Source organism: Phragmites australis, chromosome 6 (assembly GCF_958298935.1).
Source record: "Phragmites australis chromosome 6, lpPhrAust1.1, whole genome shotgun sequence".
In the NCBI taxonomy this organism is placed as follows: Eukaryota; Viridiplantae; Streptophyta; class Magnoliopsida; order Poales; family Poaceae; genus Phragmites; species Phragmites australis.
Window position 1 is genome coordinate 20,565,545 of NC_084926.1, and position 72,089 is coordinate 20,637,633.

The 72,089-nt window shown below is 45.3% G+C and overlaps 2 protein-coding genes and 1 pseudogene across 3 annotated transcripts; 1 reads left to right on the forward strand and 2 right to left on the reverse strand.

Annotated features, from left to right (window-relative positions):
* Window positions 1–24,891: 24,891 nt before the first annotated feature.
* On the reverse strand, window positions 24,892–29,481 carry LOC133922089 (dihydrolipoyllysine-residue succinyltransferase component of 2-oxoglutarate dehydrogenase complex 1, mitochondrial-like). 2 transcript variants are annotated; one of them, XM_062367255.1, is made up of 13 exons: window positions 29,299–29,481; window positions 27,667–27,727; window positions 27,560–27,587; window positions 27,368–27,435; window positions 27,202–27,276; window positions 27,082–27,137; window positions 26,931–26,975; window positions 26,545–26,814; window positions 26,349–26,443; window positions 25,925–26,015; window positions 25,739–25,849; window positions 25,454–25,648; window positions 24,892–25,367 (listed from the first exon to the last, which is right to left on the reverse strand). In XM_062367255.1, exons 1-13 carry the CDS (start codon window positions 29,341–29,343, stop codon window positions 25,176–25,178), a joined length of 1,332 nt encoding a protein of 443 aa, XP_062223239.1. In that variant the 5' UTR covers window positions 29,344–29,481; the 3' UTR covers window positions 24,892–25,175. The 2 variants fall into 2 exon arrangements, with proteins under 2 accessions (XP_062223239.1, XP_062223238.1); XM_062367254.1 differs by having other exon boundaries at window positions 27,667–28,197; window positions 29,299–29,426.
* A 2,677-nt stretch (window positions 29,482–32,158) lies between these two features.
* LOC133923060 (protein phosphatase 2C 35-like) lies at window positions 32,159–38,791 on the forward strand (annotated as a pseudogene).
* Window positions 38,792–39,767: 976 nt separating this feature from the next.
* On the reverse strand, window positions 39,768–43,693 carry LOC133922090 (glycerophosphodiester phosphodiesterase GDPD1, chloroplastic-like). The gene is made up of 7 exons (XM_062367256.1): window positions 43,299–43,693; window positions 41,533–41,592; window positions 41,258–41,338; window positions 40,967–41,167; window positions 40,771–40,866; window positions 40,470–40,666; window positions 39,768–40,365 (listed from the first exon to the last, which is right to left on the reverse strand). The coding sequence occupies exons 1-7, from the start codon at window positions 43,551–43,553 to the stop codon at window positions 40,137–40,139; spliced, it is 1,119 nt and encodes a 372-aa protein (XP_062223240.1). The 5' UTR covers window positions 43,554–43,693; the 3' UTR covers window positions 39,768–40,136.
* Window positions 43,694–72,089: the final 28,396 nt, after the last annotated feature.

The following is a 72,089-nucleotide window of genomic DNA, read 5'->3' on the forward strand; positions in this document are numbered from 1 at the left end:
TGATCTTCCCGTCGTACTTCTGAATCAGGCCCGCTTTGAACTTCTCGGGCCACCGAATTGACTGAAGTTCGCATACGAAAGCCTCGTATCCCCCGTCGAACTCTTCAGGAGGAGGCGGTAGGTGACTGTCACGCCTGTCTTTTCGAGCAAGGAAGTCATGTCGACCATCTCGTCCTATAGATCTGCGGTCGTAGTGGCGGCGATCGTCTTCACGATGTTCCTCACGACGGTTTTTGATCACCATACTTAGATCATGCCAGTTGTGAGCAATATGGTTCCTCAGGTCTTCCTGATTTCTACACTTATGGATAGGGCAGCTACAGTTTGGCCCACAGTGTCGTGTTCAGGCTCGACCAACTGAGCTTCCCGTTTGAGATTCCTCTACTCGAGAGCGTTCTCACCCGTGGCTCCTCAAGCCAGGACAGTATCGACTGGGGGGCCTGGAGTTGTGGGGATTGTTTGCTTGAGCAACTTGGATTTGAGCCGCATCAAGTAGGATCTTGACTTGATTGACCATAGGAGTTAGTGGATTCGTTGGATCCAATTCTAGAAGGGATTTGAGAATCAAATGGGCTCTTTGCACGTTAGCGTCCGGAGTACTGAATATGTCGTTGCCAAGGCTCGATTGCGGTTGAGTCGATGAAGCCTCATGGTGACTGTTCGGAGGGAGCTTGTCCCTTGAGCTGTGGGCTGTCACGGGTGGAGGCACACCCACCGAAGGTCATCAGGAAAGGCCAGGAGGCATCTGCCTTCCTGTGGTCCACCGGTGGAGGGTCGTGTTGAATGCACGTAAGGCTCCAGTTGCGGATATTTCTGTGGTAACTCGACGCTGGTACCGTTGGCAGCGACGGCTGTTGCCAGATCTTTAAGAATTTCGGCACCGTTGTCGACAAAAGCGTTTAGATCCACCGCCATTGGGTCAGCCGGTGGGTGGTCGTCGCCTCTAAACATAAACACGAATCGATCTGTTCGGCTGCTCTGGTTAGTGTTGGAGTCACCGCCGCCACCCTCGTCGCTGTTGGTGTTCATGCAGTGGAGAACATTAGGCTCCGCAGGATCCCACTCGAGATGTCCCACCTCGTGGTACGCATCCAATGGTCTGGACTCGAGGGTACCGGTGTGGATCAATCCATCCTGATCGTCCCAATGAAAAATCATAGTTCCGAAGATGATCTCAGAGTCGACGGGAGGGGACTCGAAGATGTCCGCCGTCGACTTGAAGTGGTCATAGAAACTGGTGTTGGAGAATCCGACGCAAAAGTGAGCCCGAGGCATGATTAATCCTACAAAGCAGAAGAAGGCCCCTACCTAGCGCGCCAACTGTCGAAGTTAGTTTCCAACAATATGTCCGTAAATTGATTGGTTACCTTCAAGTGCAGGAATTAATCACGAGACGAGACACACGATGTATACAGGTTCAAACCTCCAATTGGAGTAATACCCTACGTCATGTGGGGGTGTTGCTGCTGTATATTGATAATCTCAAGTACAAACAATGTGGCTAAGACTATTACAAGGAGTAGATCAGATCTAATCTAATCTAACCTAGAGCTAAAGTTGCTGAGTAGCTCCTCTGTTGCGGTCTTGATGCTTGACTCTCTCTCCCGTTCTCCTCCTCCCCCAGCCTTTCCGCCTTATATAGAGGTGAGGTATCGACTCCTATCCAGTTGTAGTCGATAGGGAGTTGTCTTCCTTGACGTCTAAGTAGATAGATTTGTTTTGAATACTGATCGTTTCGAGTTAGGTAACCAATCTAAACTTTTCTAGTATGTACTTTCTTGATTCCGAGTGTATCATGTACTGTCGATTCGGTTCCGTACTATCTGGAGTTGTCTAATATATGTTGTACATATCCTATCTATATATAATATATTTCTTATACGTATATATCCTATAATTAAATATTCAACACCACATACATTCCAGAAACCCTAAACTAAACAAGGACCACAGCGAAAATCTCGCTAAAACGTGCCGGCTAGGCGTCACACAAAGGTCAAGAACTCCTCAGGGACCCTAGTTTCAACGGATAGAGCACACAAGAGCCAGGAATGAGGAAACCAAAGGGGAAGGTAAAAAAAAAAAAGATTCAACCTGCAGGCAGAGCGAGGCGTCAGGAGGTCCGAGATTGCTACGACTCCCAGCCTCTTCTTTCCCCGGCACGGACTTGCTCCCGGACCAAGCTAGCAACTGCACTTGACGATTCCTATGACGCTCATCCTCTCTCCGAGCCTCTTCTTTTCTCCGCACCGCACCGTTTGTTCCCTTCTTTGGCTGGCGCTAGAGCCATGTGCAAGCATGAGCCAACTCCACGTGAGACGGGTTCACCAGACCACCCCTGGACCCATTTTCTCCGTGGAGTACATGCAGCGACTGGCGAGGGGGGAGAAGAGGGGCCGGTGTAGAGGGTGAGGTGGTGAGACGTGCCCACGCGGGTACAGACCGTTATCGCCGGGGCAGGTACTGTCCTGTGTTGACTGCAATAGCCTATCCGAATTGGATCGGGTGCTTGGTTTTAGCAGGCTTAACCCTCCACAGTGTGTGCTTGGAGCGATGAACGATGCCCAAAGAGCAGAGAGCGCACGCAGCATCGCTCCACATACTGTGGCACACGGTGTCAGAGCCAAAAAAAAAAAAAAACTGGGAGCGAGACAAGTAGCAGTGTGATTCCAAACTCAATAAAGAAGTATTTTTTCTATTGTCCTTCTAACGACCCCTTACCTCGACAGTCAAGATCTCATGTGAATAGAGATGTTGTATTATTTGCAAGCGTAGCATTGAAGCCATGCACAACAGGTTTGGACAGTCCATACCCATTTATCGGATGTATGGCCCAATTTTTTTTCTTGCATTACTCCATACTATGGAGGGCCTAATTATCTTTGGGCCGACATTCATATCACAAGAATTTTTTATATTTTTTAATATTTGCAAGATTACATGTTCATTTCAAAATATTATATGAATAAGCTACCGTCGTCTGTTCAACAGGCAAGAGCAAGGTGTCGCCCGGGCCCCACAATCAAACCAGTCTAAATTAAATAAGGTTGTGACTTGGTGGCCATGTTAAGGTGTTTGCTCTCGCCCGTTGAACCTCAACGGGCGAGACTTTCATCGCAGCACACCTCCATGGGCCTACCAAAAAGGTGTCACCAGTTGAACGTTCGAGACCTTTTCGATATATATGGTGTCGCATGTGCCCGACCGACGTCAGCGTGCTATTTGCTCCTGCGCTCGGCCGAGAGAGCCCGAAAGAGGGAGTTGAGGAGAAGAGGGGGAGGAAGAATAGGAGGTGAAGCCCTGTAGGAGAAAGAAGGTAAATTTTTTCTTCTTTGTTTTATAAACGTGGTAGGATAGCCACTATTACTAGATTTTAATATATGTTATAGGTTAGATCTAGGGTTTAGATGTAGGTTAGACCGTAGATCTAGGTTTAGAAGTAGGGTTAGACATAGTTTAGCAATTAGGTCTAGTCTGTAGGCATATGTTAGTAATTAGATATAGTATTTAGACATATGTTATATATTAGATGTAGAATTTAGACATAGTTTAGATAGAACTTAGCTAATAGATGTAGGATTTAAAGGTTTTAGATGTAGCGACTGTAGAGATCGGTGACGTTCTAAGAGTGGGTGAATTATGACATTTAAAAAACTAACTGGCTCTCAGAACTTCACACGATAAACCTATATCAATTTCTATATAAATATGCTCTAGGTTTATCTAGTGTGACTACTCTACCGCTCAAAAGATTTGTAACCAATAGTCAATCCTAACAAACTACTATAGGAAGATAAATGCGCAAAGGTATATTGCCAAGTATTTAAATGTGAAAACATAAATAAAGTAGAGAAAGCAAACTCAGTACAGGGAATTTTTATCGATGACATAAATATCACCCCTAGTTCACGTTGAAACTCCACTAAGAATATGCTCCCGAACAACACCCGATCACGGTTCTTGAGCCACCAAGGCCTCAAGCCGGATGAGCCACCAAGGCAAGCATCACCACAAACCTCTCTTTCGATCATTTATCATCGTGATCACTTTAGAGCTTGAGCCACCAAATCAAGGGTCTCCGCGTCCCTGTATACATGTTTTGCCACCGCTCCACACCAAGTCGGAGGGTCAACAAGCTTGAACAACTTCGGCTCAAGTTACCGGTGAGTCATTAAGACTCTAAGGCGCCGACGTATTACTTGGTACAAGCTAGGATAACTCATTGATCCACTCTCTAGGCAGCAATCACCTAGCAACACGATCTCTATAAGCATTGATCACTCACTAATCTTGTGCTTAATTGCATTGGATGATCACTTTAAGTACTTTGGTGGCTTGGATGTCTTCTCAAGTGTCTCTGCGTTTCTCTGGACTCCAGCACATCCAAATGATTGAGTGGAGAGATATTTATAGCCTTAAACCCGCTAACTAGTTGTTTTCCCAACACTCAGAAAAGTTGTTAACACCGAATAATCCGATGAGAACAGTTGTACTAACACCGGATCATCCAATGAGTATATCTTCAGAAACTAGCTGTTTGAACCTCCACTCAAAACCTTTGTGAACACCGGACACTCCAGTGTATACTTTATCTCCATCATCGGACTATCCGGTGAGTAATTTGAGCCATCCGTACCTCTGCGGCCTCTCTATGTAAATTACTCTGGTGTACACAACACATATCACCAGACCATCCGGTGAGATATTTTTCGATCTTCAACTCTTAGAAACGCTTCTGCAGGAAATACTCCGGTGCGAAGCATCTGAGGTGTATAACACAGACGCCAAACCTTTCGGTGCATTGATCTTCGTTCTTCTATGCTTGAATTCTTCTCTACAAGAAATGGTCTGTCATGCATCCTCACTGATCGCCAAACCTTCTGGTGCCTTGAATTTTTTCCTCTGCCTAGAAGCAAAATGCTTTGGTGTAAACTGCCCATTGAACACCGGATCATCCGGTGAAGGCATTCCTCATCTCTTGTTAGAATTGCTCTGGCGTGTACATTTCTAAGCACCAAACCATTCAGTGAGGCTAACAGTCTCTAGACACAATGCTCTGGTGAGTGTAAACTCCTCTGCACCGGACCATCCGATGAGAACAAATCTCCTGAGACTTCTCCAATTCAATCAAACTTTGTCCCGGCTGCGATGGCTTCTTCATATATTGCATCCATGAGATCTACTAATGCATACACTTAGCAAACATGTTAGTTTCAATGACTATATTGTCATTAATCACCAAAATCACAATCATAGCCTAATAGGGTCATTTTCGCTACAGCGACCTGGGGACTTTTTTTGCAATATAGAGTAAATATTGGACCATGTTTTTAATCAATGGAATAATATTGTAGATGTCACTTTACATATGTTTTCTTATTCTATCAGAATAATGGTAGGGTTTTATGTCGATGATTGGTTGGTATGTTAGATAAGTGATAATTTTAAAAAAAATTATGAGGATAGTGAAATATTTTATGGTCCTGAAGGGGTTGTATTGCGGTATTTGAGTCAATGAACAAGGGTATTTCAAGACCTATACAAAAGAGCATCTGGCATTTATACAATTGGTTGATGCAGGGTTTCAAAATAGATCCCGAGATTTAAGAGATGACCATTAGCATTGTGGGCAATCGTAAGAGATATGGTATGTACTGGGAAGTGTACCCGCTCAAGGATAACCAAGTTTTGAGGAGGTACCTAAACTTTAGTGGGTTGCTTTAGTGGAGTTGTTACCTTGCTACCCCACGTCTTAAGTATTTTTAGGCTACTTCATTAAACCCAACTCTGATACCATACTATGAGGAACTGTCCAAATAGTATTCTAATTAATCATTAAGTCGATCACTTAAATAATCATGACTATAATGATTAACTAGAATACCATTCCGACAATCCCAGCACGTGTTTTGTGCTCAAGATCAGAACACATGCCTTTCCAACATATGACATCACAACAAAGCTTAAGGAAGAGCGAGTAATTAAATTATATTACAAGCATAAGAGTTATTACAATTTACAACAGTTTACAAAGATACTACACAGCACAAAAGTAACATGTATGAACAAAAACAACTAGGTGAAGTCATACAATATAGCCATTAGAAAGGAGTAGGCCACAAGGTTAAGTAAATTCATATGCGTAAGCAACCTTAACACCTATGTGTGAGCATCTAGACTTAACCACATATATCTTCCTACCTTGTAACCAACAACATGAACATAAAGATAACTGGAACCATAACAGTCATAGCTGTGAACATAACCATCTCAACCACAACCCAACATACCCTACATTCCCAAAGTCAGAACTCTACGTCTGCTGCAAATGGATAGAAAGCATGCTCATGACCGAGAACGTGGCAATTCGAATTATTTTTACACACTACAGGGGGTACTTTTAGACCCACATGACATGAGACCACCGCCCACACACCCCGTCAGTTGCGAGTGATGATTCATGTACCAATCATTCACGTACCCACCCCGAATCTTTGTTCGCATGTCGAGTAATGTGGAGGCCACCTAGATCCCGAGCGTACGACGACTTACCGGGCACAATCTCAGGCACTTCTAACAACATTCTTGTAACACCCTGTGTTTAGCATAATGTATAATTACAGAATTAGCTCCAAATTAAAACTTTTTGAGAATAGTTAAGTAAGCTAGTATATGTACGTGGATGTGTATGTATTTTGGTACATACACACTCATGCATAATGGAGATACTAAATTAGGTAGTTGTTCCAAAGGTTGCTAGTGCTAGTTTGAACATGATCATTACGTTTAGGTTGGGTGGCATGCATTGTTTGGCCTTTATGGTTCTTTGTGTGGAGGTTTGAAGTGAATGTCTCTCAATTCAAACCTACTCTTAGATTCTAGTCAGCTCAAAATCAAATTCAGATTCAAATCCCCTTTAAACCAGATATCCAAAATGAATCAACTTCAATCTATTTGAAGTTGATCTTAACCCAAAGTTAGTCTTCAAATTCAAATTGCCAATTTAAATTATTCCAAACTCCATGTTTGTTTCTCTCTTTCTTTTTTTTGTCTCCTCTACTATTCTCCTCTATCCTCCTTTCCTTGGGCCGGTTTTCTTTTCTTTCTTTCCACAGCCCAAACCGGCCTCTTTCTCTCTTTTCTTTTGGGTGCGGCCCACGCCGGCGCCCGCGGCCCACCCGGCCGCCCTCCTCCCCTCCCGCGCACCTGGGCCGTCTCACGGCCCAGCTTCACGCGCACCCAGCCGAAGGTGCCTCTGGCCATGCCGCCTTCTCTGATGCCGACCCATCTGCCGCGCGTCGACCATCGCCGCACGCCCCTCTTCCCTCTCCTCTCTCCCTTCTCTTCCCGCCAGCGTTGCAGGCCACGTCGCCGGCCGCCGCTCTTCGCGGGACAGCTCCGCCCCGAGCCCATGCCTCGCCCTTCTCTCTGCCCCTACCCCAGCCACTGCGCTGGCGCCGCAGTACGCGTGCTAGCGGTAGCCTGCCTCACGTCGACCGGCCACAGGCCACCGCCGCCGCGTCGCGTGCCTCACTGCGCTCCACCTTGCCTCCGTCGACCCGCGGTGGACACCTACGCCCGCTCGCGTGTCCCTCGCCCTCGCCTTAGTGCCGCCTCCCCTCCCAGCTATAAATAGCAGGCCAGCACTCCCTCCTTACCCCTTTCACCACTTCTGCCACCGCCGCCCCGTTTCTCGCCTCGGTACTGCTCACCGTCGACCATACGCCACCACCGACGAGCTGCCGAGGAGGACCTTAAGCCGACGCTGCCCGCGTGCCACCATCTGTTGGCCCGAAAAGCTCGACGGGAGTTGCCTTCGTGCGAAGCCCGAGCCGCCGTCATTCGTAGTCCCCACCGCCGACCACAGTCGCCGCTTGCCACCGTCCGACCTCACTGGTGAGCCCCCTAGCCTCCCTAGAGTCCCTAGGCTAGCTAAGTAGGCCACCCCATGCGCCAAATTCGCTGATAGCCGCGCGCCGACGCGTTTGTGGTTCCGCCACCGCGTCTGGTCGCCGTTGGCGCATGCCTGTGTCGTATATGTGTTCACCGGCCATCGTGCCGAGTTCTTCGGGACTGTGAGCCCCGTTTTCTTGCAGGAAGAACGCCTCCCCGTGCAGGGGAGGTGCTGCCAAATTTTGCCGCGCCACCGCTCCCCCCCCCCTCCGGCGCTGATCTGACACCGCCGCCGCCTCTCACCGTCGTCGCCGTGCTGTCAGTCGAGTTCGTCGTGCCGCGTAGTGCCCCGGCGTCTAGCTCTCGCGGCGAAACCCTAGCGGAGACTCGTCGTCGGCGAGCTTCTCCGCGCCACGCCGCCGTAGCCCTTGCCACCGACGCCAAATCCCCCTCCCCTCCGCCGCACGCTGCGCGCGTGCGCCGTGGGCTGCCCTGCCGCGCACCCCCGCTTGGCCCACCGACCGACCAGTCGACCAGGCCGGCCTGTACCGCAAATGGGCCATGTCTAGAGGCCATAGGCCGCCGGCCCGATGACCCTGTAGGCCGCACTGTGCGAGCCCATTACTGTAGATCCGAGCCAGGCCCAGGCCCGGCCCATCCAGGCCCGGATGGAGCCCAAGTGGGCCCCACCTGGTCACTGTTCATATGGGCCCCTTTCACTGTTCAGTGGGCCCCACCCATGAATAGTGTCTTTCCATGTTTTCTAGATTTAAATCTTCTGAGAGCCGTAACTTCTCCGTTCTGGCTCCGATTTCGGCGATTCTTTCGCCGAAATTCATCAAAAATCAAGATCTACTCATTGATCACCTCGTGGTGTTAGTTAGGACTTGTTTGGCTTTCCATTTGGTGTTAATTGGTTCTTCGCTAGTATAGCTCGTATTGATCGTAGTATAAATTACAGAGGAACAAGAGCAAGAGCAAGGACATCTATTCTGCGAACTCTGTGCTGGGAGTGGTAGAGCTGTAGAAGATCCCGACTTTGATCAAGACCAAGAAGGAAACTCCGGGGGAGGCAAGTCCTATTCCCTTGATCATACTGAACTTATGATTTACAATAATCTACATGATCAACTAAAACTGAAAATACTACTGCATATGCTATGTATTACGCTTTTGCAATTATTCGTAGTAGTTAATCCTATCAACACTTGCCATGCCTTAACTGCTTCACCCAGAACACATATCACCCTAGGATTACCTGTTGTTAGCTATATTAACAATGGAAGACGCCTTGATATCTAGCATGCTTAGGATGGAATACGTCTTCTCGGAGGCGTCGCTTTTAAACTGCATCTCCTCGGAGGTGACAAATTACCATTATCCAATATTAAAGTCATATGCCATGAATCTTGATGGATATGAATTCTGTGATAGATGTGAGATCCTTGATGGTGTGTGAGATATGGTGGGAGATGTGTGAAAACTGGTGAAAACTGTTTTGGTAGGGGCAGGTAGAGTAGTCCTCTGTGGGAGGGGATGCTCTTGGGGGTTTGAGGTATCTTGGGTGAACTCAGTGCCAAAGAAGACACCTGCCTCGATCGCTTAAGGACCGAGTCATATCACCGCCATGCCTTAGCAACCACGTACATCCACACATCTTGTATGGGCAGGACTTGACTTTCCTTTCACTGGACTGGGTCGGACATCATACCAGGAGGCTGGGAGCAGCGAGCAGTCAAGTTACTATGTGTTCCCTCTGACTTAAGGGGTCTAGATCGCCGGCTTAGGCTTAAAAAGGGAATGCTGACCTTCAGTGCATGGATGCGGCAGTACTTGGGCGTAAAACTCGTGGAAAAGCCCGGCAGGAAAGGTGATTGGAGAGTCTCGGTATAATTCGCTCCTCTGCTCGCTACAGTGGGAGGCTGAGTATATCGTGTGGGTAAAGCTGTACAACCTCTACAGAGTGTAAAACTATTCGAATAGCCGTGTCCGCGGTTATGGACATGCGAAAGCATGGTCACGCTTGACTAGACTCAGGGCGCGTGTGTCTTGATGAGTGAGTGGGTGGACTAGATGTCCGTATGGTGATGTTTCGTGGCTCGATACCACCAGAAGCTGTGTGGTACTAGGTGTACACCAGATGTGATAAAAAGGGACTGAGGAGTGAGGTATAGCCCCTCCCAGGACCGAAAACCCTCAGATAAAGCTTGTTACTGGTTTTGAACTATTAAAAGAGTTTTAAAGTTAATCATTGATGATACAACTGAATACCTGCAAAGATTGCTTTACGCTAAAACTATTCCGTAAAGCCTTATCCTTGAAATACTTCATTATGCATCTATGAAACCCTTGAAAGTAGTATAGGGCTTGCTGAGTACCTTTTGTACTCACTCTTGCTGTCATTCAGATGAAGAAGATAACGCCGACTTTGCCGGGGGTGAAACCGGAGACGAAGAGTAGTCTAAACGTCATGTTCGCACCCTCGCTGCTTGTGGCTTGGGTCCTTTTTTCCGCTGTGCTTTTCATGAAGGCCGCTAGGCCATATTTGTAAGGGACAATATGGTTTGTAACTTAAAGTACACTATACGTTAATGTATTGTACGAAGTTTGACTGTGATACTACAACTGTTGTACTGTGCGTATCAGCTACGTAATCCAGGGACTGATACAGGAGGCACAGGAGATCCCGGCAGCGCGGATCCCACAGGAGTGGTATCAGAGCCACGCTTGGTTGTAGGACGTGACCTTAGGATAGCCTTGTCGTGTCGGTGTGTTTGTCAAAAACTATGTTATAAAACTTCCTTCTCCGATACTTTCTGGCTGTTTAGTTGGAGTTGTTGTTCTGGTTCTGATCTGCCTTTTTCCCTGGCAGATGGAGGGCGAGGACTGGACGACAGTTCGTTGTGAGCAGACGCGATGCTTCCCCAAGATGCTGTGGGAATCCTGCATACGCTTAGGGTACACCAGACGCCCCGAGTACACTGGACGGGAGTACGAGGAGTACGGCTCCCAGATGTGCGAGGTGTACCTGCAGATGTTCGACTGTTCGAGGGACTCCAGTTTGCAGCCGTGGCGCTACCACACCCTAGGCGTCCGGTACGCTGACACCTACCAGCTGGCAGCCAGTCAGGCCCTTCAGCACCTTTGTGGGATCCACGTGCAGGAGGTGTCTCGTGGGCCGATGAGGCACTTGCCTGCGAGTGCGGGCCAGTACGCTACCTGGTGTACGCGTATGTCAGCAATGGAGGACTCAGGGCGCGGAGACGTTGAGGACGATACCACTGCAGCAGTTACAGCTCAGTACGTCCACGCCCAGGAGCACTTGTATGACGACTACTACCGGCTATTCGAGGGTGCCCGTCAGAGGGCAGTGGAGTCAGAGATACGGGAGCGAGCTCTCCGTGTCTTGCTGGATGAGGCCAGAGTCCAGGCAGCAGATGCGGAGGACCGTGTGAGGAGGTACAGTGAGGGTTGGCAGAGAGCAGTGAGGGCCCACACCCGGGACCTCAACAGAGGGCACGCCATGAGTGGCTCCCGGACCAGGACTACAGCAAGGAAGAGTACCTACCGTCTACCTGCGAGTCGGACTCAGGACGTCTTCATCGCAAGTGTTCCCCTCTTACCAGTTTGCATAGCAGAGGCCATAACAGATGGCCGGGTCGGACCTTTTCCAGTCCCAGCTGCCACTGGAGGTTTAACACCCGCAGAGCCGATCCAGGATGGAGATATAGAGCTACCAGACGACGGCTCTGAGGAGGAGGAGGACCCCAGCGAGCGTGAGTTCGTTAGAGACAATGACTTCGACGTGGGCAGGGCCACCGACCTCGCCACTACCTCGAGGCCGGCAGGGACTTACACTCCTACTAAGTCAGCCACTGGCAGTACCGCTGACAGGTTTCCAGGCGACGCTTGAGGACGTCACGTCGTGACTAGCTAGCAGTAGGAGTAGGTCCTGACATAGCTTTTGTTGTAGATAACCATGTGGTCAGATGCTTGCGAAGCACGCTTTTGTCGTTGTAGATCGAGAGCTTTTGTGCTAGTAACCTAATGGAGATAGTCCTAGGTTTGTTTAATACATGTTGCTTGTATAAGATATGATGTGTTGCTTCTTGTTTGTATCTTTGATTGTGTGGTTAGCCAGGATATCCTTGCTTCTATCTTGCTTGCCCCTGCCTTATAGCTGTATCTCAGCTTTTGCTCCCCCTCTTATGACTTAAACAGATGGACTCGTCTGAGGGATCTGCCCGTCGTCAGGAAGAACGCCAGATAGTGCCTGTTGGTGGAGTCCACAGGGGAGGATCTCGCTCGGGAAGCACCGATGGATCCCGAGGAAGGTATTCTGGAGGACAGTACCGAAGGAGAGACAAGGGTGCTAGTCCGTAGCACAGTCATGAAGTCCACCAGAGCCACAGTAGCAGTCAGGGGACTCAACTACCCCCACCACCAGAGAATGATCTTGTAGCAGTAATGGCAAATCAGACCCGACTGATGGAGGCTATTGCCCAAGCTAGCCTGAACAATAGAGGCTATGTGCCTCAAAGCAAAATGGCGGAGTTCATGAGGATTCGACCTCCAAGTTTTGATAGTACTAATGATCCCCTAGAGGCTGATGACTGGCTCAGGGCGATCACTAGGAAGCTACAGGTTATCAACTATGAAGGCCAGGAAAGGGTGAAGCTTGCTGCCCACCAACTCACTGGGTCAGCTGCAGAATGGTGGGAGAATTACTGCGAGGCATCAGTTGATGCCGAGGCCATCACCTGGGATGAGTTTTGTGAAGAGTTCAGGAGGTATCATGTGCCAACTGGGATTATGGAGATGAAGGCTGACGAATTCCGTGAGCTGAAGCAAGGACCGATGACCGTCAATCAGTATATCCGGAAGTTCATCCGCCTTTCCCGATATGCACCAGTGGAAATATCAACTGACAAGAAGAAACAAGATCGTTTCAAGAAGGGACTAAGGCGTAGCCTGTATATTCAGCTGGTGCCTGTCATCTACCCTGACTTTAATACTTTAATGAACAAGGCCCTTCTGCTAGAAGAGGCTTGTGCACCTCTTGAGGCAGATAAAAAGAGGAAATTTGCTGAACGGAAGCAGCAGGGTGGTAGGTCTCAGGGAACGAGTTTTAACTCCAGGCAGAAGACACAATATCGTCAGCAGCAGACCATGCAGTATCCAACTACGGGGTCCACATCCCGTACAACAGCATCAACCCATCATAGTTCCAACCCAGGACAATCTCAGCAGAGCAGTTCTCAAACACCAGTATCTGCGCAGAGGACATGTTATATCTGCCACCAGCCAGGACATTACATGAAGGATTGCCCCCAGGCTAACCTGAACAATGCACCAGCCCGTTCAGCCCCAACTGGCGGAGCAGGACGAGGAGGAAATCGGTCAGCAGGACAATCCAGGAATGTTGCGCAAGGCCACGTCAACCATGTTGAAGCTCAGGAAGCTCAGGACGCACCGGAAGTTGTACTCGGTGAGTTTCCCATTAACTCAACCCTTGCAACGGTTTTGTTTGATTCTGGGGCTTCGCATTCGTTTGTCTCTTCAAAGTTTGCTACACTGCATAAGTTGCCTACTGTGGTTCTTAAGAACCCTAAGATGGTTCAATCCCATGCGGGAAATATCCTGTGTCGTTTAGGATGCCCCCGGGTTAAACTCCATTTAAGTGGGGTAGAGTTTCTAGCAAACCTGGTAATTCTAGATTCAAATGGAATAGATGTCATTATGGGAATGAATTGGTTGACCAAGCACCAGGGCAATATAGCCTGTGCAAGCAGAAAGGTTACACTGGTCAATCACAAAGGGGTCAAAGTAGAGTTTGAGCCCAAGAATCCCCGGACTGACCCAATGGCATACAGTATGGCCGAGCAGTTAATTGAAGATGTGCCAGTAATATGCGAGTATCTAGATGTGTTTCCTGATGAATTACCTGGTATGCCACCGGATCGAGAGGTGGAGTTTGTGATTGATCTCTTACCAGGGACAGCCCCAATTGCCAAGAGACCTTATAGGATGCCAGTTAATGAACTGGAGTTGCTGAAGGAACAGATTAGAGAGTTGCTAGCAATTGGCTTCATCAGACCAAGTTCTTCACCTTGGGGTTCGCCAGTTCTTTTCGTAGAAAAGAAGGATGGGAGTCAACGGATGTGTGTGGATTATCGCTCCCTGAATGAAGTAACCATCAAGAATAAATATCCACTGCCAAGAATTGATGATCTATTTGATCAGCTCCGAGGGGCTATATATTTCTCGAACATAGATTTGAGATCTGGGTACTATCAAATGAAGATCAGGAAAAGTGATATCCAGAAAACCGCCTTTGTGATGAGGTATGGATTATATGAGTTTACAGTTATGTCGTTTGGACTAACCAATGCCCCGGCATATTTCATGAATCTGATGAATAAAGTATTCATGGATGAATTGGATAACTTCGTAATAGTATTCATTGATGATATTCTGGTCGATTCAAGGAGTGCAGAGGAGCACAAACAGCATCTGAGAGTGGTTATGGAAAGGCTAAGAGCACACCAGCTTTATGCCAAATTCAGTAAATGTAAGTTCTGGCTTCAAGAAGTGACATTTCTCGGACATGTTTTGATGGCTCAAGGAGTCTCAGTAGATCCTTCCAAGGTTGAGACAGTAGTTGACTGGATTCAACCAATCAATGTCTCGGAAATTAGAAGCTTTCTAGGAATGGCAGGTTATTACCGCAAGTTCATTGAGGGATTCTCGAAGATAGCCAAACCAATGACGAAGCTTCTCCAGAAAGACGCCACATTTGAGTGGGATGAAGCCTGTGAAGAAAGTTTTCAAGAGCTAAAGAAGAGGCTGACTACAGCCCCAGTATTGAAATTACCGGATATCCAGAGGGATTTTGTGGTCTATTGTGATGCCTCACGCCAAGGTCTGGGTTGTGTGCTGATGCAAGACGGCAAGGTTGTAGCTTATGCCTCTAGGCAGCTGAAGACACATGAAGAAAATTACCCAACTCATGACCTGGAGTTAGCGGCAGTAGTGCATGCACTTAAGGTATGGAGACATTACCTTTTCGGAAATAAGTGCGAGATCTATACAGATCACAAAAGCCTGAAGTACATTTTCACTCAGTCAGAGTTGAATCTGAGGCAACGAAGGTGGTTGGAGTTGATAAAGGATTACGATCTAAGTATCCAATATCATCCAGGCAAGGCTAATGTTGTGGCTGACGCCTTGAGTAGGAAAGTCTATAGTCATGGCCTACAAATGCAGGAGATGAGGCCAGAGCTTTTTGCAGAAATTCAGCATTTGGATCTACATATAGTACAAGGGCAAGCCCACACTCTAGTGGTGCGTCCAACATTAGAGGAAAAGATTCGTGAAGCTCAAATAGGAGATAGTGAAATTCTGAAGGTCAAGAAGAATCTTGGGTTGAATAAAGCACCTGGTTCCAGAATAGATCGACAAGGCACTGTTTGGTACAAAGATAGACTATGTGTGCCAGATAAAGATGATCTTAGGGAGTTGATTATGGATGAAGCCCACAACTCCCCCTACTCTATTCATCCTGGAAGTACCAAAATGTTCACAGATTTGAGACTCAAGTATTGGTGGACAGGAATGAAATTTGATATAGCAGGATTCGTTGCTCGGTGTGACACCTGCCAAAGGGTCAAAGCAGAGCACCAGAGGCCAGATGGGTTATTGCAACCACTGCAGGTTCCGACCTGGAAATGGGATGAAATCGGCATGGATTTTGTTGTTGGGTTACCCCGAACTAAAAAGGGTAACGATTCTATATGGGTTATTGTGGATCGTCTGACTAAGGTGGGCCACTTTATACCAGTCAAGACAACTTACAGAGGAGACAAGTTGGCAGAATTATATATTGATAATATTCTGAGGCTACACGGAGTACCAAGCAGGATTGTTTCCGATAGAGGTCCCCAGTTTACATCAAGATTTTGGAAAAGCCTACACACTGCCTTGGGAACGAAGCTAGATTTCAGCTCTGCTTACCACCCACAGACTGATGGCCAGACTGAAAGAGTAAATCAGATCTTGGAAGATCTTCTAAGAGCTTGTGTGATCACCTATGGTAAGGACTGGGAGAAAAGCCTATCTTATGCGGAATTCTCCTACAATAATAGCTATCAAGCTAGTTTGAAAATGTCGCCCTTTGAGGCCTTATATGGAAGGAGATGCAGAACACCTCTTCTATGGTCTGAAGTAGGAGAGCGCTTGCTTTTCGGACCTGTGTTGATTAAAGATGCAGAAGATCAAGTAGCCAAGGTTAGGGTGAACCTTAAAGCAGCTCAAAGCAGACAGAAAGGTTATGCAGACAACCGAAGGAGGGATCTGACCTTTGAAGTAGGGGACTATGTCTACCTCAAGGTATCCCCGATTAGAAGGACTCGGAGATTTCAAGTCCATGGTAAATTGGCGCCTAGATATGTGGGGCCTTATGAAATACTTGAGAAGGTTGGAGTAGTGGTCTATAGGTTGGCACTTCCTGCAGAGATGTCAAATGTTCATGATGTGTTTCATGTCTCACAGTTGAGGAAATGCCTGAGGGTTCCAGAGGAACATATTCCTTTAAAAGTAGAGAGTTTGCACCAAGATCTCCAGTATAAGGAAAGGCCCGTTCGAATTTTGGACGTGGCAACACGTCAAACCAGAAGAACAGCTGTCAGGTTCTGTAGAGTACAGTGGAGTAATCATACAGAAGCTGAAGCAACATGGGAACGTGAAGATGAACTAAAGAAGGAGTTCCCAGATCTATTTAAGGGACTTTCTGAATCTCGGGGTCGAGATTCCATTTAAGTGGGGTAGATCTGTAACACCCTATGTTTAGCATAATGTATAATTACAGAATTAGCTCCAAATTAAAACTTTTTGAGAATAGTTAAGTAAGCTAGTATATGTATGTGGATGTGTATGTATTTTGGTACATACACACTCATGCATAATGGAGATACTAAATTAGGTAGTTGTTCCAAAGGTTGCTAGTGCTAGTTTGAACATGATCATTACGTTTAGGTTGGGTGGCATGCATTGTTTGGCCTTTATGATTCTTTGTGTGGAGGTTTGAAGTGAATGTCTCTCAATTCAAACCTACTCTTAGATTCTAGTCAGCTCAAAATCAAATTCAGATTCAAATCCCCTTTAAACCAGATATCCAAAATGAATCAACTTCAATCTATTTGAAGTTGATCTTAATCCAAAGTTAGTCTTCAAATTCAAATTGCCAATTTAAATTATTCCAAACTCCATGTTTGTTTCTCTCTTTCTTTCTTTTTTTGTCTCCTCTACTATTCTCCTCTATCCTCCTTTCCTTGGGCGGGTTTTCTTTTCTTTCTTTCCACAGCCCAAACCGGCCTCTTTCTCTCTTTTCTTTTGGGTGCGGCCCACGCCGGCGCCCACGGCCCACCCGGCCGCCCTCCTCCCCTCCCGCGCACCTGGGCCGTCTCACGGCCCAGCTTCGTGCGCGCCCAGCCAAAGGCGCCTCTGGCCATACCGCCTTCTCTGATGCCGACCCCGCTGCCACGCGTCGACCATCGCCGCACGCCCCTCTTCCCTCTCCTCTCTCCCTTCTCTTCCCGCCAGCGTTGCAGGCCACGTCGCCAGCCGCCGCTCTTCGCGGGACAGCTCCGCCCCAAGCCCATGCCTCTCCCTTCTCTCTGCCCCTGCCCCGGACACTGCGCTGGCGCCGCAGTACGCGTGCTAGCGGTAGCCTGCCGCGCGTCGGCCGGCTACAGGCCACCGCCGCCGCATCGCGCGCCTCGCTGTGCTCCACCTTGCCTCCGTCGACCCGCGGTGGACACCCGCGCCCGCTCGCGTGTCCCTCGCCCTCGCCTTAGTGCCGCCTCCCCTCCCAGCTATAAATAGCAGGCCGGCACTCCCTCCTTACCCATTTCACCACTTCCGCCACCGTCGCCCCGTTTCTCGCCTCGCCACTGCTCACCGTCGACCATACGCCACCACCGACGAACTGCCGAGGAGGACCTTAAGCCGACGCTGCCCGCGTGCCACCATCCTTTGGCCCGAAAAGCTCGACGGGAGCTGCCTTCGTACGAAGCCCGAGCCGCCGTCATTCGTCGTCCCCACCGCCGACCACAGCCGCCGCTTGCCACCGTCCGACCTCACTGGTGAGCCCCCTAGCCTCCCTAGAGTCCCTAGGCTAGCTAAGTAGGCCACCCCATGCGCCAAATTGGCTGATAGCCGCGCGCCGACGCGTTTGTGGTTCCGCCACCGCATCTGGTCGCCGTCGGCGCATGCCTGTGTCGTATCTGTGTTCACCGGCCATCGTGCCGAGTTCTTCGGGACCGTGAGCCCCGTTTTCTTGCAGGAAGAACGCCTCCCCTCCGGCGTTGATCTGACACCGCCGCCGCCTCTCACCCCCCCTCCGGCGCTGCCAAATTTTGCCGCGCCACCGCTCCCCCCCCCCCCCTCCGCGCTGATCTGACACCGCCACCGCCTCTCACCGTCGTCGCCATGCTGTCAGTCGAGTTCGTCGTGCCGCGTAGTGCCCCGGCGTCTAGCTCTCGCGGCGAAACCCTAGCGGAGACTCGTCGCCGGCGAGCTTCTCCGCGCCACGCCGCTGTAGCCCTCGCCGCCGACGCCAAATCCCCCTCCCCTCCGCCGCACGCTGCGCGCGTGCGCCGTGGGCTGACCTGCCGCGCACCCCCGCTTGGCCCACCGGCCGACCAGTCGGCCAGGCCGACCTGTACCGCAAATGGGCCATGTCTAGAGGCCATAGGCCGCTGGCCCGATGACTCTGTAGGCCGCACTGTGCTAGCCCATTACTGTAGATCCGAGCCAGGCCCAGGCCTGGCCCATCCAGGCCCGGATGGAGCCCAAGTGGGCCCCACCTGGTCACTGTTCATATGGGCCCCTTTCACTGTTCAGTGGGCCCCACCCATGAATAGTATCTTTCCATGTTTTCTAGATTTAAATCTTCTGAGAGCCGTAACTTCTCCGTTCTGGCTCCGATTTCGGCGATTCTTTCGTCGAAATTCATCGAAAATCAAGATCTACTCATTGATCACCTCGTGGTGTTAGTTAGGACTTGTTTGGCTTTCCATTTGGTGTTAATTGGTTCTTCGCTAGTATAGCTCGTATTGATCGTAGTATAAATTACAGAGGAACAAGAGCAAGAGCAAGGACATCTATTCTGCGAACTCTGTGCTGGGAGTGGTAGAGCTGTAGAAGATCCCGACTTTGATCAAGACCAAGAAGGAAACTCCGGGGGAGGCAAGTCTTATTCCCTTGATCATACTGAACTTATGATTTACAATAATCTACATGATCAACTAAAACTGAAAATACTACTGCATATGCTATGTATTACGCTTTTGCAATTATTCGTAGTAGTTAATCCTATCAACACTTGCCATGCCTTAACTGCTTCACCCAGAACACATATCACCCTAGGATTACCTGTTGTTAGCTATATTAACAATGGAAGACGCCTTGATATCTAGCATGCTTAGGATGGAATACGTCTTCTCGGAGGCGTCGCTTTTAAACTGCATCTCCTCGGAGGTGACAAATTACCATTATCCAATATTAAAGTCATATGCCATGAATCTTGATGGATATGAATTCTGTGATAGATGTGAGATCCTTGATGGTGTGTGGGATATGGTGGGAGATGTGTGAAAACTGGTGAAAACTGTTTTGGCAGGGGCAGGTAGAGTAGTCCTCTGTGGGAGGGGATGCTCTTGGGGGTTTGAGGTATCTTGGGTGAACTCAGTGCCAAAGAAGACACCTGCCTCGGTCGCTTAAGGACCGAGTCATATCGCCGCCATGCCTTATCAACCACGTACATCCACGCGTCTTGTATGGGCAGGACTTGAATTTCCTTTCACTAGACTGGGTCGGACATCATACCAGGAGGCTGGGAGCAGCGAGCAGTCAAGTTACTATGTGTTCCCTCTGACTTAAGGGGTCTAGATCGCCGGCTTAGGCTTAAAAAGGGAATGCTGACCTTCAGTGCATGGATGCGGCAGTACTTGGGGGTAAAACTCGTGGAAAAGCCCGGTAGGAAAGGTGATTGGAGAGTCTCGGTATAATTCGCTCCTCTGCTCGCTACAGTGGGAGGCTGAGTATATCGTGTGGGTAAAGATGTACAACCTCTACAGAGTGTAAAACTATTCGAATAGCCGTGTCCGCGGTTATGGACATGCGAAAGCATGGTCACGCTTGACTAGACTCAGGGCGCGTGTGTCTTGATGAGTGAGTGGGTGGACTAGATGTCCGTATGGTGATGTTTCGTGGCTCGATACCACCAGAAGCTGTGTGGTACTAGGTGTACACCAGATGTGATAAAAAGGGACTGAGGAGTGAGGTATAGCCCCTCCCAGGACCGAAAACCCTCAGATAAAGCTTGTTACTGGTTTTGAACTATTAAAACAGTTTTAAAGTTAATCATTGATGATACAACTGAATACCTGCATAGATTGCTTTACGCTAAAACTATTCCGTAAAGCCTTATCCTTGAAATACTTCATTATGCATCTATGAAACCCTTGAAAGTAGTATAGGGCTTGCTGAGTACCTTTTGTACTCACTCTTGCTGTCATTCAGATGAAGAAGATAACGCCGACTTTGCCGGGGGTGAAGCCGAAGACGAAGAGTAGTCTAAACGTCGTGTTCGCACCCTCGCTGCTTGTGGCTTGGGTCCTTTTTTCCGCTGTGCTTTTCATGAAGGCCGCTAGGCCATATTTGTAAGGGACAATATGGTTTGTAACTTAAAGTACACTATACGTTAATGTATTGTACGAAGTTTGACTGTGATACTACAACTGTTGTACTGTGCGTATCAGCTACGTAATCCAGGGACTGATACAGGAGGCACAGGAGATCCCGGCAGCGCGGATCCCACAATTCTCACTCACACCTCGACTCATGGGTCAAATGAACGTGGCGACTTACGATACTTGGCTTACCCATCTCATATCCGGGTATGTGGTAAGTACAGAAAGTGCTTACACAATAATCGATGCTTAACCGATGTAAGCAGATTATGGAATCCGGGCTCCTCTCGAGACACTACTACAGAAATAGGCTTATATGTCGGCCCATCACTGTCGATTTCTTATGAGCCGGCAGTCATGGAATATCACTGCCAGTTCGTATCAAGGACTGGCACTAAAAGACCATTCGAAAAGAACCGGTAGTGAAAATCCACTATCACTGTCAGCCGGCTCTAGCCACCAACCGGCAGTGATAGTGGATGATAACTTATTTTAAAAAATTCATAACTTTTTCATACGAAGTTGGATGGGGACAAACTTTATATAAAAATTGTAGGCCTCGTCGAGAGCTACAACTTTGTAGTTGAAAACCTTTTCATTTGATGTCATTTAGATATCTAAATAATCGTTTGAAGTTTTAGATAGAAGATGTCAAAAGGATTGCATATGCTAATGTTATCACTAGTACTTCTATGGTGGGATGGTAAGGACGTATTGCGCGAGCTGAGAGGTTCTGGGTTCAAGTACCACGAACCGCATGCGCGCGTATTTCATGCGAAAAATCGCGTGACTTGTGACTTGCGCGGGCGTGGAGATTCCTCGAGTGCAAAAAATAAATTCAATCTTTCCGCCCCCAAAAAGATCGATTCGGTGCCCGACTATCACTGCCGGCTGAAACCTTCAACAAGCAGTGATAGTCGACTATCACTGCCCGCTGCCCGCTGCCGACTCCAAAACTGACAGTGAAATCCCTTTATAGGCCGACAGTGAAGGGGCTTTTTTATAGTGAGACCTACTCCTAGCACTGCCCACATCTCGTCTCATTCTCACATCTCATACCTCCTAACATCATAATCAATATTATTGTGAACAATAAGTAAGCCCTAAGCTCACGAACAATGGTTGAACCATCGCTCGACTTCTACCGATGACCTAAATATTGCTTAGCATTTTGAATAAAACTTGTAAGTTGGACAACAACATTGCTTACTAGGTTAAAAGGATAAGGATCATCAACAATTCAAGGTGAAGGTTCTACCATATAGGTTCTACCCATATAGCCCGACATTGGATCACCGACATGCAAAAACTTACCTAAGCAAAGACTCATCAATTTAGACTCCAAATGATTCAAATTGTAAGGTGCAATATGCTTAGATGCTTGCCTTGCTGCTTCAGGTGCTTCACTCACGATCAGAATCGATCCGGCATCAATCTCGACCATGAAGAACGGCGACACATTACTCTCTAAACAAAATACAAATGCATCGAATAAAATAATCAAATGATGGAAAAGTGTGCATATGATGCATGCTTGAACAATAATAAAGCTTTGTGTTTCAAAAATATTTGCAAAAGACCACCAAAAGATTAGGGTTTCAAAGTTTGAAACTCCAGACAAGGTAACCTAAGTACATATAGTCTTGAATGGCTGGCGGTCATGAAGTGATGGTCTGACCAGCAGCCAGCAGAGAGTTTTAGCAAATGGTGGTCTGACCAAAGTCATGGTGGCGGTTAGATCACCGACCAACGGTCAGACCAGCCCTAACAGCAGTCTAACTCCTATATATGGGTTTGAACTCGGATGTTCCGGTCCTAACTGGTAGTCAGACCGGCCCTAGCGGCGGTCAGACTGCTAGACCTTGCCAGTAGCGCCTTTGTGGGGTCGCGTCTAGGACTCTGGTGAAACTACTCCACAAAACTAGGGGAATGTTTTACATGGTCGTTTGGACGACATACATGGTCCGAACACGTGAAACCCCCAAAATAAGATCTAGATCTAGCTTCCACTAGGGTTTCACGATGAAAATCACAATGGCGATCACCTAGGGCTAGGAAATGATGAAAAACAGCAAGGGAACATTTACCTCGGCGTAGAGGAACTTCCTAGCAGATTGGAATCCTAAGAGGGGGTGAATTAGGACACTGAGAACTATTTCGGCTTCAAAAATAACACAAAATAAACTTGTATCAATTTCTATCAAATGTGCTCTAGATTTATCTAGTATGTCTACTCTATCGATCAAAGCACTTGCAACATATCCAAGAAGGTAAATGCTGAAATATAAATAAGGTAGAGAAAGTAAACTCGGCACAAGGATATTTTTCTGTGGTATCGATGGCATGAATATCACCCTTAGTCTATGTTGGAGCTCCACAAAGGATATGCTCCGGGTCGGCACGCGGTCGCGGCTCTTGAGCCACCAAATCACAAAGATAAGGCCTCCACCCGGATGAGCCACCAAGCCACTAAGGTAAGGTCTCATCACTAGTCTATCTTCTGGTTTCTTACCACCATGATCATTTCGAAGCTTGAGCCACCAAGGCAAAGGTCTCTGTGTCCCCGTATAATCGTCTTGCCCCCGCTCCACACCAAGTCGGAGGGTCAACAAGCTTGTCGGCGAGTCACCAAGACTCCAAGGTGTCGGCGTACCACTTGGTACAAGATTGGTTCACTCCTTGATCCACTCTCTAGGCAGCAATACCTAGCAACACTCTCTCTAGGCCTATAAGTACTAATCGCTCTCTAATGGTGTGGTTAATTGCCTTGAATGATCACTTTGAGTATTTTGGTGGCTTCGATGTCTTCTCAGGTGTACATGAATTTCTCTGGACTCCAGCAACACGCCACATCTTCAAATGACTGAGTGGGGTGGTATTTATAGCCTCAAATCCGCGCACTAACCGTTAACTCAACGGCTCTGAAAAGCTATCAACACCGAACGATCCGGTGAGAACAGTAGTACTAACACCGGATATCCGATGAGTACACTCTCACAAACTAACTATTGGAACTCCACTTAAGCCTCTGTGAACACCAGACACACTAGTGTATACTTCATCTCTATCACCGGACTATCCGATGAGTTATCCTTAGCCATCCGAGCTTTTCTTCCTTCTCTGTGTAAATTGCTCCGGTGTATGCATTCGGTACTCATCACTTCATCACCGGACTATCCCGTGAGTTGTCTTCATCCAACCGAGCCAATGCAACCCTCTCTGGAAATAATGCTCTGGTGGTACACTGCCTTCATCACCGGACCATCTGTTGGGTTGAACTTTGTTCTCCTTCTTTGCACTGTTCATTATCTGGTGTATTGTCTGGTATTCATTCCATTCGCACCGGACCATCTGATGGGTTGAACCTTCGATATTCAGTGGCTGCATCCTTCTCTGGTAATAATGCTCCGGTGGATTCATCCTTCTGATCACTAGACTATCTGGTGAGGCATATTCTTCAGCACATCACCTTCTCTGAAAGAATTGCTCCGGTGAGCACTCTGCTCAAACACCGGACCTTCCGGTGAGGTCTTCAGGCCTCTATCTCATTTGGCAAATATATTCCGGTGAGTTCAACACCTAGAGCACCAGACCATCTGGTGAGGCAAATCTTCCTGGGACTTCTCTAATGCAGTCCAACTTTGTTCCGGCTATGGTGACTTCTTCATGAATTCCATCCATGAGACCTACTAACATATATTTTTGACAAACATGTTAATCTCATTGACTATGTTGTTATTAATTATCAAAATCACAATCATAACCTAATAGGTCCATTTTTACTACATGAGCGCACAAAATATGGGTTAATTCTGGGACAACAAAAAATGACATGGACCTTCAAAAGTATGGCATGCTTGACTGCAAATTTATATCTACCCACTGGATCCTAATGTGAAGCTATAAGAAGACGAAGGAAAAGACCTAGAGGATGTAACCATGTATCGACAAATGATCAGGAGTCTCATTTGTCTCACACTGACTCGACTAGATATATTTTACTGAGTTGAAGTGGTCAGTCGATATATGATCAATCCAAAGAAACCTCATCTCGATACAGTAAAGCAGATTCTCAGGTACGTCAAAGGCACCATCAATTTTGGTATTATGTACAAGAAACAAAAGATTCTCAGATGGCTGGTTACCACGATGCCAACTATGCTGGAGGTTGTGGAACACGACAGTCAACCACATAATATTGCTTCAGCATTAGATCATGAGTATATCATGGTGCAGTAAGAATCACTTCAGAAATAATAATAGTTCATAATATTTGACCAAAAGTGTCATAGTTTGCTCTTGTGGAATGAGAACATGTTCAGGGAACTACATCCCATCCAGTAATAATACATGAAAGACAAAAAAGAACAAGTTCTGTTGCGCTCTCTTATACAATTCTGAGGCCGGCAAAGCAACTGATACAGAGTCAAAATTTTGTAATTATTTAGAAAACAAGAGCAGATGATTGTATCCCAGCAATGACGTAAGAAACTATATGTCAAGAGCAACCTCCGCAGATCTTGTAAGAAACTATATGTCAAGGAGCAACCTCCGCGGATCTTCAACCACATCCTTGATGCGGCGCAAGAACAAAACAGCTTCTCTGCCATCGATCAACCTATGGTCATATGTCAGTGCAATGTACATCATTGGTCTGGCAATGATGCTGACATCCACAACCACAGGGCGTTGAACAATGGAATGCATTCCAAGAATTGCTGACTGCATTGTTGTAAATTGTGTTAAAGGTGGTACTCTTAACACCGAATTTAATAAAAGGAATTTCTGGGTAGTCAAAAAAAGGGCACCTGTGGGGGGTTGATGATCGGTGTGCTGATAAGGCTTCCATAGACGCCGCCATTTGAGATGGTGAAGGTTCCTCCTGCCATCTCATCAATTGAAAGTGCTCCCTCATTTGCTTTCTTTGCAAGGTTGTTTATCCCCTTCTCAATGTCCGCGAAGTTCATTCTATCAGTATCGCGAATGACAGGCACAACAAGACCCTACAACAAAGAGTCATCCATATCATTATACCTGGATACGGACAAAAGATAGTTAGAGCATCCAACATACAGTAAAACAGGTGTCAATACCTTGGAAGTGCCAACAGCAACACTAATATCAATGTAGTCTCTGTATATGATGTCATCACCGTCAATGACGGCATTAACAATTGGCTGATTTTGAAGGGCAGAAACAGCAGCCTGCAAAAGCAAGTGGGATAAGCACCGCAAAATCCAACAAGTAACGGTTCAAACAGCTCATCTGATTGCCATTACCTTAACAAAGCAGGACATCAGACCCAACTTGACACCATGCTTCTCAACAAACTTATCTTTGTAATCAGAACGCAGCTTCATCATATTAGTCCTACAGCATGACACATACAATGAAGAAACAGAAGCAATAAAAAAAAAACTAAAGAGGAGTCATGTAGCAAACTTATTCACGGCACAGTGTTCAGTAAAGGAAAGAAAGACAAATAGAGCATTTGCAAAAACTATGCAGAAAGATGTGGGCTCAGTTGAACAAGCCAAGAACATTTATTCAAAATGATCAAGGCATCATGCTAACAATGGACATGAATGAGAGACGGTGTTAATTAAACTATTGAAGTATGTTGTTTGCGACTTGGAAGCAAGGGCCTGTTTAGTGTCAGAAGCCACGCAGCCATCCTAGAAACATAGCTTTTTATGCACTTACATGTCAACTTCGTTGAATGTAGTCAACATTGCAAAAGTGTTTTGGGAATCCTTCAGGCGATTTGCTATACGCTTCCTGAGCCTCGGCATGGGTACCTGCAATTTTATTGGTTAAACATCATATATGACACCAAAATATATAGTTCCATAACATATTGTACCAATTCTATGAAATCAAGTGATGGGTATGGACTTACCCGTCTCTCTCTTTCCTTCGGAGGGAGCTGAGGTTCCGAAGGGGAGGATTTTAGCAGTGGGGTGGTTAGCTTCGGTTCCTGGGTTTTGATGGGTTGTACTTTTGGTGATTTCTCCTCAACCTTGTCTTTCTCTGCGGGGTGTGGTGGAGGGGTCTCCTTCTGGGAGGTCTCTTTAGATGGTGCAATATGGGCCTCGGTTGGAGCAGCACTCTTAGATATGATAGCAACCTTGGTACCAGGAGTAACAGTGTCGCCTTCACTAGCAATGAACTGCAGAGCATCAATGTGGTGAGAAATGTAATCGTGCTACCGAATAGTTACCTGAAGGCAAGTTCTGGGGAAGCTTACAAATACGCAAATCACAAAAATGATGGAAAGGTGTTCACCTTTTCAATTACCCCAGCTTCTGGACTGGAAACATCTATTGTAACCTGAGAAACAAATGGGAAAGTTTTAATTCTGAGGTGTTCTAGAACCAAGAAGAGCATAGTAAACTAAAAGTAGAGTAGAAAACTAGCATGTAGGAGCAGATATCACCTTATCTGTTTCAATCTGCGCTATAGGCTCATCAGCTTCAACTCTGTCACCAGGTTCTGAAGAAGATAGCATGTCATGAACAGGAAGGAGGAAGAGAGGGGACGAGGTGGGGGTGCATACTCTTTAGGAAGTTTGCAAGGGTTCCATCAGTTACGGATTCACCCATGAAGGGCACAACAGCTTCGACCAAATCACCTTAAGAGGAAGAAAAATAAGAGTTCATAAAGCATTCATCAGGCAGCAATTTACAACTACTTATGCCCGCTACATGGCTGGTATAACCTACCATTCTCAGATGCAAATGATCTACTCCAAAGTTGATAAGGTGAAGCATTTGGAAGGAAATAGCATCCACTAAAAATCAATTAAAAGTCACACATTAGTCGAAACAAAGGTGGGATTTACTAACAGTGCGGTAACGAACTTGAAGAGAATAAGCGTATGGCACTAAAAAAGAAATATGCAGTCTATTCCGTACCGTGTTGGCTTTGAACATCTGGGAACACCTGCCATACAGGTTGCCGAAAAACATTAGATGCAACAACAACTATAATAATCAACATCTACATGAGCAGAGCTAGTAACCTTCAAGTAGCTGGGTGCTAAAATGTCTGACATGTCTGTAACTCCGTAAGAAACATAACGTCTGCAAGTGACATAACATCAACAAACAAAATTGAACAAAGGAAACTATATATGTTGCGAAAACAATAGAATGAATAATGAACAATGGTCGAATGCTATAAAACTTGTAAATAAAACTCATCCTCTAAGGATGGTGTGTAAGGCCATCTTCAGCAAATACTCTAAAAATTTGTCTCATATAACACTATTACAGCATCCCATAACATTATTATAGTACTCCATATTTTTTCCATCTTCAGCAACTACTCTATTTCCTATCTTCTATTACTCTCCCTCTCCTTTCGGACCCACGTTCATTCTCTATGAACAGTGCTAGAGATGAGAGAGAGAATCGGCAAATATGCGAACAGGAGAGGAAATCCTCAGCACTGTAGTAATGGAAAATGAGCCCACTGGAGCTTGTTTGCAGGATGCACGATACCATATCAGGCAAGCATTGTAGCACACGAAACCGACTCCGCTGGAGTTGGCCTAGCACATAAGCAATAATACAGATATCGGTATGGTTCTTCTCAGATTAAGAAGGGAAAACAAAACTGATACAGAAAATCCACTTAGAATAAAAGAGATGTAGTTTTAGAAAGTTGATTTTGGTTTGCAGATAAATGTCATTTTTGGTTATTGAGGCAGCATTTTTTCCCACCAAATAACCCTATTGATTGCATGCTGACAGTGGCTTTAGAATTTAGAGGGATAGTTACACATTGATAGGGGAAAGCAGCAAACAATGTCAAAAGCAAAGTATTAATCCCCACCTTGTTCGGCGTGCATGGAGCTAAAATGACAAGTAATTTGAACCGACGAAGTATTTGAAGAGCAGCACAATTGAGTTGCGGTATTACAGTTGATAGCAGTGACATATCACCACTCAACTCATGTGATACTCAACTAACCCTGCCATCCAAGACGTGTTCCAATCACCCCTTTTCTTCTGGAACAGTCAGACCAAGCAAACCGTGCATTGAAGATTTACTAGCAACATATCTAGTCTCAATTTCAGTTTCGTAGTATGTCAGAATTCACCCTAAAGAGCGCATCTTACAGTTGACACGACCATTGGTAACAAAACCAAACTAGTTGGCAGATCACCAATCCACCATCTATGCTTGTGTATCGCTCATTTACACGCGACAATTTGGCACCCAGATTTCCTCAACTAGGCCATTTAATACCCAGGCCTCAAGATCAAGTCCCTTCCAGACATCAGAATGCCCTCATGCAGGAAATGCCAATCAGGCCATGATGCGCAAGCAACTGTATGATCTCCAGTTGTTCGAGTATCCATCCTTGTTTAGTAATCCCTCTACTGGCATAACCAACATTACGTGACACACAAGAAAAAAAAAGGAAAGAAAAATGGTTTCTCTACGCCCTATACGAGGTCAAAAATCGACGAGTACCACCCATACAACGATCCAATGCATAATCGTTCGAAGGAACCAGAAGAAACACACGATCAACACTACCATACCAACCGAATCAAGCCGATCGAGCCAAACCGTGGCATCAGATCTCCCCGAGGGAGAGAGGGAGAGAGAGCGATGTGTGTGTGGGAAAGAAAGAGAATGTTACAGCGGTTGGGCGGCGGAGGAGGCGGGAGGCGAGGCGGGAGGCCATCCGATTAGCCGGAGATGGGTCTCGACGATCTGCTCCACGAGGGACGAGGGGAACACGCAAGAAAGAAAGGGGGTGGCGGCCGCTGGATTATTTACTACTTTTCTTCCCCTTTTTTCCTATCCTTTTTGTCTGGCTTTTCCGTCTTTCCGCAAGGGGTTTATTTGGACGAGAGCGAGAAATCTCTACTATTTACTAGTTACATGCTCACGTATTATAATGGGTATTAAAAATATTCACAAGGTAATATATATACGGGTAAAACACATACATTGCTTAGTAACAACCAGCAATTTGAAAAAAACAAACTTGATTGTCAGTACGTAATAAAACCTATAAGTTCTAGCTTATAATACAACTACCAACATCATCAATAATTAATAAGCATTTCCATGTCTGTCTGTTGGGCCTCAAAGGACAACATATTAAACTGAATCTGAAATTAAGCAAGCTGTAATAGTTTTTTTCAATTAAAAGTTGGAATAGATGTTCTGAAATCACAACTTAAATCATCATGGAAAATATATCACCAACACAAGTTGTTTCTTGCCCATCACCTTGACAAGAGAATCGGTGAATTCAGACCAATGCTACATGCATTTACTTTTGCTCCTTGTGACCGTCAACCAGGAGCCCTCCTTCATGAGGCCTAAGGATGTTGGCAAACTCCAGCTAATCCCATCAAGTTGTAATATTTAATTAACCCGTTCTCTCAAATTAATACAAATTTACATTGCATATTACCAAGAACAAACACATGTATTGTAACCATTTAATCCCACTACGGATGTTATTGACTATCTCCTTGATTCTCCATTTTAGTATATGTCCTTCAAGTCTATAAGTACACAAAGTGCCAAATCATTACTAGCTATAAGGATATCTATATAAGCTTAATGGGGGAAAACTGATTTAGGTAAATGGAAACCTGCTGCAGATCACTCATAGTCATAAGGAGCCTCAACCTTGCTTTTACCCTACATCCACAACAAATCTGGATAAACACACATTGCCATAAATCAAGAACTACATCGCACTGCAATATATCTCTCACCTGCGAATAGCAGTACCAAAGCTATGGTCTGAGAAAGAGTCTAGTATTTATGAAAATGGTATGCAATCTACAACCCAGCAGGGGTAAAATAGAGTTTGGCTTTTCCATAGCGTGACCTCATGATAATCATGTTCATAAATCAAATGACATAACAATTTACAACCATTACAACGTTTTGGGGACAAAATGATGAACTCTAAAATATGAATTACACATCAATAATTTAGCCACCAAACTATTTAATTACTTCAATCAAATTTGTTGTGATACTCTATAGCAATCAGATCGCATGAGGAGGAGGAAAGGACCACGAGGATGGGAATTTACGCCACCAAGAAATTGTTTGTTCATCTTATCCCTTTGTTGTTTTGGAACATCACAACAAGCAACCCTTTGCAAGAAATCAAGAAACACAAGAAATATTTGTGTTCCTCTTTTTTCTTCTTTTCTAAGGCAGCAACATATCCATATAAGCAAGTACTATCCATATTTTATTTCTCATTTTCTCCTTACTCTCCACAGCAGCAAGTACTCCCCGGGCAACAGGAACAATAATAACAGAAGCAAATACGAGGCTAAGCTTTGAGTAGAGCACGAGTTTACCAAGAATAACAAGAATCGTTAGGCTTAGAGCTAAGCACACCTTTGCCGAATCCACAAAAGAATATGGATGAAATTAAGGGAAAAAAAGATGAATAAGAGAAAGGAAGGGGAATACCTCACCAAGGCTAATGGGGAGAACATACACGCCTTGGCCATAGTGTGAGGAACGAGGTGCGCGGATGTCATATTGTAGCTCTGGAGCTAGTAGCTATATCAAGTTTGAGACAATGAGAGCATATGGTTTCTTATTGCCCTCCATGTCGATGATGGCATCATCAGCTTTACCTTGTGCCGAAAGTTGCCTAGCTCACTGATGCCATCACAAATTGATCCTACTTGGCATCATCCCTGACACAAGCGACTGGAGCTCAAAAGAGATGGAAACGATTTGGGGGAAGGAGAAGACCTAGAGATCGGTAGTTGGGAAAGTGATCATCGTGTGAAGCAGTTGCTTTATCCATGTGAGGTAGCTTTGAGGGTATGCCAGGGTTGTGATGGTATGAAGCGAGCGGGGATCAAATGGAAGGGGTGTGGATCAGGGAGGGAGCGGGTGGGTAGGGATGAGGGTGTTATCCTGCATGGCGTGAGTGTAGCGTTGGAAGGGGAATGGAAGCGATGGATGCACATCGTATACCGTCGGATGAAAAAGGTGAGAGGAAGCGTGGATATATTAAGAGGGCATGGTACGACTCATTAAAGACTTTTTAGTAGTAGTAGAAGAGAAAAAATTCGCAGTGTTTCTTTTTCATAGTCTGCCTCCACGTCCTTCCTCCTCTTAGCTCCTAGCCCACCACCTATTCCTCCCTCGCTCACGTGATGGACCTCCTCTCTGCCACTAACGTGAAGCTAGACCTACGTGTCAGCGACGAAGTGACGTGACATCGAGAGGATCCAGATCTGTCCCCCACGTGTCCTATTTCCTTACCAACCGAGTTGCCGCTGCCGCCACCCCCTCCCCCGCCGCAGGAGCACCGCCACCGCCCCTGCCTTCGCTAGGAGGGTTCCGCCATGCTCTCCAAGGGTATCATCCCCCACTCGCCTATATTCGCCAGTGCCCCCAGTATTGTCCCCGTGCATCGTCAGCCACCATGCCAAGCCAAGCGCGGATCCGGATCCCACTTCAGGGGACGAAGGCACAAGAGAACAGTAAATTGCGAGTAGATGGGCAGTTCCCTAACGTCAATTTACTGTAGCAACAGGTCCGTTTATTTGCTGTATCGATTTACTGTTCCCTTTACACTGTACTGATCTATCCATCCATGATCAACGGTCCACGGAGATTTGAAGTCACCTGACTTCACCCGTGGACGAAATCAGAGATCCGGTTCCGCCAAGCGGACGCAGACACAGCCACCATGCCGGGCCACCGAACCCACGCCACCGCGCCCCTCGGCGGCGCCATCTCCCCCCGCCACGCGGACCTCCTCCCCTCCAGACTGGCTTCGGCGGCGGCGGCGGCGGCAGCGGCGTCTCTGTCAAGGACCTCCGCCTCCGCTGCCTCGTCCCGCCCGCCTCCGCCTCCCTACACTCCTCCCCGGAATGCGCCGCCGACGCGAAGCATGGATCTGCCGAGAGCACGCCACCGGAGGCCACGGCTGAGGAGGCCACCACGTTCCAGGCCATCTCGGGGGCCGCGCTCAGCGCCAACGTGTCTACGCCGCTCTCCAACTCCGTGCTCCTGCTGCTCCCGGACGACTGCACCGCCTCGTCCGCCGCCGCGGCGTTGTCCGGGATCAAGAGCTCGGAGTCGTTCGCCGCCGTGCCGCTGCAGCCGGTCCCATGGTTCCCGTCCAGCCCGATCTGCGCGCCCACCGGAGGCGGATTCCTCTCGGGGCCCATAGAAAGGGGGTTCCTTTCCGGACCCCTGGACGCTTCCCTCATGTCTGGGCCTCTCCCCCGTGCCGCCACCTCCTGCCGCATGGGAGGCGCCGTGCCTGCGCTCCGCCGGAGTCTCTCCCACGGCGGCCTCCGCCTGCGAAATGTCACCCGCGCGCTTCTCGCGCGCGCAGATAAGTTTCAGAATTTTATGGATCTTGGCTCGCCGGACGCCGCCGCCGTCGTGGCCGCCTGTGGGCGCAGGGGAAGGCCGGCGAGGACCGCTTCCACATCGTGGTGTCCGAGGAGAGGGGCTGGGTGTTCATCGGTATCTATGACGGCTTCAACGGCCCCGACGCCACAGACTTTCTCGTCTCCAGCCTCTACGCCGCCGTGCACCGTGAGCTCCACGACCTGCTATGGGATCAGCACGAGCAAGAGGAGCAGCACGACCAACGCCCCGACCAACCGACCAGCACCATGGCCTCAGATCATCAGGACCAGTCCACCCGCCGCTCAAGACCCCCGGTGCCGACGATGACCAACGGCGGTGGAGGTGCGAGTGGGAACGTGACTGCTCTAGTCTGAAGCCGACAACTCAGCGGCCGCCTCGGAGCAACAGCGAGAATAACCACATCGCCGTGCTCAAGGCGCTGGCACGCGTGCTTCGCAAGACTGAGGAGTCCTACCTTGACGTCGCCGACAAGATGGTCGGCGAGTTCCTGGAACTTGCGCTCATGGGCTCTTGCGTTCTCTCCATGCTTATGAAAGGAGAGGACGTGTACCTCATGAATGTAGGCGACAGCCGTCCTGGGAACAATGGACAGTGTTGATCTCAAACAGATCAGTGATGGATCATTTGGCGGATTGGTTGGGGATTGCTCACCGCTCTTGTCAGCTGTGCAGCTTACAGCGGAACATAGCACGTCGGTGCAAGAGGTAATCTAATTGGTTCACAGATTGATTCAAGTTTAATTGAGTCGTTGAGTGACTGTTCTTTGATTATCTGAGAGTACCTCATATGTGATGCTACCTGGTTGCAGGAAGTTTGCAGAATACGAAACGAGCATCCTGATGGCCTGTCCGTGATATCCAAGGACCGTGTGAGGGGCTCGCTAAAGGTGACAGGAGCGTTTGGAGCTGGTTTCTTGAAACAGGTTAGCTATGTTTCATAATATCAGTTTTTTCAAAGAACCAAAATTGATTACATGATTATGATCATGCAATTGGCATAGTTATGTGAGTTTTTCTTCCCTGAGAAAGAAAATCTGAAACTGATGGGAGAAATTTCTATAGTCGACAAAGCATCAAGTCTAATCCCATCATATCAGGTGCAAAATAAATCACTTTTGCTGCTATTCTTGGTCAACAAACAGTTAAGATCGTGATTAAGGAAGGTCAAAGAAGGAAAACAATATCTGGTATAATTGGTCCAAAGTTTGAAAAAAAAAAAAGATTAGATCACTCTCAATTGTAGCTTCCTTGGATTGAAAATTACGACCATCTTGCTCTGAAAAAGAGTATCTTGACCTTGACTTTAAACCCATATGCTAACATGTACCACAAAATTTTCAACAATGAACAAATTACTTAAGCTTCTCAGCCACCCTGTGTATAGCAAGTTCGAAAAGGTGAAGGAGGAGCTGCTCCCAGAGAACATGAAGTTTCTTTTGCTTCTGTCCAAGTACAAAGAATGTGCTTATCTCTACTACTTGAAAATCATGTAGAGCATCATATGTTCCGTTCCCGAATTTATGTAGTGCCACCCAGTATGGAATTCACGGACCTTCCAGCTCGAATAGTGACACTTTACTTTTCGAAGTATGGAAAACTTATGTCTCTCCTACTTAAAAAATATGTAGTGCCTCCCAGTTAGGATTTGCACGTCAGATCCAAATTGTGAGATCAGAGGTTCACATGGGGCCGCACCAGCACAGCAGATCGGTCATTGGTCGTAACATAGCAAGCGAAGCACTTTTGTTATATGTCTAGGCTCATATCATTGTCGTGTTGTGAGTGTCGACATTGTTCTAGGTCAGTTGTTTTCCACGTTTTTACTTAGTCAACATTATAATCTCGTGTAGGCTTTTGCCTCCCGTTGCAACACACGGGTATTCAACTATAATTAGAAAAGAAAAAAAAACTAGGCACGTCTCGCCGCATCCAGGTAGGGGACATGTGTTCGTCGCAGTCTGAGCTTTCAGCCCCGAGGCTGCAACTTTTAGATGGCAAAATTGGATGATCAAACTTCAAAAGTGATTGTTTGAATCAACATTCGAGTTTGAAGACTTTTTTTTTAACAGTGCGACCCCATCTGCACAGTCTTCATTGGAGGTCTGGGTCTGAGTGCGGGATAGGGGTTCGAACCCCCGCTGGCTCAGCTCCCACCATGGAGCTTTGCCACAGGCTCCGTGCCTGTCCGCAAGTTGATCCTAGTACGGATCTTAATTTCGTACAATCTCAATGCTGTTACGACTGTAGCTTAACAAGTGCAGAGGACCTCCATATCTGACCAAAATAAGTAGATATTCGAGTCGCAACCACCATAGCATTCCATTTGTATTCGTATTTTAGTATGTTTCATCTTCAAATTTGTATCCATTTAGACAATGCAAACACAAAATTGCTGCTACAGAGAGACAACACACACCTTACCAGCTACACATTTACTTCCAGACAGACGAGCTGCAAAATTGTCCAGAATATTGGACTGCAAATGTGTACAATCAATGGCTTTCCCAGCATGGTCATCACTTGAGAACCAAAGCCCACCACAAGAAACATCTGAATTAGCTACTTCATCATCACAATAGAAAAGCTGTTCACTCTTAATAGAATAAAAAGATCTAAATTTCAACCTAGAGGATCATGCTCTACTTGAATGTCAACAGTTCAGAACAAAATTTTGGTACATTCTTTTCTTTTGTGCACTACTTCCTCATTTGGAAATTTTACATATTGGCCAGCTAAATCATGAAGGCAAACTAATGGTAAATAAGAACCAGTAAAATATCTCAATGCTTTGCGCGACGATCATGATCGTGTCTTTTTGGCACCACTGCAAGGCTTTTGGCAGCTCGACCTCATCACCTATCCGCTGCTTCTTGCCTGGTCGTCCAGTATTTTCCTTATTTTGCTTCAGGAAGGGCCTCTTGGCTCATAAAACTTCTTCCTCCTTTTTGGCCCGCTTGCTGGGTTTATTCCTACCCTTGGTCTTCTTCAGCTCAGCGTTCTTGGCGGCCTCAACAACATCTTCCATCTCTTCCTCAATCTCTTTCTTGGTCTTCTCTTTCTTCTTTGGAGGTCTTACAGTGGCTATCATATTTGGGTTAAGCATGATCGTCTCTGGCGGGAGTTTATCAAAGAGAGCATGCACTCCTTCTCCCTCTTCTGCTTTGTAATTTCCATGGGGTTGTCAACAAAGGAATCAAAGTTCAGCTCACCAGACCCTGGAACAAGAATAGAAGAAAGGCCCATCGAGTGCCCGATCCCCAAAATTTCTTTGTAAGGGCGGAACGAAACCTTCCCAACCTGATAGCCCTTCATTATTCTATGCTTCATATAAAGTTTATAATCATGTCCACCAAAATCCCTGTATATCTCTACTTGAGATCCATTACCGCAGGCCAACAACCCCTTCTGGCTAAAATCCAAGGATTGAGCACGCGCTGCCTAAGAATGCACAACCTCGTACTTTCTTAGGTCCCAAAATTTTATTTTCCTGTCAATGCCTGCCGTTGCCATAAGATGACCGCCCCTGTCAAATACAACAGCAGCACAGGGCCACTATAGCAGAGCATAGTGACGAGGCGTTTCACGCTGGTTGGCTTCCACATGGTAACTTTGCCACCAGCATGTCCAAGGCCAATAACAGCATTATAGGGATTGACTCGCATAACGTCAGTACACCAGATCTGTACTGTAGTTTGCAATCATCTCACCAGTGCTCACATATTGGTAGTGGAGCTGCCCAAAGCTGTTTATCGATGCCAAGAGGAATTGTTTATTCAGAAATTGGAGTCTCAACACTTTACCATGTTCCTGCAGACATAGGAGAAGCGATCAGACTCCCAAAAGAATATATCTTCACTGAGTTTAGGAAGATACCACATCTATGCATAGATATGCTTTCAGTACAGACTAAACGATAAGCACCCCTCGGAATCTATGCTGCTTGCAAAACAGTATATTCCAAAGAAATTCCATGCAGCAATAAACTTGTAATAAACGAACAGTTTAGGACAAGTAAGCTCATTTCAAAGCCCAGTGGGGCAAAAAAAAGGAAACAAAAAGGTGTTGAATAGATTAAGTGACAAGTGGGCTCCCTGTGTGAAGGAAATTTTGCCACTGAAGAGGTTGCATTCATGAAAGACGCCATTGTATGTCCGCCTAACAAGTGGACCGGGAGCCACCTATCAGTCTCACAGACAAGGGTATTTTTCAAGAACACATGAGCTGCAGTGGCATTTACTAATTTTCACTGTAGTGCTGAAAAGAAAAGTTTGCATATCTGATTAGAAAATCAACAAGCACGTCATTTACAAGTAGCTCAATGCCATAATATCTGTGGGGATCATAGGAGCACAGAAAATAGGAAATTTTCTATTCTTGCCTACTTTTTGGTACAATTTTACTAGAAGCATGTAAAAATCAACATTCAAACTAAAAACTTCACAGAACTATCAACAACTCCCATATTACACAAGAAAGAAAAGACATTATCATCATGCTTACCTTTAGACAGTTAATTTCTGTACCATATCGATTATATATGTAGGGGTACCTGTTTCAAAAATATTCCCATGAGTAATCTATGAAATATTTAGCATACAGAAAACAAAGACCAACAGCCTTATACAAGTGCCAGGAAAAATGAAGCATCGACTAGTACATAAAATTTTGCTCTGTCTAGTCTAGTAAAAACATTTCAATGTGAAGGATTGTTCAATGGTTTAATGAAGCAATGACGAACAGTTCCAGACAAGCAATTCAAGGCAGTCAGAACTCAAAAGGAATTCTCAGCTGCTCCTGCCTCATGCCGTTCAAATTCAATATATGTACTAGCAGTTTAATAGGCTGCCAGAAACTACGCATTGTTCACAAATCTTGTTTCCATGAGATCACATCACTCCAGCGAATTTCTATAAGGAACATGTAGCATCATTTTGAATAATTTTATAGACTGGTTGATCAACAAATTGAACCATAGTGTGCTAAAGGTTCTTATCTCTGAGAGTTTGAGCGAAGATTGGTGTGTCCTTTATAATATCCCTTCTTTTCATATTAAAAACCAGCAGATGGAACATGCTAATTGCTGACATTCATAAGCAACGACAATATAGTGCACATTTCGAGCAAAGTAAAAAAAACTTTTTTTTCTGAGCGACTGCATACAACTGCTCATTTTGTGAGAATGCTACATCGCGAACAGTTTCTCTCACCTGAAGATAAAAGCCAGATCAGAGAAGTGTGATATGCATGAAGCGCAATAAGACAGAAGTAAGAGATGTCTGGCAATGATTGTGATTGTTTAAACCGGGAGAAAGTCACAAGAAATGTGGGACATGGACATCGACAAGGAAAGGAAGATCCATCGCCATTAGCCTAAGGCAACCAGAAATTCCTCTATATAATGGAGATCATCGAAGAAAACAAGGACCGAAGCACAAACGGGAAGACAGAAGAAAAGTCTCTTATGACCTTCTAGGCTTCTAGTGTCCTAAGAAAAAAAAAACAAGGTGGACTACAATCATCGAAGTTCCAAATTTAGCTGCCACCAATCAAAGCATATGAAATGAAAAGGTGCATATTTATATATAGAAGAAAACTACAACTAGCAACTTCATAGCTGCTCAATGCTGCCATGGAATTTGTTTAAGTTCTCATGCTGGGTAGAAAACCAGCTCCAATGGACAAAATTGGATAATTTGGCGCTTACTAAGTTACCAGTGTGGCAAAGGGGAGCTTGAAGGTGGCAGCTTGACCTTTTTTTTAATATAACATTAAATCCGCATGCCTTTTAAGATTTAACATCATAACCTACATATCATTGACTCGGCACATGTTATTATGATATAAGTGTCAAATTCTAAAATGCACGCAAATTTAGTGTTATATTTTGAAATCTCCAGCTTGACCACCTCCCCCTAGCAGCGCCACCCTCAAGCCATTGCGTTGCTCACCGCTGATCTGGAAGGGGTATCTGGAAATAAACAGGGTGAAATTAACCCCACAACCTAATTATACACCTCTGGATTCATGGTAAGAGGTGACACCCAGACCCACGTATACATGATCAGGCCACATGTGTGAGTTTGACCTGCAGAGGGTCTACTTAAACAAGTACAGACAGCTTTAAGCAACTGTCTAAGTTCCCTGATCTAGTTGCATCCATCTCGCAAGTCGTTATATCTATGGAGCCTATTCGGAGAGTATTTGTTTCTTTTTTTTGTTGATGGGTCGGAGGAGTATTTCATGCTATTGGAAGGTTACAAGTAGTAGCATATTAGATTTTGAAATTGTAGGTTAAAATAAAGTAATTTAAGTATCAATTTTTAATCTAAAATATAAACAAGATGTATCTAAGCTCCGACTCTATAAATTTCTGAGCTAGAAATACCTAATAATTTTTGAAGTTGGAGCTCTACGAAACAGGACCTAAGATGTTGTGCTCTCTTTCTTAGGCTCAGCTTTCATATAGATTATGTTTTTTCTTGTTTATTTATAATTTCATTCACTACGTTATTTTCGAAACGCTCCTGCTGATAGGAACTATTATATTTTAATAACTTTGCTATTTCCAACCATATTTTTCTTGTACTAAATGATACCCTCACTCTGAAAATCCTGAATCGTGCAGTGCCTATCTGCTTCAGATCCTTTCTCAACAAGTGGACATGTTTTTTTCTGGCATTGCTATGGCACGGCAGCCATAGCCATATTGAAAATGCACTGCTCATTCCAATTCACAGCATCACATTATGACTTCACTCGAACAACTCGTTACAGATACAACACTCAAGAAGACTCCTTTGAGGGGTCCAAACACTTGGTCAGATTGTTTCAGTTAGACCCCACTCCACCCCTGCCCCTCCCTACACCATGTTGGATCCCCTACCCTCCCAGCAAAAGTAAAACTTGACCATGACTCGCTTCACGGACTAGGGCATATCATCAACCTATGCAAAGTTGCTTCACGGACTAGGACATATCATCAACCTATGCAAAGTTGCAAACATGTGCCCTCCACAAAGGGCTTCCTTTAGTATGCATGTAAGTAATACATTCATCAATCATTTCTCAGCCAGGAAGGCGAGGCCATGCGTTATCGCACCAGCTCTGGGATGAGCCTCAGCAGGAACGAGATCTCGCGCTGCGAGAAATTTGGCGTCGCACCACCTCTCGCCGCCTGGTTGCTCAAGTCCTCGACTTCTGGGTCGGGCTCCGGCACGGCGATGAGCTCGGAGACGGCCTTGGTGATCTCCGGCACCAGGTCGACGATCACCCCGTTCACCCCCATCAGGTGCTGCATGTAAACCGCCTCCGGCACGTTACTGCACAAAGGACGGATGGCAATTTGAGCATTCAAATTCAGATGTCAAGCTACTATGCTATTCAAATTCAGTTTGAGCTTTAAAATTATTTGTGAGCTACTCACTTCAAAGTTCCATAAGTCAGTAGGGAGAGGTTGGCCTCTTTGATCTTTGGAATGGCAGCAGGGTGCCTGAATATTCCACGGGCCTCAGAAACTATTCCTTGCAGGCCACTAGCAAGGCATAGCTTGATGGCTTCCTCCAACGAGTTCCTCCTCACGTCAGTGTAGATTTCTGTCCCTCCGTTTGTCAAGAAGTAAACCTGATTGAAGAAGAGCGTCAGAGAAATGATATTATCAGTACTGTTCATAATCTGAAAACTAGGGTTATGATGTGTGATGCTTGCAATGTGTTTAGTGTACTTACAGGGTATTTGCTTTGCAATTTTCGCGTGAGCTGAGCAGCATCGGGCTGGAAGCTAGAGAAAAGAATAGGCCTATCCTTAGCATACTCAAAAATCACCTGCAAAGAAAATGCATGACGACACAGTTAGAAAGGAACTTCTCAGCAAACTTTTGAATGAATGAAGCATGAACTGTTTGTTCTGAGCAGCTATACATGCCTTTAGGATGGCCTGGAGGATGCGAGTGAGCTCTTCCTCCTGGTATTCAAGACTGTCATCGAATTTTAGCTCAACGTTGAAGCCCAATCTCGGATTGACCTTCTCGAACGCTTCTTGAAGCGTGCAAAGAGCATCATCTGATTGCACATTCCAATTCAGCATTCTGCCATCCTTCATTTTGCGGAGCAAGGGCTTACCGGTCTGCATTCAGGAGCAAGAAAAATATCATCAGATGCTACTTAGCCCCGATTGTTCGTGTCATCAGATGAGTAAGATGGTGTTTTGCCATACCTTTCCCTGCTCATTTTGTGGTCCATACTGGAGGAAGTCTTCCAACTGAAGATCAGTGACACGCCTCTGTGAAATTTTGCCCTGAAAATAAATGGCCATTATGAGATTTAGGTAGCCATTGACATGAGTGCTGAAAATATGTCATGGTAAATTGCTAATAAGAAGAAAAAATATCCACTAATATAACAATTTTCACACTTTTGTGCTTCTTATGGTTTGGCAAAAGGAATGATAATCACATATACAGTAACAGGTATGAAGTAGTATGAACTTACATCTTCTTCAGTAAAAATGAAGTTGTCATGGAAGATGATTGGACAACCATCCTTGGTGACCTGCAAAATTGATATTCATGGTTCTCTTCTCAACATCTTTGCACACTGAATTATTGCAGAGACAAAGAAAAACAAGAACCAAAAGTAAACAAATCAGTATCTTTCTTGCAACATTTTGAGTAATCATCTATCGCATTTAAGCAAACTGCAAGCGGAAACATTCATTCAGTTTGAATAGTCAGTACCAATGCTACAAGAAAAGCACAAAGATATGGTACTGCAGACATATTTTACTCTATGTATTCTCATTTGCAGATGACAGCAAATCAGGAGCAGCTGCCAGGTTCATGGTTTCAAGCAAACGGGTTCCAACATGTTTACGTTACATCTCAATATTCGACCTTTTGGTTCTAGGACAATGCAATGTGGGATGTAAATGACAAAAATCCCGATCTAGATGCCATGGTAGCAAGATAATTCGGACTAGTGAACAGAATCTATCTCACAAATATCAAGCGACGATTAACCTGTACGACGTAAAGCATTATCCATTAGCACCTGAATCTAATGATATTTGGCGCTAATACGAACTGAAGCTAGCGCGGAAAAAGCCTGCGAGGCTATGAATCATTTGGACATTGATGGTACAGTGAACAACTTTATCTTAAGGTAGAACTCAAGCCATGACATCTTGGTACATTTATCCAATGACCCCACGTGCAAAGATGTCATTTTTGTTAGAAGTACCGTTGCAAAGGTTGACATGGTGGACCCAACAATCCATATGGAGTAAGTTGGGCCCACTTATCATTAAACTCCGTTCGACCCAAGTCCCTTTCTTTCACGCACGCGTGGGCCAGCATAAACAACTTAAACATCCAGGTGCGTGTTTCCTACACCATGTCATATCATATTTGGTGTACTGGTATGCTCGTTTTTTGGATCGGACAATCCTACCACCAACCAGCGACGCAATCCAAACACTCCGGTTGTTGGTAGAGAGATTTATGGAGTTCTGGTTAATTAGAAAGATAATTTTTATTCTGAAAGCAAAATTTATAGGATTTTATTCAGAAAGACTCTCGTAAGATTTATCTGTCCCGTGATATAATAGATAGGTTAAAGATGAGAGAATGTTGACTCGATCTATTGTAGGAGAGTCCTATATAAAATTTGCTTTCCCTCGTCCCTCGTCATCTTTTTTTTTTTACTCTTGACTAATCTTAGTCCCATCTCTGGTTTTAGCACAAGCACGTGCGGCGGTGGCCATGGAAAGCTTGGCATACAACCCCGGCACGTTGTTTGCAGGTCGTCACGTGGGGCAACTCACAGACGCGGGCACCTCCGACGCCGTAGCTGGCGACGGCTGGCTGGTTCCATTTCCATCCAGGTCCGGCCTGGCGCCGAGACGCGGCACATGGTGCGCGCGGCGTGGAGCCAACCACCGCGCGCCTGGAGCCCACAACTCGCATGATTGAGACCGCACGCGACGCAAGTCAACACGTCGAGGGATCTGATCCGATCAGAGGCGGGCGACCTACCTCCCCTACGGCTCCGCCGGACGTCAGCCCTGTCGAGCTCACCTCCACCCGCTGACCGAAGGCCTAGACGCACGCGCGGCGAGGTCCACCGCGACGGCAAGGCCCTAACCACTACCGTCCTCTCCTTGCCTCGATAATGGCGGGCCCGAAATTAATTTAGCGTGGCGGGAAGGCAAGCGACCAATGGGACGCGTTATAGTACATGCGAGCAGGAGCATCGATTACCTGGACGTCGAACTCGACGTAGTCGGCGGCGAAGCGCGCGGCGTCGTTGAAGGACCGCACCGTGTTCTCCCGCACCTCCTGCAGCCGCCGGTCTGCTGACGCCAGCGCGTTCATCCCCTTCCCCCGGTGCCCGATCACCAAGAACCGCCCCCTCGGCCCGCGCCTCCCCGCCGCCGCCGCCGCGACCACGAGGCCGGGGGCGACCACGTCCAGGGTGGGCACGTCGGCGACGCGCGCGGCCTTCAGCTGGGCCATCGAATCGGACCGGCTGCTGAGCAAGGGATTATTAATTCAATTGGTAGGAGGATCCGGGCACGGCCGGGGCTGCCTGAACGCGCGAGGAGGTGTCGGATGAATTGAATTGGGGGTGGCGAGGTCGCGGCGACGACGGGGACAGGAGGAGGGGCTTTTATAAAGCCAAGGAGGAAATCGAATCGGGTGCCGGGTGGCGGGAATATTCTGGGTGCCATCTCGGGTTTATCCTTGTGGATATTCGGGTTTCCGTTTCCCTGTCCTTTTTACCAAACCAACCCCCTCCTCAAGTCTGACTATTCTCGACCTTCTTTTCCGTGCTATTGTAAATATTTCATCGGTTTAACGGGTTAATGGCGACGGTCATCAAATAGTCCGTTCATTTAAAAAAACGCGAAGAGTGTCACTCCTATTTCTGTTTCGATTTCGGTTGTGCTTCCACCTATCCCCATCATACAATTTTTACTCCCAGTCACGATGTCACATCGCCGCTCCCCTCACCCTCCTCAGCCACTCCAATCCTTCACACGCAACTGCTTCTTTTGTCCGTCTCCACTCCTCTGCCCTCACCTATTCACCTCTCAGATCTGGCCTAACCGTGACGCCCGTTGCACCCCTCCTCTTCCCTCTGTCGCCAAGCAACTTTATCGGATCCACGTCGCAGCAACAATGACCACCGCTGGGATCCACCGAAGGATCGCGTAGGAGCTCGTCTACCCCTTCTCAGTCGGAGCCCGACTAGAACCCATCGACGCGCCTTCTTCTTCAGCACAGCCGGTCGCCTCCGCCCGAGCTTAACCCCCTCCATCAACCCGTCTCTGTGGCCACCCTCCGACCGAGCCAGCCCCACCATGACGTCCCCCTCAACGAGGTGAAGCTCCTCGACCTCTTCCCCCTTCCTCTCTCCATCAGAATCGCGCCACCACTGTCCTGCCCGACCCGTTGCTACCATGGGCTTGCTGTCGACCTAACTCCAGCCAGTGCATTCCGCTGCTGACCCCCAAAACAGGTTCTCCGTCTCATGCTAGACCTTCTGGTACCACCCGTCAGCCGAACCTCGCCGCCGTTCACCACCAGCGAGCAGTCAACAGTCGGTCAAAGCCAATCCCCTTCGATCGAGGTTGCGATTTTGACCCGATCAAATGGGTCCTGGCCCCACTGTCATTGGTGTGTCTAGCCAGAACGGAGTAACAAAAGCATTTATGGTATTTTAGTTCTCAAGAAATTCCAGAAAAAGGCCAAAATCAGTTTTTGTTCCATTATTAAATCAAATGAAAAATGGTAAAATGCATAGAAAATAATTAGAGCTCAGAAAAAATATGTACACAATTTTGTTGTGTTTGTATGGATGTATTCTGCATGTTAAAAATACATGCACTCATGAAAAATGTACTAAAATGCTTTGATCTAAATTATTTACAATTGCTGTTAAATTTGCTTCAAAACTTATGAAACTAATTTTGTTGAGTTGGTATTACTATTATCCACATCATAATTTATCTCTTTGTTTCATGTTACCGTTGTCCAACGAAAATAGAGCATATAGATGTGGTCATATTTTTCTTCTCGCTTCATATTGTTGCAACAGTATTAAACGAGTTGAAACAAAGATATCATAGCATAATAGTTAGACAAATATTTTAAAACTATGTAACGCACGAGCACAATACTATTTAAAAAAGAACTTCAGTTGTAAGTTTGAATGCATTCTAGAAACGAAAGGAAGGTGCTGTCATGTTGGTGTGTTGTGTACATGGTGATAAGTACCGTCATATCTCGCGTCTTCTGGTTGGCTTGAGAATATATATATATATATATATATATATATATATATATATATATATATATATATATATATATTAGCGGATGCTGAAAAACGCGATGACACAATACTGTTGATACTATTATCATGCTACAGATTTGAATAGTTTAATGAACAAAAGTTCTAACTACTAATTTTTTTCATAAAGAGTCATTTTGTTGCTGCTAGTGGGAACTGATTCCATTGCACTAATCCAAACAAAAGCTCATAACATAATATACCGTGTTCTGTTAGCTAAAAACAAACTTGGTAGAATCTGAAGACTTCTAGATGAGGGTACGAGAAAACCTGTACAGCTTGAGCAGCATTCAACCAAGATTATGCTGTCTGGGTTGGAAAGCTCTGCAGACCACGTCACTATATTCCTGCCAAGCTTATAATCTTACTTCGGTTCATGGGATCGAATAATGGTGAACGTATTAGTCTAATCAAGATCGTTTTATTTTTCAGCATAAAGAGTTCTCGGCTGCTTCCTTAACAAGAGGTTAGACCATCTCTAGCAGGTTGTTTAAAAATTCATTCTCTATAATATTACTACAGTATCTTCTAACATTATTATAACATCATCTATTTTTTCATCTCTAACAGCTACCTTATTTTCTACCTTTTATTAATTTTCTCCTCTCTCCAAACCCACAGGCATACACTATAAAACAGTAATACAGATCTCTATTTCCATCGACAAATTTACCATTCTCCAGGTGCTACAGTGACTCGCTCTTATCACTGTAGCACCAAATACGGGGCTGCTAGAGTGGCTCTCCTGACTCGGATTGGCAATTTTTAGCAGCATAGTATTTTACCGATCGAATAAATATCCTACTGGAGTTGGCCTTAGGACTTGGGTTCTGGAAGGCCCGAGGCGCTCAGCGCCAGGGATGTCAATGGGGAATTTCCCATTAGGGAATGGCTCTCTATCTACGTTCCCGCACGAAGGAAAATTTTCCGTCCCTGTCCCCGCCTTCGCTTGCGGTGACTATTTTCTCCCCATCTCCGTCCCCGCGCGAGGAATGGAGACCCGATGGGGAACCTGTCCCCGCCCACCTGGGTCGAGGTAGCCCACTGGACCAAGACCACCCACTGGGCCGACTCGCACCATGCCACGGAGCCAAGTCGTGCCTGGCTGGGCTGCGCGCTAGCGTCCGCCTAGGCCGCGTATCTGGCTCCCGCCTGGGCCACCACCGCTGGGCCGAACAGGTCCCCACGGGGAAACGGGGACGGTGAATGCTTCCCCATACCCGTCCCCGCTAGATCCGACGGGGATACGATTTGTACCATTTATATCTCTGCGGGTGACGAAATCTTCTCATCACCGTCCCTTAATAGAGGAATTTCCCATAAAAAATCGGGAATTGAGTCCCATTGACATCCCTACTCAGCGCATATTCTTTTGGGGGAGTAAACCTTTAGAGCCCTGTGTAACCTCTGGTTGCCTCTTTGGACTTCCTTTTCTGTGAACTCTTTCTATATTTAATGAAATAGCCACACTCTCGTGCATGTTCGTTCAAGAAAAAGTCTATTTAAGATTGCTCACAAAAGCTTCAATTCCAAGTTTATATGCTTTTCGCGTTGCATTCCTGACAAGTATTCATGATACGACCGTGCTTATCTTGCGTATGCTAATTGCTTTGAGAATATTGCGTTGCCATAATCGGTGCCTGGATATCTTGAAGTAGAACGGTTTCTAAAACAACCTTTGTTCTCTTTTATCTGAGGTTTTTTTGGATATCGACGTAGTGTTCAATACTCACCTTTGATAATTAAAATAGTCTACTGGTAAGATAGAAAAAGCATGAAGTAAATTATTCAAAAGTAGATTTAGTAAGGAATGCAGCAGCTTATTTTCTATTGGGAAACTGTAAGGATCGGTGATGCCCTGAGAGAAGGTGAATTAGGATTAATAAAAAGTTAAGATTCAAATTCACAAGATAAAGTTAAGGCTCAAATTCACAAGATAAATCTATCTTAATTTCTATCTAAACATGATTTAGGTTAATCTAATGTTTATATTTTACGGCAAACAAAGTTTTGCACTCTAAGAACCAATCTTATCATCAACTAAACATGTTAATTATAGAAAAGACAAATACAGAATAGTAAGTGTAAGAAATAAGTACGAAATGTAAAGGGTAGTGAGAATTTAAACACTCGATAATATGACTTTTTCCTATGGTATCGGTGGATTGTGTCCATCCCTAGTCTACGTTGGAGCCTCTCGTAAGGGCTAAGCTCCCCAGTTGGATAACTCCATGTATAGCTATTAGAGCTCTCCACTCTTAAATAGGTCTCCTACTAGGTCTCTCTCGGATGCTCACAGCCGTTTACACTATAGTAGTGCTTCGTCACTTTGGCACGAATCACTCCTCTCACTCACAAAGCTTGTGGCTTCTTCACAACTTTCTCAAAAGGTCTCACAAGACACGAATGCCGTCAAGCTGTTTAGGCACCGGCAAGTACCAAGAGTAACAAGTGTAGGTCACTCACTTAATCCGACTCTAGACTGATCACCTAGCTAGATGCACACTAGGTATAAATTAGCACTAATTAAGTCTTTAATCTTGATATAATTATTTTGGTCTTCAATGTGCTCAACTTTAGTGGCAAGAACTCCTCACAAGTAAATGTGTATGCTCTTGAGCTCTAGTACACTCAAATAGCTGGGGTGGTGGAGTATTTATAGCCCCAACACCAAAAACTAGTCATTGCCCTCAAACCCATAAAAATTGTGAACAACAGATATTCCGATGAGCACAACTCTTCTAGCACTAGAACATCCAATGAGTGTAACTCAGTTGTTGGCTAAAGAAACTAGTCGTTGCTCCTTAGACACATCATCGGATAATCCAATGGCCTTCAAAAACCATCACCAGACATCTGATGAGTCTAACTTGTCACCTTCAAGCTGAACACCCTCTCTATGTAAATGCTCCGATGTGATCCTCTGTTGGTCACCTGAACTTCCAGTGAAGCTTCTGGTAACACCTTCCAATGAACATCAGATCATTAGTTGTGGATGTCTTCTGTTGTTCTTCACTTTGACCATTCTGGAAACTTCCTCCAATCTTTCCATGAGGATACCTGATCATCCGGTAAGTAGGATTTCTAGTCCCTCCTCTGAAAATGCCCTCTGCATAAAAGCTCTAGTGTATTCTCCGATGAGTACACTGGATTATTCAGTGTGTGTAAATCTACAGGGACTTTATCCGTTACAATCTAATTTTATCCTTGCTTTGATGACATCTCTTCCTTAATGTCTTGAGCCTTCCTCTAGTCTATTAGGACTAGCTAAACCTAATGTGTATCACTACTAGATAACTAACGTAAAGAACTAGATCAAATTAATAAATCTAAACCCCTATTTGTAGTACAACCAAAGAGAAACGATCTATCTACATAAGTAATGTTCTTAACATTATGATTACTTATCTAAATAATAGTTCATTATCTCTTCATAAAACTCTTTTTTGACCTTAATGTTAAATCCCTTGAGGTGTTTGTAACCCTAAGTTTATCACATAGCATCCATAAGACTAAACCTTATAGACTCGTAAATCAAATTAGTACTATTAACTATGTTGATATTATTCACCAAAACATATCAACTATATGTTAGGATCATTGATCTTTCATAAAAATAAATAGTTTGATTATATTACTAATCTAATTTTTTTGACCACATATAGGTAAACGAAGGTAGAAGCCAAACCAAAATTGTACATCCAACAAACTTAGTGGCAATTCTTTTTTGAGAGAGAACACTACCATTTTGTGAAGTGACTCGGATGCTCGAAGTTTTCTGTCGAGAGTCATCTCCTTTTGCTAGTGGGAATTCATTACTTTCCACTTACCGGCCAAAGAAAAGCTCATAGCATATATACCGTACCTTATTCAGTGTACTAGCTAAAGAGACAAACTTGTGAGGTTATCTGGAAACCAAACTGCTAGAGCACCATTGAATCACGATGCTTGTAGAAACGCTCTATGAGATTCACTCTTATCTTCCCAAATAAGTTCCTAGCCCATATTTATGATAAAAGATTAAAATTATTCACATATAGTTCCGGAGAAACTGCTCTACTGCTTAGAAAGTTCATGTGACTGAGGTTTACTCTGTTTTCTTCTCTAGATTCTTGCAGAACACTATCTGTGGCACAAGTTGCAACAGTGACATTGAGTACCCGGTGGGATGGAGACAACCGTGCTGCTGTTGTCAGACTCCATATGCTTACCCTTAGCCTTTTGTTTTTTATTCTAATTATGGATTGTAGCCTTGAAAACAAAAACAAAACAAACAATCAAATATAAAAGTCGATTCTCACAATCTACAAATCAAATTAGACCTTATTTATTTTTTATTTTGATTATAAATTATAGTCCTAAAAGCAAAAATAAAAATAAACGGTCACAACATAAAAGCTGATTCTCGTAATATATAAACTAAGTTATGCCATGTTTATTTTTTATTCTGGCTATGAATTCTAGCCCTAAGAGCAAAAACAACAACAAAAACAAATATCACAATATAAAAGTTAATTCTCACCATCCACAAGTTAAGTTATACTATAAAATCTTATAATATATGATCTGATGAGAATGAGCTTCCACAGATTCTACAAACTAAACTCGATTCTCAAAATCTAAAGCTAAAACAAACATACCTTTATAATAAAAAATTCCACAATCTGCAATTTAATAGGAATAAACTTCCACAAATTCTATAGACTGGACTCGATTATTACAATTTAAAGTTAAAACAAACATGCTCCGAGGGGAAAAGAAGCATTAAGGCAACTTGGATTATATAGTGCTGTTTGATGCTAAGATAATGCTACAAAAAGAAGAAAAAGCATAAGCAAGTTGTTACGGGCCGGCATATTCCCTTCTATTGAAATCAATTATGTAAGGTTGCTTCAGTTTGTTGATGCGGTGGTACCCGTTATTGTCTTACTATATACGTTGTCCTCGACATATCTGAATATATGCTGGTGAAGTGTAGTTGAGAAAATATCACCATTCATTGTGAAGCGAGCCTTAGTGAGAGGGATTCTTCAGAAATTTCTAGGATTTGGTTAGAGAAAGAGAGAAAGAGGAACTTAACTTGCCTCCACGGCTCTAATTAGTAGTAAGCAACTAGGCATCACAAAAATAGACTAGATTGATAAATTTACCAGCTAGAAAGGCATGCGTAAAGAATAAAAAAAGTGCGGCATAAACTTATTCACAAGTAAAATTAAGAAAATAAAAATGTATGCAAATAAGTTGGCAAGTTGCTAGGTCATTTTCCTTTCTATTATGCAATCGCATATGACATAGCATTGCTTCATGTTTGAGCCAGATTGCTAATGTGGCCGGATGGAAAATGTCTCCAATACTTGTGGCAAATAACGCTAGCCTACAAAGAAAGAGTAAAAAGAACATAATTCGCCTCATGTTTGTAATCAGTTTTAGACATTACAAAGTAAACCAGACTGCTAAATTTACCAGTGCAGAAAAGGCATGCGTAGAGACTGAAAAATGCGACCTGAATTAGACAAAATCTCGAATTCTAACACACCTTTCTTCAGAAGTTGTTCAACCACGCACAGCACGTGAATAGCCAGGACCAAGCTGACAATAGCCATGACGATTCTGACCAGTCTTGAAAATGCAATTTCCCCCTGTAATACCGCGCTGACTTTTAAAAGTTCGTCCCGTAATTAGCAAATGCGATCAAAGACGCATCCAATTAATCCCATGATCGAGCACTGACGCCGCAGCTTAGTTTTGTTTAATCCATGCATTATTGTTGGGTGAGGGGGACAGAGTGGAATCACACGGCATGGCGAGGTCCGTGTGGAATGCAATGCAAGAAACAACAGGTCAGGCTGAGGTGCACGCCTTATCCCTGTCCTTTGCTTAGCCTCTGATGTTGCAGTGAGTCAGCAGCCATGATTGTCCCTGCCCTTTAGCTTGGTTGTCCAGGCTTGTTCCTCTCGTCCTGCGAGATTTGGGACCTCTTTAGGTGCTGCGCCGGATCGATCTGACGCTGCCTGTCGTTGCGTGGCTGTGTGTGGCATCCGGTTGCAGTCTTGCAGACATTGATTTTGAAGGGGATGAAAGAATGGAGATTATCGAGCGCTGACTCATTGTGGTGGTGTTTCTGTGTTTTTCAACATGGATAATAACGCGTCAAAGAAGCGAAGTAAAAGCAGAGGTTTTGCTGCCTATATTGGCTAATTACACGGGAAGCTGAACATGGGCCGATATCTGTTGTAGTACTGGTCAACTGGATCGTGTCTATTGAACTAGTTCGATACCTGTTATTGTAGATATAATCTAGGCACGATATGGCATGAGTCGTTGGGTTATGCTTGGGTCGAGACCGTGACACATCGTGCTGGCACGGTCCGGTCCGGTCCGGCTACGCCCTGCCATCGCCCCATCCCGCGTTGCCGCTTCGTTCCACTCCACCGCCCCGTCCTCGCCCCATCGCCGTGTCATCAGGCTAGTCGTGCCGCAATCATGCCTGGGTCGGCCTCACTGTCGCTCACGAGTCGTGCCGTGGGCCACTCCTTCAGCACGTAGGTTGGCACGGCACGATCCAGTAACCTTATCGGGCCAGTCGTGCTGTGCCTAGCTAGTCCTATACCGGGCCAGTTCGACAGACCCATTTGGACATGTCTGATCTACTACAATTGCATGATTAACTATAGTTTTTTTTGGGGAATTTTAACTACAACTTTAGCAGTAGCAGTGAGCAGGGAGCTAGCACTTGAAATAGGATCCGACATTTTTTTGGGAAAAGGCAATCCAACATGTTGAGTTCCCGTATTGTTCAGTTCATAGGGATGCAAGTGGGTACCTAATGAGTAGTTCTGGGTCACTATTTAGTTCATTTTTCTTAACTTAACTAGGTGGAGTGAATCTTTAGTTGTTTTTTAGTTCTGGGTCAATCCAATAACCCACAAATACAAAACTTGCATTCCTATCTGCTCCTCTTCCTCCCTGTGTATGGAGAGGTCTCCAAGGGAGCCTGTTAGGATCCGTTGGGCTTTGCAAAGCCACCCGCCACCCACTATCCTCGATACCTATTCTTCTTCTACACCCGCGCCTCCCTTTCTCTCTCTTTAGCAAGCAGTTTCTTCACCACCTTCAGCGAGAGAAGGCGGGAACTCACCCTACACCTCCTTCTACAACATCGGCGATGAGCTCTTTACTGCCCCTCCCCACCCTCCCCCCTCCTCCTTCCGTCTCAAGCGACCCCGCCGTCGTCGGCTGCCACCACGCTAACTAGTCACTAATGGGCCATCACATTGGCTCCCCATCGTTGACACCTCTCACCGCCCTCCTTCCTTTCGAGGCTCTCGCAACACCATCGCCGTCTCATCTTACCGCCACACCGTTGGCCCCACAATCCCTCTAAGGCCAATTGAAGCCCTAACCTGAGGGTCGGGCAGCACATCGAGGAGCAACGATGCGCGTGAGGAGAAAGGGGAGCGGAGGTGGGCAGAGGTTGGCTTCCATCGGACTAGAAGATTTCCCACCTCGAGGGTGTAGGTTGTGATCATGCTATCCAGTCCAGTGCACGCGGCATGAGATCATGAGGTTCAGGACCTACAAACCGTCATATGATAATCTTCCACACTTAATACAGACCATTACTCGAAGGAACTCGGGGACGTATTACGACTTCGATACATACCCATTGCTATCCGAACCTGGCAAAGATGTCCTAAACTGATGCTTTTTTATTGCTTTAGGACCATGTATCAAAGCTTTCGAGCATTATCATCATATCCTCTACATCGATGGTACGTTCCTTACCAGCATGTATAATGGTCAAATTCTGACTGCTATTAGGGTTGATGGAAAAAACCAAGTGCTATCGTTGGCTTTACATTTGTAGAAAGTGAGAACACCAGCAGTTGGTATTTGTTCCTATACCATGTGAAGATGATAATTATGGGTGCTCAGCTAGACGCGTGCCTTATACCTAACCGGCATACAAGGAAGCTCAAGGCTATTCAGGATCCGCATAATGGTATGGAGGATGACACATTGGGTCATGTGTGGTCAGATCTGTAGAGTATGTGGTGCATAAGGCATTTTGGTGCAAATCTCTTCCGACAATTCAAGAACAAGAACCTCATAAAAATGTTCAAGACACTGTGCGGTCAAAACCAGTAGCGAAAGTTTGATGCATTATGGAAGACATTGGACGAGTTGATGAAGAAGCAAACATAGGAGCATGCACGGAGGCCGATGAGGGGACTAGAGGACGAATCATTACCTCTTGAGTCCCTACAAATAGACAATGTAGCTGGCATAATGTGGAGGATCAGGTCATCTACCAAGTCATTTAGTGAGTGGATTAAGAATGAACCGAAGGAGAAGTGAGCTTTGCTCTACGATATAAACAGAGCTAGTTATGGCATTATGACTACAAGTTTAGTAGAGGTGTACAACTGGATGATGAAAGATGTGAGAGGTTTGCCGCTAGTCGGGATCATAGAGTTCATACTTCTAGTAACCTGGAAGTATTTCAGGGACCGTTATGCATTAGCTCAGTCAGCGCTAAATGATACTCGTCTGATTTATGGGATGAAGATCACTAAGTACATGGATGTCAAGACAGAGAAGGAAAAGATGCATCGGGTGAAGACCATGGAACTGCATAGCACATATATGAAGTTCATTGCAGGGAAAAAGGAAGAAGGGGGGAGGTGGGAAAGCGTGAGAGATTTATCCAAGAGTTCACCATCTTCGATGACAACTGCATTTGCAATTACTACAAGCCGATGCTACTGCACAAGCTATACTCACATGTGATTGCCACATGTGTTGTGACGAGCATCAGGACTCAAAGGTACGTCTCAGACTACTTAAGGAAGGTCTCTTCAATACCTGAAACCATGAGGTATATGGTTTCGGAATTTATAGTTCTTTCACGAAGGATATTATGCCGGATTGTGTGTTCATCTCTGATCCCGAGAAGATGAAGCAGAAGAAGAGACAACGCAGGATGACAAGGATCTGTAATGACATGGATGAAGTAAAAGTCGATCGATGTGTGAAATGGTGCAGTAAGTGCAACAAAATAGAGCACGCTTAACAAAATGCACCATTGGTGTGCCAAATGCCAACCCTGCTGAAGCAAGTCTTTTCGGCTTAGCTGTAGATGGGAGACGTCCTTGTGCTCGTTGATTGTCGACTCATTGAGTTCAATTGATATTGTAATTCACGGTGTGATGAATATTCATGTTCACAATATTATAGTTTGTTATTGTAGTAGTGAGACTGTTATTATGTTTGAGGTTGTAATGTGTTAAGTTATGTCCTGTGAAATGTATGTACAAGACTACGTTAACATATTTGTGTATGCCTTGTACAATTTTATCTGTCGTGTCATATGTTGCACTCTTACTTATTACTTTGTATTTGTTTTGTTTAGCAAAGTGAAAATAACTTGTGAACTTGTAGGTATGGCGTACCTGGAGTTGTTTGACCCTCAGCTCAACATGAGGTATTATTCATACCTCACCACTATGCAGGCTGAGGAGCTCCTGGCACTATGACTCCGTATGTTGGATGAGATCATGAGGGTTGACGCTTGCTGTATCTTGAGGTTTATATCATTTCAATGTAACACTGTCTACAACTTGTTGTCACAATGCTTCACTAAATGTATTTTGTTTGCAGGTTTCATGCTGTTGGGCTTCTTTCACTGTGTCAGATGGTGCACATTGTTGGGGGTGTTGAGTTGGCCACATGCTTCATCTACAACCGGACCGTTCTTGTGGCCCATGTGGACAGGTGGAGTCCCAAGACACACACATTCCACCTCCCGTGCGGCGAGATGATTCCCACGTTAGAGGACGTCTCCCTGCTTCTAGGCTTGCCTTGCGTTGGTGCCGCTGTTGGTAGGAGTGATGTGGGTGTAGCGTGGCGTGACAAGTTGCTTGCCCGCTTCTCCGTCATTTACCGAAGGGACACCCTAGCCCCCTTTAGGTATTTTCCAGGGTCAGAGAAGCATAACCCAACAAAAGCCTTTCTTGTTCAGTTGGTGGTACATCCCTCGTGTCATGTTCAGTCATGTCGTTTATGTTATTAACAGACGAATTGATTTTTAATACTTTCTTTATTGGCAGGCGGGCAAAATCCACCCACTAGCAAGTGATGACGATGCATCTAGGTCATGTACACACCGACAGAGCCTCCACCGCACGTGGAGAACGTTCACAACACGTACCCAGTGCACAGAACTAGACACATTCGCTTGAGGTACGTAGAGTAGTATGCATTTTGTCATTCACTACAATTCTAGATGCCAAAAAATTTGTCTAATCAAACTAAACTTGTCATTTGCAGAAGGACATACTACACCAGATTGGGGTCAAGGCATGGATGAACCATGAGCGGTTGGACAGTGGCCTCGACATCCCTAGGGACGAGTTGACCACGAGCATTGGCTCCTCTCCCGCCATACCTCTTGGTCGTGTTCACTGCCCTACCATAGCCACCGGTTTGTCCGACCTTCGACGCGAGCCCTCGAGGCTTCTTTCACCCCATCTGTCAACCTTACTATGGTTATGACTCGGCGGGGCAGTCGTTCAGCGATAGCGGTGACCCGCGCTACAACGGCCCCTCGATGAGGCACTCTTTCTCCGCTGCTAATGACCCCCACTATGGTGTCATACCATCGGGGCCATCATTTACCGGTACCGGTGACCATTTCTATGGAGCCAACGGGTCTTCTCAGGCTGTCATCAGGGACACGGGTCCTTCCTCCTCTTAGGTCCCTACGTTAGGTATGACAACCACTTCATGATTAAGTAATTCTTACATATGTAAGGGTTTATCGTTGCTAATATGTTTTCTTCGTTACTCAAAATGCAGAGATCGAGGATCTCGGGGATGCAGATGTGCAAACCAGGTACATGGAGCAGCTGATTAGGGACGATACTCAAGTCCCTGAGTACAACTACATCTTTAGCCAGGGGGATGAGATCAACGCTTCAGAGTTACCTAGCGCACCACTAACAGGGACGCAACCTAGCTAGGACGACTACGCAACGCCACCACCCGCTGGATAGCCTGCATGACCGATTGTCCCTCCAACCCACTTACGTACTCAGTGCTTCATGTGAGAACACAGAGGCATGGGGTTCCGAGTCAGGGTGAGACAAGGGGGGTCATTCCCAAGAGGGGACATAATCTTTACAATATTGTACCTCCCTATATACTTTTTCGTGATGGCTTTGTAGTACCTTAATGATCTATGTTCAAGCTACTATGTTATTGTCTGTGTCATAATATCTTGTACCTATTGTGTTTTTGTTTTGATGCTATTTGGACCATAGAGTCATACCACAATAATTCCATAGCAATCATAATAAAAACATTGACCTAAGGTACAATGACATCTACAACACACCTAGTGGCGTATTGGAGTTTCAACTAACATGCCTTAGGGAATGTAAAATGGTGAAGATCGAAGGTACGATACACAAATAAAAACAGTGTCCTGACATTGGTTCTAATTATTCTGACTTAGAGTGAACTGCAAGGAGCCTCCTAAGTCCCAATATGCTCCACCGCCATATTGCACTGACAGAGGAGGAGGAGGAGTGCCCCTTTTTGTGACAGGGCAGGGGCACCATGGATCGAAGCATATAGTAGGGGTCCTTGAGGTGTATTACAGGAGGACTTGGCATATTCTCCACTTCCCTCTCTAGGTTAAAGATACGGTCTCGTATGCGGTGGATGTAATCTTGAATATGCTGTAGAACAGGTGGATCAACCCATCTCTTGCATTGATAGTTGTCAGGGTCATCGTCCGAGGCTTGCAGAAATGTGGAGGTCACAATCAACAATGGTATTGAAAATATGATATTGGTGTTGAAGGTGATAGAGTTATCACCCTCTCAAGAGGACATCGGAAGATTGACGCCCTCCATGAATGCTCCCATCGTACATCTGGATGACACAGTCGTAACCATGGAAGCACTTAGGCCATGGCTCATTCGGGTGGTCATAAATCTTTAGGTGATTTGGAGGACGAAAATCACTCTTATCCTACAAAGGGAAGTTATGGAGAGGCTCATCATAGTCTGTTGGACCAAACAAACCCTCCCATCTCACCACTGGCGGCCCTGCCCCACTTCTTCCTCAATGTCTCTCGTCCCTACCCTCCATTGGTCATTATGGGTTCAGGGTTAAGATACATGAGCCTTTTATAGATGTGTTGTAGTAACTAGGTCCTTTTACCGCATAGTAAATGTTTTATGTTGCACTAAATAGGAATTTCCTTTTGGCCCCAAAGGTCTTTGCATACTATTGTGCCCTGTGAAAATAGGTTGTCATGGATTCCTAGATGAACCACCCCATGGGAGTGCCGCAATAGCATGAGCGTCCATTGTGTAGGTGTGGTGACCGAGCACGAATGTCGACGTCCTTCGAGGTAGAGACTTTTGGTAGGGGTTCTTCATGTGTCTGGAGTTTGATGATGATTTCATGGTCCGTCCCTCTTCTGCCCTTCGTTTATACCTCCCAACTATATATTGCGTAGAGCACTACTAACGGTAGGGTTATTGTCCAAAGCCATATTATTTAAAGGAATGGATTGACCTTGTGAGGCCACCATACAATGAGAGCTACATCAGAGAGGCTGAAACCAAACATGAGTATGAGATTAGGATGGAGGAAGCACGCCTACGCTATGAGGCACGACACGAGCGCCAATAAGAACGTCAACATTGAGAACAAGAACGCAAGTGACAGGCCGAGGAACTTCAAAGGTGTGAGGAGGAACACCATCTCTAACAAGACATTCTAAGAAGGCAAGAGCGCTTCACGCCTTTAAAGTTGTTCCTCACGCCTTGAGGAACAACTTTAAAGGTGTGAAGCGCTCCTGCGTTGGCAAGAAGAGGTTGATCACGAATCGGAACAACAAAGAAGAGGGAAACATCTCTGATCCACCCAGTAGAAGCCTTTTTCAATCCACAATAATGTAATATTAGCATGACTAATAAATTTGCCGGCTTGTACTAGACTCCTCCGATTAATACAATTGTACTCATTCAAAACCTAGCCTTTTCAGACATCGCCTTTGCAGATGTAGCCTTTTCAGAAGCAGCCCCTTTACAAAAGTAGCCTTTTCAGAGGTGAGCTTTTTAGAAGTAATTTTTTTTTTAGATGTAGGCTTTTTAGAAGAAGCCTTTTCAATTGACAAGAGCACTCGTTACAATAGAATCAATTGCTTTACTAGGTTCATTTTCCATGGACTTAGTCCATGAACTAGCACAAAACACTAGTATAAATAGAAGGTCTGATGGCAACATGTAGAACCAAACCAGTAGCCTCAACCTTCTCAACTTCAACCAAAATGACGTCCGATCATTTTCCCAAGAAATACTTGCCGGACACTACACTTGATGGGGTTGAGATGCCCATATGCTGGTGTGGATACCTTTGTAGGGTGATAAAGTCCTTTGAATTCTCCTACTCCTACGATAGGAGGTTCTTCTTGTGCCGCAACTACGAGTATGATCCACTCCAGAGCAGCACCCATGTTGGATACCATCGTCAGGTAAACACTTCTTGCCAAGCTACTCCAACTACAACTAAAATTTACCATTGAATATTTTGGTCTCTGTTGCAGTCTCTGCCACCACTATATGACTTCAAACAATGGCTGGATACTGAGTAGTCGTAAGCCGATATGTTCCTTGCACACGTAGCACCAGGCCACTTTGACATGCTTCCATAAAATGGATGTTGACGAGAGGAGGGAGGTTATGCGCAAGAAGGAGCAGTAGAAGATGAGTGAGGAGCATAACCGCATGATGCAGGAGGTCCGTGAGGCAGAGAGGGAGAGGAAACATATTCATACAAAATTTAAAATGAGCATGTAATTTTACAAATATTAAAAAATAAAAAAATCCACGGCGCCGCGTCGGAAGCAGCAAGCGTTTCGCCATAGATCCTCAAATCCAAAAAACGGCCTCCCGTTTTGGCCCACTTATTGATGCATGCATTAGGTAGGGTCTTAGATCCAAAGACATGTGGGCTCGTCAGGACGAAAAGCCCCTCGTTGTTTTAGTGGTCCGCTAGGCTTGTGGGCTCGTCAGGACGCCGGTGCCAGATGGGCCGCTGCTTTGGTGGTCCGCAGTCCGCGCTGAAGGGTGGGAGGGGTGTGCTAACGGCCTCGTACGCGACGTATAGAAGGCCTGTGACAAACCTGCATTTGGCCCACCAAACACATGACTACTTCATGGGAACCACAACCACTGGAAACGAACAAGATCGACCCATTATGGCGTGGCGTGCACTTAGCTATTCGTATATTTCCGAAGGTTAAATCTAGCAACAAGCCGGGTCCCCTTCTCTTGGATTCAAAATGAGACCAGTAAAAAAAATAGCACCAAAAAAATCCTCCACACGTCCCATGCACCAACCGCCTAGTCGGTGCGATTCTAAACCAGATAGATCTTGAACCCGGCGCCTGTTGAACCATACAATCGTATCATTTGCTTTTAAGAATTTGCGTTGTATTTAGTACCGCATCGATGGCGGTGCAGGTTTGCGTCCAATTTATGATCTCGGTCGACGAGTCATGCATTTTAGCATGCATGCTGCATTGCTGTCCTGCCTAATATCTCTATTTTAAAAATAGATATCGTTTTAGAAAGTTTATTTTATTCTTAAATACATGTCGTTTTAGTTTACGAAGTGATATTTCCTAAAGAGCCTCTATTAAAAGCTATTGTAAGTTGGAGTTGAGAATTAACAAGTGCTATGGATTATGTGCTAATTAATTAGAAGTTGGAGTTGAGAGTGAACGAGGGTAGTGGATTAGATGTTAATTAATTAGTAGTGTTGAAAATAAGAGCAACTAAGATGGGTAGATATGTCAAAGATGAAAGAATTAATGTTATTTTATTCTATATGTTAGAAGTTAAAACGATATTCCCTTAAGAACGAAGGTAAGTGTAACTGGTGGTTGGGCATTTCGATCGACTAGCTCAACACACATACATCACGCAGATCATATCGTTGCATGCATGGACACCGCCATGTGCAATCAATTCATTGGGTGGGCCGACCGAGAGGAGCGCTCTCCACCGTTGGTTTGCGTTCGTTCCAACGAACTGGGAGGACCATCGACCGTGGCAGTAGCATCATGTGATGCCCGTACAGAGACCACTGCTATGCCTGTGCAGCTGCATGCATGCTTGTACTCCTGTCACCTCTTTCTTTCAGAGAAAAAAACATGTACAACACTCTCACTACCTATAGCTAGCTCGCCCGGTGTAACGCGAGTTCTTTTTTTAGACAAGTGTAACGCGAATACTTGTGCACTTTCAAATGTAGCAATATATATATGCTGCAGGGCATGAGCACCGACACGTCGTGGTGCCGAAGCTCCAGGCCTACTTGGAAAGCGACACACTGCTACATCAGGAAAACCTTAGACAGCTTACTTAACCTTGATGAGCCGATGCGACTTATCAACCTAAAAAGATAGACTTCCTGGGATAAAGGCTTTCTGCAACTAGAAAATGAGAATATGATTCTTTCGTCCTTACCAGTAGATGTCTTATTTAAATATTTTGTCGACCTATTCATCAAAGCTCTATTTCATCTTGATGTTTCAATCAAAGCAGATACTCTTTTTATGCAATCAAAGCATATACTCAATTTCACAATCTATCCATGGGAACTTCCTCCTTAGCCAATCCACATTATTATGGGAGATGAAGTTATTTTTGATCTATTAGAGCTTAGGCAGCATATTACAGATTATTCGTGTGTATCTCACAGGTGGATTTTAAAACCCCCTCTACTTCGATGAAAGCTCATCCTACTCCTCTCCTTATCCTTCTCACTCGTAGTTTCGTTGGTCTTTTATTGGTCATTGATTCTTTAGCATCTTTGGACATTTTTTTTTGCGCGTCTCTATGATAAACGAAATGGCAGGTCATTTTTTTAAACCCCTTGGTGCCTCCTTGCGGGGCGATGCGAGGGGCGAATATCCCGCAGCCAAGCCCCCTGCTGCCCGAGCCTCACCGGCCACCAGCGGGGATAGCGGCGGCCTCCCCTCCCTCCATCTTCCCTCCCCTCCCTTTCCTTTTTCCCTTTGATCTCCGACGTTTCTTTTGGCGTAGCTACCGTCGATCTGACCAGTGGCGGCTGGGATCTGGTGGGCTGCAGGCTATTGCAGTGCTCCAAATGGCCAGATCCAGTCGTCCTTGTCCTGATTCCTATGCCACAACCGTGGTCTGCTTGTGTCTGCTCGGTGGTGCTGCTCGCGTGTGAAGGGATCAGTGACGTCCTAAGAGAGGGGAGGGGGTGCATTAGGACACCTAACACTAATCGGCTCCAAAAACTTCACAAGATAAATCCATATCAATTTCTATTTAAATATGCTCTAGATTTATCTAGTTTATCTACTCTACTGCTCAAAAGAGTTTGCAACCTATAACCAATCCTAGCAAACTACTTAGAAAGATAAACAAGCAAAAGTAGATTGCAAGTGTGTAAATGTGAAAACGTAAAGATGCTAGAGAGAGCAAACTCAGTATAAAGGATTTTTATCCCGTGGTATCGATGGCATAAACGCCACCTTGGTCCATGTTGGAGCAGTCACCTAGGCTATAGCTCCCAGACGACACCTGGTCACGGCTGGTGAGCTAGTGTGTAAATGCGAAAACGTAAAGATGCTAGAGAGAGCAAACTCAGTATAAAGGATTTTTATCCCGTAGTATCGATGGCATAAACGCCACCCTGGTCCATGTTGGAGCAGTCACCTAGGCTATAGCTTCCATACGACACCTGGTCACGGCTGATGAGCTACCTAAGCCTCAAATACGTTGATCCACCAAGACACCGAGGCAATATCTCACTTCTGGTCACTTGCCACCATCTTCACTTCAGAGCTTGAGCCACTAAGACAAGAGTCTCCACGTCCCTATACAAATGTCTTGCCGCCGCTCCACACCAAGTCAGAGGGTCAACAAGTATGAGCCACCAAGGATCACGGTGCCGGTGAGTCACCAAGACTCCAACGTGCTGACGTACCTCTCGATACAAGCTAGGATCACTCCTTGATCCCCTCTCTAGGCAGCAACACCTAGCAGCAACTCTCTTTATGCTTATTAGCACTAATCACTCCCTAATATTGTGCTTAATTACCTTGGATGATCACTTTTAGCGCTTGGTGGATTCAATGTCTTATCAAGTGTCTATGAGGCTTTTTTGGACTCCAGCACACTGAAATGACAGCGTGAGGGGGGTATTTATAGCCTTAAACCCACGCACTAGTCATTGCTCCAACGGTCACAAAAGACTGTGAACACTGGATGATCTGACGTCGATAATAGTACAAACACTGGACCATCTGGTGTGTATAATAGTAGAAACTAGCCGTTGGAACCCTACTCAAACTTATTGTGAACATCGGACATTCTGACGTTAACTTACTCCATCACCGGATTATCCAGTGTGCTCTTCTTTCTTCGACGTGTTAACCTTCTGATCATCGGATCATCCGATGAGTACAACTCATTTCCCACTGAATATCCTTTGAAAAATGCTTCGGTGAAGTATTCTATGTGCACTCATTCTGAGCACCGGTCCATCCTTCATTCGAACCTTTCCCTATAAAGATCTACACTTCTCTTGAAAAAAAAAATTGCTCCGATGAGCATATTAGTCCAACACCAGACTATTCGGTGTATAGAACTGAATCTTCCCTTCTGAGTCAAACACTCTGGTGTGTAAACTTCACTGAGCACCAGACCATCCGATGTGTTCTTCTTTTTTAGTACCGAGCCCTCCGATGAGTACAATCATTTTTGAACTCGTCCAATTTAAGCTTTTTTGAGTTTGGCTTTGGTGGTTTTCTTATGTATTGCATCCATGAGGCCTACTAAAATATATACTTGACAAACATATTAGTCTCATTGACTATTTTATCATTAATCACAAATATCACATACATACCCGAAAATGGCAGCTACAATATCCTCAAGGGCATGTTTGCTATAATCTCTCTATTTTTGGTGATTGATGATAACACAACCAAAACAAGTAACAAACCATAAATAATACTAATTGTAAAATGCACAAATAATGAATGACAAGAATTATAAAGTGCACAAGACTTTACCACTTCGCTTGGATGCATGGTAAGAACAACGAATGATATCAATTGTAGAAATATCAATAATACCAATTGAAAATGAGCCACTGATACCAACTGAAGATAGATCAATTATAAGGGAAAGATCATATTTTTATCATACCTTGTTCTTACCTTCACTTTGTTTCTAATTATAAACACTTTGCCCCCTTCGCCACTATCTCCCTTGATCGATTCATGCAAGAACTCTTTGCTTTGCATGCTTCTTGTCTTGATGCTTCTCCCTTTGCCAACAATCTTTAACAATCTTGCATCATGCAACTTGAGCTCGCTTTGGTTATCAAAATTCTCCCCATTTGTTAACAATCTCAAAATGGCTATAAACACATGTTGAACTCTAGGGAAAACGTTAGAGCACATGAGAGAAATCTTCATGAATCATGATCCAATAAGATGATATCACTTGAGAAATGCAATTGAAAGGAATGATACCAACTATAGGATAAATGATACGAACTGTAGGTATGCATGCTAATTGTAAGGATGCAATTTAAATTAGCAATGTGGATATCATTTGAAATGAAAGCATATGGATCACAATTCAAGAAAAATCACATAATATGGTTTACACTTCCCCTATGTGTGTGCATACATATGATAAGAATAAAATATATGCACAAATATGATAACATAGGAAGTTAAAGCCATATTATGCATGGATATAGCTTAAATGTACAAATGAATTGACAATTATATCAAATTACGAATAAGCATTGCATACATCCGGGGAACATTTAGATTACTTCATGAGACTACAAAATATACCACTTGAAATACATGTTATCTCAAAATCACAACCCATAGGATGTGCTCCCTCTAAATATGTGCATACAAGTGTTGAATACTTGTGAGAGACATGCACTTATCATTGATAACAATGAGTAATTAATCCTATAGATTTGTCTCATGGCACATAAAAGATACCAATTGTAGAAATATGACATGTAAAGAACCTACAACTAATAAACTATATAGGTTGCTCATGGGTTAGAGAGAAACACAAACAACTTACCATATAAAAAGTCTACACTAGGCATTACAAGGAAATGAAATATGCATATGCAGTCCTAGACAAGGCAAAGGTACTAGATGAAAATGAAATGCATGAATAAAAATCTAGCTACCATTGCCACTTTTAACTTTGGATGGAAGATTTTGGGTATATGATGATCAAGGTTTTCATCAATTCACTCAATCTTGTACACTTGACATCTTTGTTTTGAACTTTTACTTCATCTTGTGAGTCTAAGTCTCCAAATTCTCCGAGCTGACATGTGGATTTCTAGTCTTCTTTGGAAAACAAACCGATTGGGACCCCTTCATGTTGGTGATGACCTCCTTGGGCACTCAAATGAGTCGATTCGATATCCAATCCTTTCTTCCAACCATATGTACAACCACTTTGCCATTGTCTTTCTTCTTGAGGTTGTAGTGGTTGCTCTTGGTGTTGATCTTGTAGTTGAGCTTGGTATAGAAGTTAGGGGTCTTGTTTGAGAAGTTCATCATCTTCATCTTCTCATTAGTCTCCCTCTTGACTTGCTTGCATTGGAAGGATTTGTGGCATTTTTGATGACACTTGAAGCATGTCACGGTGGACTCTCAGCAAGCTTGTTCACCATATCTTTGCTATTTAATCTTGTCAAGTCATTCTTGAGCTTCTCCACTTTTTGTTTGAGCTCATCATTCTCTTGTGCAATGAGATCATCACTCAATTCTACAATAATATTCTCAACACATGTCTCATTGTAAATAAGTGAACTAAACAATCCAATCATATCATCACAAGAAGTGGAAGCATCTACCTTAGGATTGAAATTAAAGAGAGAGAGAGAGAGATTGTTTCAAATGGACCTTAAGTTGAGATTCAATGTCCTCAAGTTTTGCCTTTAGTAATTCAAATTTATTCAATAATTATTTGTAATTATAAAAAAAGGTAGCATGCATATCATTAAGGGCATTGAATTTCTTAAGTTATTTAGCTTATTTGTTTAAAGCCATTTGTTGCTCATTTATTAAATCAAGAAGTTCTTCTTGAGAGAAGGAATCCTCATTAGATACATCATCACCTACATTATTTTCCATACCTTTAGCTATAAGGCACTTGTGTGATGATGACTTGCGTGATGACAACCTTGAACAAGAGCTTCTCTTGGAGGAGTGGATGGTGAAGCTCTCATCACTTGAGCTTGAATCTTCTTCTTCACTCATCCATCTTCCTATGCTTGCAAATGCTTTCCCTCTTCCCCTTGTATCTCTCTTGTTCTTGATTTTATTCTCTTTCTTGATATGATCAATTGTGTTGACCAAGTCTTTCATGGAGATTGGATAACAAATCTTGGTGTTGATCCTCTTGAGGTCCTTATCCAATCTTGAGATGAGCTTGGTAATTTTGGGATCCATTTCTTCTTCACTTGAGGTAATTTGCTCATCTTCTTTATCACTCTCTTCATCTTCATCACCATCATATTCGCTTGAGCTTGACTCTTGCACTTGCCTTCTCATTTTCTCTTTCATGTGTGTGCAAGGAGCTTGCTTACTTGTGAAGGCAAGAATCTTGGCACTCGATGAGGAGGGAGCTTCAACCTCTATGTTCATAGTCATCTCATGGCCGATGATCTTGTCAAGAACTTGACTTTGAGTCATCTTGTTAATGTCGTTATTGTCGTAGATGATAAAAACTATTGATCATCTCCAATTGGCGTCAAACCTAGCCTATTTATCTCATTGACAGGAATATTCAAATATGAGTACATGTCCTTAGCACTTTCATGAGCAAGTTGTTTGATGCTATTGAGCTTAGCGACTAGAAAATGGTATTTCTCATTGCGCATATCCTTCGTGCCATCATGTATTTCAATGAGGTTAGTCCATATATCATGAGCATTGGTGAGAGAATATACTCGATTGAATACATCAACACATAGAGATAATAAAATGATACTCTTTGCCATCGCATCAAATTGCTTTTGTTTGATTGTGGGGTGTTTCTTCATCCCCTACTCGGTGACTCTACAAACATATAGGCCTTGGCTTGTAGAAAACAAGTCATTAGAATTTTTCAACGGGAGAAATGAGTGCCATCAAAATATGGGGCACTACCGATATCCATCACTACCCCGGATGTCACAACTGTTGGGTAACGGGCAGGCTATGCTAGCCTAATACAAAAATTTTCTACCGCATTTACCCAGAAAACCATGGTAGTAGGAGATCATAGATCGTTACCGCTCGACGCGCAGTGCAATGGAAGAAGAGTTGGAGTAGACCAATTCAATGTCGTGTGCGTCAAACTCCTCGAGTGGCTCCGACTAGGTGGTCGTACTCCTTGACCAACTCCGAGCAGGTGGTCATGCTCCTCGACCAGTTCGTTGACCAGCTCCCGATCAGGTTTGTCGCGTCCTTGACCAGTTTTGAGTGGTCGTGTCATGTTGTCCGACCAGACCTGAGTGGTCGCATTGTGCTCTGCGGTCAGACGAGCAGGTATGTCAACCAGTTCATCACGGCATGCGACCAGTCCTGAACATGCCACGATCAACTCGCCGAGAAAATCAGCACCACAATACCAGCAGCGTCTCTATGGTATCCACACGTACTGGGCAGAAATGTCGAGTGCCGATGTGCTAGCACTGCACGCGCGTCTAGGGTTTTGGGAGATCGTGTAGAAGGCTGCAGCTAGGGTTTTGGAGTGGCTTAACCTTGACATGCCCTACCCACGCCTCTCCTTATATAGAGCTCACCAATGGGCTCCCACGTTGGAAGCCCTTTAGGACTCTAACTTCTCATAGATCACAATCCAATCAAAATCCATATAAGAATCCAATTCACATGTTTTGTTTCAACCCATTAAGTGTGTGACCCGTTAGGTTCATATACAAACGGCTACGACTCGGAAACCTTTTCCAAACCGAAATCAATAGCGATCCCTTGCTGGACATGTTGACTCCCAAGTATACACAAAAGATCATATCACCTGAACCTTGATATACACATGCACCGATCCCTTCGCCTCACGATACTAGTCAAGCTCAAGGCGAGATACGTGCCACCCTTGTGATAGCTCGACCATTCACTCGATCAAGTAGTGGATTCATCATAACTAACTCTTTAATCATATTAGAATGGCCATACATTTTCTCGATCCAACTACTTCAAGGGGCCCAGAGATATCTCTCCCATTATCAAGGAGGGGTAAATTCCATCTTGATCGCTCACACCCCACGACATGTTTCATGACAAGTCTGAAAACTACCTTTATGACTACCTAGTTATGGAATAGCGTTTGGCAGCCTCAAAGTATGTCACTACATATTTTGGGAATCAATGATGATCTCAGGTTTAAGGATCCTGCAGGTACACCATTTGAGATAACAAAGGATGACACATCATAAATAACAATCCCAACAGTATCTCAAGGTGGGTCATCCAATATTATGTTCTTTAACATAAATGTCTATATTATTGACTTGGTATCTCTATACCTATGATCCATGAAACGTGATCATCAATCAATACATGTGCTAGTCTTATGTATCATCACAATGATATGCGACCAGGGATCGACTAAGAATAACATCATGATATAAACAAAGAGTTTCATGACCAAGTCACATACTTGCCAATCAATGTAAAAGGTAGTCATTCTTAGAATAACATATTATTCAAAAGTACATTAACATAGACGTGTGATATAATCATGTTTATGATTTTCTCTAGGGCATATCACCTTCAACAACTCACTAGACGGTGAAGCCTAACCGATCCGATTGAAATCACAGCTCAAATGCCACTTAGATTCGCGTATCCTTATGAAATGTGTAAGCCTCGGCTCTGATACCAATTGAAGAGATTGATGACATCCTAAGAGTAGGATGAATTAGGACATCTAACACTAATCGGCTCTAAAAACTTCACAAGATAAATCTATATCAATTTCTATCAAAATATGCTCTAGGTTTATCTAGTGTGTCTACTCTACCGCTCAAAAGGGTTTGTAACCTATAGCCATGTCAGTGTATAGAATAAGGGGTCTCCTGCTAGGGGAAGTCCGCACAAGGGAGTGCCAGCTTGCGGTAGATATTTTTTCAAAGACCGTGGCCCTATCGTGTGACCAAGCAAGGCACTCACAACTAGCCCTCTGGTCATGGAGGTAAGCCCTGCAACTAGCCTCACTGGTTGCATAGTAGATATTTCATCTTAACCTATCAAGTTGCACTAATTGATATATACTCAAGTATTTTCCTTCCCCAAGCACCCCTCCAACGAATGAAGTATTGGCTAGCGCAGATGGGCAGTGTCCCATCTCATAGCATTAAATACGTTAGAATGGCGTTACAAATAGGCGTGATGCCGCACGACAGATGAGACAGCGTCGTAGGCGAGCATGCGCCATGGGGCAACGGGACAGGGCAGGTCGGTCGACTAGTGTAGGGTTTGCATACCTACCCTAGCTAGGGGTAGTTGGTTTCATCAGGGTTAGATTGGTCATGTAGTTGGCATAGTTTATTTGTATGTACACCACTCCTGCTATATAAATAGGGGAGGACTGGGCTTGTAAGAAGAGAGGAACACATATGTAAACAGCTTCATACTATGTATTAAAGAATACATAAGACGTAGGGTTGTTATTCTACGGGAGGCCTAAACCTGGAAAACCCTGGTGTTTTTGAGTTCATACACACACACTGAATACTTCGATCATGCTCCCACCCTCCGGTATACCCCGAAACTATTGTCAGGGATTAACTCTTGAAAGTTGACACGACAGATAGGGGACGCGTTGTTGCATTTCGGTAAGTGTTGATAACTTGATTGGGCTACCCGTGGCTTGATCCGTAGTAACCGTTAAGTCTCGCTTTGAGGACTCTAGTCATCGCGAGGTGTTTGTCATGGGGTATAACCTAGACGAGTCCGATGTGCTCCAAGCATGGGACACCAAATCGGAGTCCAAAGACTTCGAGACTCAACGTGAAGTTTGCATGGTTGACCGTGCAATAGGGGGCAGTGGAAGCCCTCATGCTCTGGGTACTGTCAATGAGCCCCTGGCCTTGTGCCCAGACGGAAACCAGCCTAGCACCGAATAGGGATGTCCTCTGATACAACCCCAATAACTACAACGTCGTCCAAATGAACTCCCGCAAATGGCACAGTCTATGGCGGCATCATCACCTAGGCTGTCACACCATGTGGGTGCTGGGGGCTCCCCTCCTAGTGATATGTCGCCGCTCCGTGCTTGGCACCTTGACTACGAGGCCATGACACCCGCACAAAATCTGAAGACCATGTGAATGCTTCTTAGCCACTCGCCGGTAGTAGTACCGGAGGCTCGTCAATAGCCCCTTGGCAGCGTGACCTCACCCTCCTGGTTGAGATTGCCCGATGCCAAACTGCGGCAGCGAACACCAAGTCTGTTGCAAGGCTGGTGAAGGTTGTGATCACCAAGACTCACTGTAGGCCCTACGATAGGAAAGATCACGTGCTCCCTTCATGGCAGGAAATGCTCGGAGAACCCCATCACGTTGGGACAACCAACCCACCGACCTGCGTGACTCTCTTCTCCAATGTGACCTCCGCGGCGTGATCCAAGGTCAGAGGGCTGACCAAGAATAGGGAGATAGCACTCAATGTGAGCTGGAAAAGGGCAAGTAGCCCAACCACTCACCTTCCCCTCGTAGGGAGGCGTCGGATTCCTCTAACCCGTTGCCCGGGCCGTGGGCTTACCATCTCTCTCCCCGAGCACGTGCCGCCACCCATCAGCGAGCGACCCCTGTTACGGGACAGGGTGCAACACCTTATCCTCTTAGCTCTGAGAGGTACGCTGGATGGACAAGTTCTGATCGGTCCTAGCCAAAAAATATGACGGCTTGACCAATCCTGAGGAGTTCCTACATATCGATACCACCATAGTATAGGTTTCGGGAGGCCATGAGAAAGTCATGGCTAACTATTTCCTGATCACCTTGGCCAGCTCAGCCTGGTCCTGGCTTATGAAACTTCCTCGCGGGTTAGTTCACTCCTGGGAGGACTTGTGTGACCAGTTTGTTGCCAAGTTCCAGGGGACCTATGGTCGGTCAGGTGTCGAGGATGACCTGTATCAGGTCTGGCAGTGATAGGGCGAGTCGATGTGAGACTTCATCCGATGTTTCACCGAACACCGGAATAACATTCCAAGGATCACATGTGGGTCCATGGTCATAGCATTCCGAAGGGGGGTTAGAGACTAGAAGATGGTTAAGAAGCTGGCCACCAAGGAAGTCTGAAGCACTACCAAGCTCTTTGAGCTCGCCGACAAGTGCGCGTAGGCCACCGAGGCCTGAGAACATCGTGCAGGGCTGACTGACTTATACACTGTATCGACACCCATGACCCGACTGAATGCAAGGTCGTGCAGGGCATCATTGACAAGGAGCTTGGGCAGTGCAGGCCTAGGCACGATGAGAATAGTGAGGACAGGGCTAACCCCGACCAGTGGGCACTGGGTTTCCAGCAGTTCGATCACATGGTCCACCATATCTTCACGGGCGCCGCAACGTATTCGTGGAACAGGGAGTAGAAGTCGGTGGTCCGTGAGGTGTTGGCGACCACTCCACTCCTAAGCCCACGACTGAAGTAATCGGCGGTACCCCTCACTTTCAGCCAGGTCGACCACCCTGCGTAGGTCAAACATCCTGGTTGCTACCCCATTGTGGTCGAACCAACGATGCAGAACATCCATCTAGGTCACGTATTGGTCGTTGGAGGGAGCTCCATCAACCTCCTCTTCAACAACACGGTGGCCACCTTGTAGATTCAAGGAGCGTGTTGAAACCCTCTCCCTTCTTTGGAATCAACCCCTGCTCCTCAACAAAACCATTGGGGCAAATCGAGCTGCTTGTCACCTTCGGCTCGCTGAGTAACTTCAAGACCAAAAAGGTCTTGTTTGATGTGGCGGACTTTAGGACCGTTTACAATGCGATCCTGGGGTGACCAATAATAGCCCAGTTCATGGCCGTTGCCCACTACGCTTACCAGGTCATCAAGATTCACGGTCCAACGGGAAACATCACTATCATCGTCGACATAAAGATGGCCCTGCATTGCTACAAGAGGATTCTCGACATGGTCAAGCTGACTCCCGGGTCACAGCTCGAGAATGCTAGGTCCAGTGGTCGCTCAGTGAAGGTCGACGTCATCGCTAGTCCAGATGATCGGCTCAAGGTCATTTGCCTCGATGGCTCCAACCCATCTAGTACTGTCTAGATTGGGGCCGTCCTAGACCCCAAATAGGATTTGCGCTCATCACTTCCCTTAGGGCAAATGCGGACATCTTTTTGTGGATTATGTCCGATATGCCCAGAGTCCCTAGGGATGTGATCAAGCACAAGTTGTCGGTACGACCTGACATGTGACCAGTAAAACAAAAGTTGTCTTAGTTTGCACCTGATCGAAAAGAAGCACTTCGTGAGGATATCAACAAGTTCCTGGAAGCAGGCTTCATCCGAGAGGTGTAGTACCTAGAGTGGTTGGCTAACCCAGTCATTGTCTAGAAAACAATGGTAAG

Coding starts and splice junctions, on each gene's coding strand:
- LOC133922090 (XM_062367256.1), bottom strand. CDS start 43,553: ATGGCCCAGCTGAAGGCCGCGCGCGTCGCCGACGTGCCCACCCTGGAC. Junction 41,168..41,257: donor CACAAAATGAGCAGGGAAAG/GTATGGCAAAAC, acceptor TCCTGAATGCAG/ACCGGTAAGCCCTTGCTCCG. Junction 40,667..40,770: donor AATTGCAAAGCAAATACCCT/GTAAGTACACTA, acceptor TTCTTCAATCAG/GTTTACTTCTTGACAAACGG.
- LOC133922089 (XM_062367254.1), bottom strand. CDS start 27,847: ATGAGTTTTATTTACAAGTTTTATAGCATTCGACCATTGTTCATTATT. Junction 27,588..27,666: donor TAGCACCCAGCTACTTGAAG/GTTACTAGCTCT, acceptor CCTGTATGGCAG/GTGTTCCCAGATGTTCAAAG. Junction 25,850..25,924: donor TGATGTCCTGCTTTGTTAAG/GTAATGGCAATC, acceptor TTGCTTTTGCAG/GCTGCTGTTTCTGCCCTTCA.